At 44.9% G+C, this 72,089-nt stretch overlaps 3 protein-coding genes across 3 annotated transcripts; 2 read left to right on the top strand and 1 right to left on the bottom strand.

Annotated features, from left to right (window-relative positions):
- Window positions 1-44,098: 44,098 nt before the first annotated feature.
- LOC123425308 (DNA-directed RNA polymerases II, IV and V subunit 9A-like) lies at window positions 44,099-50,574 on the bottom strand. Its single transcript, XM_045108990.1, has 4 exons — window positions 50,447-50,574; window positions 50,238-50,313; window positions 44,578-44,736; window positions 44,099-44,409 (listed from the first exon to the last, which is right to left on the bottom strand). The coding sequence occupies exons 1-4, from the start codon at window positions 50,473-50,475 to the stop codon at window positions 44,329-44,331; spliced, it is 345 nt and encodes a 114-aa protein (XP_044964925.1). The 5' UTR covers window positions 50,476-50,574; the 3' UTR covers window positions 44,099-44,328.
- Window positions 50,575-50,694: 120 nt separating this feature from the next.
- On the top strand, window positions 50,695-55,827 carry LOC123425307 (protein FAR1-RELATED SEQUENCE 5-like). Its single transcript, XM_045108989.1, has 6 exons — window positions 50,695-50,886; window positions 50,968-51,110; window positions 51,318-51,420; window positions 52,149-54,002; window positions 54,092-54,147; window positions 54,956-55,827. Exons 1-5 carry the CDS (start codon window positions 50,710-50,712, stop codon window positions 54,140-54,142), a joined length of 2,328 nt encoding a protein of 775 aa, XP_044964924.1. The 5' UTR covers window positions 50,695-50,709; the 3' UTR covers window positions 54,143-54,147; window positions 54,956-55,827.
- A 4,245-nt stretch (window positions 55,828-60,072) lies between these two features.
- LOC123429692 (E3 ubiquitin-protein ligase At3g02290-like) lies at window positions 60,073-61,060 on the top strand. The gene has a single exon (XM_045113705.1). It carries the CDS (start codon window positions 60,338-60,340, stop codon window positions 60,917-60,919), a length of 582 nt encoding a protein of 193 aa, XP_044969640.1. The 5' UTR covers window positions 60,073-60,337; the 3' UTR covers window positions 60,920-61,060.
- Window positions 61,061-72,089: the final 11,029 nt, after the last annotated feature.

Below are 72,089 nucleotides of genomic sequence, written 5' to 3'. Positions count from 1 at the left end.
CATCTGCGAACAACACCAGCACGCTGGCAACCGATAGCTCTTTCTTATCAAAAATCATGTGGTTGCGCTCACGCCAGATCTCCCAGCATATTAGCATGGCAAGCGCCTTGGTCGCGCCCCTTTCACTCATCGAGGCAATCTCCGAAAGCTGGGCCATCCAGTCAGTAGTTGCCACTCCTACGCACCAGGCTGACGGGTTGAAAGATTGAAGCCTCGTCAAGGAAGCCATAGATTCCGACATCCGTTGTTAACACCCGATGTTGGACGGCCGTCCATACGAAGAATTTGCATCTAAGGGGAGCTTTCGCCTTCCAGATGAACTCTGGGAACTGGGATCTGACCTGCCCTGCAAATAACATACGATAAGCTGAACGACTTGGGTAGGTGTCGTTGGAGGTTAGTTTCCAGGTGATGCAGTCCTTGGCATCATGCTGAAGCGAGATATGCTCCAGCCGCGAGGAAAGAGCAATAAGCTCATCCAACATGTCATCACAGAAACCCAGCGAAAGGTCATGTAGCCAAGCAGAGTCTTTCAAAGCTGCAGCCACTCTCCGTCTCTTCGTGCAGCAGATGGCAAACAAAGATGGAGCCAAGTCGCGAGGGGCCATGCCCTCCAGCCAAGCGTCAAACCAGAACAGGGCGATGGATCCATCTCTAATGGTGACCGTGGTAGCGGAGGCGAACACATTGCGAATTCTTCAACAACACACGACGTGCAATCCCAACCGACATTGTCAGATTCCCATGACGCGCCCCCCTCAAGTGTTCTCCCACTTCCGTGCGGTCCCCACCGCCCGGCTCGTCAACAACGAATCACCGCCGCTACCCGTCCCCAGGGCGCAGCCCTCGCTGTAGGAGCGTGCGGCACCGCCACCACAATGCGAGGAGTATGCACCCCGCCCACATAAACATGGCTAATTTTCTTGTTATAACCTTTAAGATAAAGAAAATACAGATCCGACCTTTGTTTCAAAAAAAGTTCTAATTTTACCTCTTTACGTGACGCCAACGTCCGTGGCGTCTGGATTGCACTGCAGACGCCGGGGACCCTGGCGTCTGGTGGTGGCCCGCTTGATCTGCCCCCCGTTGACCAGAAGACGGGGAAAAGGGTCCAGACACCAGGGTCCATGGTGTCTGTCCCAGACCCAGACGCCAGGAACCCTGGCGTCTAGCTCGGGTAACTTAGACAGCCCACGGGAGAGTGGGTGGGACCCACCCCACCCACTCTCCCCAACCCAGCCCGAGATTTCCCCTCCTGCTCTCATTTTCCCCTCTCTCCAAACCTCAACCCCCCCCCCTCAAATCCTCTTCTAAAGGTTGTTTTCTTCGGTGGATCTTTGCATCAGTTGTTGCATGTGGTAATCTCCTTTGATTCATCCAATTAGTTTTTTCTTAAATCTTGTTATTTGCACAGATTTTTTAATTGTTGGAGAAACCCTAGTTCATGCCTTTTGCCATTATTTTGGTGTCTTTTTGGGTTAGCTTGTATTATAGCTTGTGGTAATATGGATGAGCTTGTTGTAGCTATAAATATTAGCTTCATGAGTAGAGAGTTCTTAATTTATGATTAATTAGTGTTTATCATTAGTGTATCTTAAGTAATGTCATTAGTGTATCTTATAGCCAACTAGAGAAACCACAATTGTCACTAATGTGTTTAATTCATTGATGGTGTCTTTAGAGGGGAGACTTGTTAATGTTCATTATATGGACAAGGAGGCATTTTTGACTAACAATACCGATGGGGATGAGGAAGCCATTGTCTTTGATAGAAGCTCTAGCTATGATTAGCTTGCTGCAAAAGTGATACATGTCTTAAATTGGATGGACCCCAATGATGGTGTTAAGTTAATAGGAAGGTATGATTTTGGAGTTGGAGTCAAATCTCGCTTGAAAAGTATGCCTATCACCTCTGACTTGCATTGGGACGTGTACAAGGAACAAGTTGAAAAATCAGATGACAAGTCAATTGAATTGTTTACCACGAAGGTTGAACCACCTCGGGCTGAAATTGACTTGAACATGCTTGTCTCTTCCCCGATGGCCGATAGGACAAGTTTGCCTCTGTTGAGCAAATGATTAGGATTGACGCCTCATACGTCTCCAATGTATCTATAATTTTTTATGGTTGCATGCTATTATCTTGTCAAACTTTGGATGTTTTGCATGCCTTTTATATATTTTTTGGGACTAGCTTACTAACTCAGTGCCAAGTGCCAGTTCCTGTTTTTTCCATGTTTTTGACCCCTTTCAGAGGAGATTTTGAAACGGAGTCCAAACGGAATAAAATCCCCGAAAAGATTTTTTCTGTAACGGAAAAAGATTAGGAGACTTGAGAGCCAAGGCACGGGGCCCCAGTGGCCCCACAAGCCCTCACCCCGCGGCCAGGGGGGAGGGCGCGGCCCATAGGCTTGTGGGCCCCCTGTACCTCCTTTGTCGTAGGGTTTGCGCCTATATATCCCCAAAAATTCCACAAAAATCAGGAGATCATCGAAAGTACTTTTCCGCCGCCGCAAGCTTCTGTCTCCGCAAGATCCCATCTGGGGCACGTTCTGGTGCCCTGCCGGAGGGGGGATTCGGACACGGAGGGCTTCTTCATCAACACCATGACCTATCCGAGGATGCGTGAGTAGTTCACCATAGACCTACGGGTCCATAGCTAGTAACTAGATGGCTTCTTCTCTCTCTTGGATCTTCAATACAAAGTTCTCCATGATCTTCATGGAGATCTATCAGATGTAATCTTCTTTTGCGGTTTGTTTGTCGAGATCCGATGAATTGTGGATTTATTATCAGATTATCTATGAATCTTATTTGAGTTTCTTTGGATCTCTCTTATGCATGATTTCATATCCTTGTAATTCTCTTCGAGTTGTGGGTTTTGTCTGGCCAACTAGATCTATGAGTCTTGCAATGGGAGAAGTGCTTGGTTTTGGGTTCATACCATGCGGTGACCTCACCGAGTGACAGAAGGGGTAGCGAGGCACGTATCGTGTTGTTGCCATCAAGGGTAAAAAGATGGGATTTTCATCATTTGTTTGAGATTATCCCTCTACATCATGTCATCTTGCTTAAGGCGTTACTCTGTTCGTCATGAACTCAATACACTAGATGCATGCTGGATAGTGGTCGATGTGTGGAGTAATAGTAGTAGATGTAGAAAGTATCGGTCTACTTGTCTCGGACGTGATGCATATATGTATGATCATTGCCTTAGATATCGTCATGACTTTGCGCGGTTCTATCAATTGCTCGACAGTAATTTGTTCACCCACCGTAATACTTGCTATTTTGAGAGAAGCCTCTAGTGAAAACTATGGCCCCCGGGGTCTACTCCACACCATATTTTCAGCATAACACTTTTTACTTCGTTGCACTTTCCGCCTTCAGATCTCACTTTGCAAACAATCATGAAGGGATTGACAACCCCTTTACAGCGTTGGGTGCAAGCTCTTTTGTGTTTATGCAGGTACTCTGGACTTGACGAGATTCTCCTACTGGATTGATACCTTGGTTCTCAAACTGAGGGAAATACTTACTGCTCCTGTGCTGCATCACCCTTTCCTCTTCAAGGGAAAAACCAACGCAAGCAAGTCTCCGTCAACGTGTCAATTTCTGGCGTTGTTGTTTCAGAAGTAGCACAAGGATTTCTGGCGCCGTTGCCGGGGAGGATCAAGTCAAGAACTCATCCAAGTAGGTGTCGCAAACTCATCTCTTGCATTTACTTTGTTTGCCAGTTGCCTCTCGTTTTCCTCTCCCCCACTTCACCAATTTGCCTTTTTCGTTTGCCTTTTCCGTTCGCCTTTTTGTTCGCCCTTTTTATTGCTTGCTCTTTGCCCGCTTGTCTGCCTGCTAAACATGGCCCAACCAAAGGATTTTGATGCTCACTATGCAAGGTTAGAAGAGATTGAAACTAGTGTTAAGGGCTTCATGTCTACACGGTTTGAATACAACAGTTACTTTCGTAGAGAACTAAAGGAGCAAAATTCTTTTCTGGCTTTTATGAGTAGAGAAGTTGATGATATGGACAAATATTTCCTTGCGCTAAATTCTCAGTTTGCTCGTCTTGAAAAGTTGGTACGAAAGATCTCTGATAAGCAGGCTACATTAGTCAATAAAATGGCTGCTAAACCCGAAACTCGTGATGAGAATCACGAAGATCTTAAAGTGCTTGGTGTGACTCCCATTGAATCGTTGTTTTCTTGTGTCAAACCTAATGATTATGGGGCTGGATATGAATCTACTTTGGTTCAAAAGTGCCCCAATGATTCAGAGTCCATCTATCTTGATGCTAAAAGCATTGAATGTGGAGTAGAAGATGTTAAAACTTTGAGTAGTAATGAAATTACTACCGTGGATTTCAAGGAATTCAATTATGATAGTTGCTCCTTGATTGAATGCATTTATTTGATGCAATCCATGTTAAACTCTCAAAATGCTTATAGCCAAAACAAGGCCTTTAACGATCATATCGTCGAAGCTATGATAAAATCTCTTGAAGAGAAACTTGAATTGGAAGTCTCTATCCCTAGAAACCTTCATGATGAGTGGGAACCTACCATCAAAATCAAAATCAAAAACTATGAATGCAATGCTTTGTGTGATTTGGGTGCTAGTGTTTCTGCGATTCCAAAGTCTTTATGTGATATTCTGGGTTTTAATGAGATTGAAGGGTGTTCTCTTAATTTGCATATTGTTGATTCTACTGTCAAGAAACCCATGGGAAGGATCAATGATGTTCTTATTATTGCAAATAGGAACTATGTACCCATGGATTTCATTGTGCTTGACATTGATTGCAATCCTACATGCCCTATTATTCTTGGTAGACCTTTCCTAAGGACTATCCGTGCTTGCTACTGAAACAAAAGACCTTCCAACGGCGCCAGAAATAGGCATGTTGTCGGGAGAATATTCTTGACGATCCTCCTTCCCCGGCAACGGCGCCAGAAATTTGAGTGTTGCTTGATACTCCTCAGCAACGGCACCAGGAATCCTTCAGCTGCGGCTACGCCTTAAGGGACTTCCTAGGCAGGTATGCAAAGGATTTCCCCCGTGGCCTTGGAGCCTTGCGTTGGTGTTCCCTTGAAGCGGAAAGCGTGATGTAGTGTAGCGGTGGTAAGTACTTCCCTCAGTTTGAGAACCAAGGTATCAATCTGGCGGAATAGTATCTCAAGATCCTGCACAAACACAAAAGCTTGCACCCAACGCTATGAAGGGGTTGTCAATCCCTTATAGATTGTTTGCCAAGTGAGAACTGAAAGCAACAAAGTAACAAAGCAAAGTAAAAGCGGAGATGTAAACGATGGATGTGAATAGACCCAGGGGCCGTAGTGTTTACTGGTGGCTTCTCTCATGAAAGCAAGTAGACGGTGGGTGAACAAATTATTGTTGAGCAATTGATAGAACTGTGCAGAGTCATGACGATATCTATGCAATGATTATTTCTATAGGCATCACGTCTGAAACAAGTAGACCCATACTGTCTGCATCTAGTACTATTACTCCACACGTCGACCGCTATCCAGCATGCATCTAGTGTATTAAGTCCATAAGAATAGAGTAACGCCTTAAGCAAGATGACATGATGTAGAGGGATAATCTCAAACCAATGATAAAAACCCCACCTTTTTACCCTTGATGGCAACTGCTTGATGTGTGCCTTGCTGCCCCTACTGTCAGTGGGAAAGTTCACCACATGGAAGAACCCAAAACCAAGCACTTCTCCCATTGCAAGAATCATAGATCTAGTTGGCCAAACAAAACCCAAGACTCGGAGAGACTTACAAGGATATCAAATCATGCATATAAGAAATCAGCAAAGACTCAAATATATATCATAGATAATCTGATCACAAGTCCACAATTCATCGGATCTCGACAAACACACCGCCAAAGAAGATTACATCGGATAGATCTCCATGAAGATCATGGAGAACTTTGTATTGAAAATCCAAGAGAGAGAAGAAGCCATCTAGCTACTAACTACGGACCCGTAGGTCTGAAGTGAACTACTCACGAGTCATTGGAGGGGCGATGATGATGATGATGAAGCCCTCCACCTCCAAAGTCCCCTTCGGCAAGGCGTCGTGAAGGGTCTCCAGATAAGATCTCGCGGAAACGGAAGCTTGCGGCGGCGGAAAAGTATTTTCGAGGCTCCCCTGATTTTTTGCGGAATATTTGGGAATATATAGGCGCAAAACCTAGGTCAGGAGGCGGCCAGGGGAGCCACAAGCTTGCCCACCGCCGCCCCCCCCCTGGTGGCGTGTTGCAAGCTTGTGGGCTCCCTAGGGCCCAACTGGCTTGGCCCAAAGGCTCCCTGGTCTTCTTTCATTCGGGAAAAAATCATTTCAGGGATTTTATTCTGTTTGGACTCCGTTCCAAAATCGGACCTGAAAAGAGTCAAAAACACGGAAAAAACAGTAACTGGCACTCGGCACTGAATCAATAAGTTAGTCCCCAAAAAGATATAAAAAGGTACATAAAACATACAAAGAATACAAGATAACAGCGTGAAACCTTCAAAAATTACAGATACGTTTGAGACGTATCAAGCATCCCCGAACTTAACTCCTGCTCGTCCTCGAGTAGGGAAGTGATAAGAATGAATTTTTGATGCTTTCATGCTACCTAGCATAGGTGTCCTTTGTAATTCCTCTTATGTGACGTGAATGTTCAGATCCATTAGATTCAAAACAATAGTTTGCTATTGACGTGGAAACAATAATAATTCAAGCAAACTAGCAAAGTAATCAAGAACTTTCAAAATAACAAGGCCAAAAGAAAGTTATCCCTACAAAAGCATGTAGTCTGGCTATGCTCTATCATCATTGCACAACGAATTTAAAATCATGCACAACCCCGGTATTGGCCATGTAATTGTTTCACACCTTTACTTTCTCAAACATTTTCAACTCTCACGCAATACATGAGCGTGAGCCATGGTTCTAGCACTATAGATGGTGTGGAATGTGGTGGGGTTGCAAGACGAAAAGGAGAAGATAGTCACATTAACTAGGCATATCAATGAGCTGTGGAGATGCTCATCAATAGATATCAATGTGAATGAGTAGGGATTGCCATACAAATGATGCACTAGAGCTACAAGTATGTGAAAGCTCTTAAAGAAAACTAGTGGGTGTGCACCCAACTTGCTTGCTCACGAAGACCTAAGGAAATTTTGAGGAAGCCTATCATTGGAATATACAAGCCAAGTTATATAATGAAAATTTCCCACTAGCTATATGATGGTGACAAAACGAGAGACTCTCAATCATGAAGATCATGGTGCTCAAAATGCACAAGTGTGGAAAAAAATGGTAGCATTGTCCCTTCTCTCTTTTTCTCTCTTTTTTTTAATTTTGGTGGGCTCTTTGGCCTCTTTTTTTTACGGGCTTCTTTGGCCTCTTTTATTTCCTCACATGGGACAATGCTCCAATAATGATGATCATCACACTTCCAACTCAAAACTTAGAGCAATTATGACTCTATATGGAATGCCTTCGGTAGTGTACCGTGGCAATGGTCTAGCATGGCATAGACATCAATGGAAACATCATGCTAGCTATCTTACGATCATGCAATGGCAATGAAGACGTGGTGGCACATATCATGATGGTAGTTGCATGGCAATATATCTCGGAATGACTTTGAAAAAGCCATAGTAGGTAGGTATGGTGGCTGTTTTGAGGGAGGCTAATGGTGGGTTTTGTGCACCGGCGAAAGTTGCACGGCACAAAGAAGATAGTGATGGTGGAAGGTGAAAGTGCATCTGAACCATGGACTCAACATTAGTCATGAAGAACTCATATACTTGTTGCAAAAGTTTTATTAGTAATCGAAACAAAGCATTCAACGCATACTCCTAGGGGAAGGGTTGGTAGGTATAAACCATCGCGCGATCCCGACCGCCATGCAAAGGATGACAATCAATAATTAATCATGCTCAGATTTCATCACATAGCGGTTCACCATACGTGCATGCTACGGGAATCACTAACTTCAACACAAGTATTTCTAGATCCACAACACCTTACTAGCATGATTTCAATATTACCATAACCACAACTCAAAACTAATTGAGATGAATCAAACTTCTCTAACTATTCAATTCACATGAAGGAGGAAGTTTTCGTATCCCTTTGGATAACTACCACTTTTGAGACTACTTTCAAAGCATAGATCAACTACCAAGCCACGCACCGCTGCGCTCTAAAAAATATAAGTGAAGCACATGTGAGGTGAATTGTCTACCAAAAGATATAAGTGAAGCTCGACAAAATCACGGTGTGTGCATGTCTCTCTCTCTAGGTGTGCAGCAAGGATGATTGTGACACAACAAAAATAAAAGACTCCTACGATACAAGACGCTCCAAGGAAAAACACATAACATGTGGTGAATAAAAATATAGCCCCAAGTAACGTTACCGATGGATTGAAGACGAGAGAGGGGATGCCTTCCTGGGGCATCCCCAAGCTTAGGCTTTTACGGCATCCTTGAATCTCTTGGGGTGCCTTGGGAATCCCCAAGCTTGAGCTCTTGCCACTCTTTATCATTTTTTCCATAAGAACTTCACCCAAAACTTGAAAACTTCACAAGACGAAAGTTAAACAGAAACTCGTGATAACATTAGTACAAGAAAGCAAACCACCACTTCCTTAGGTAGTGTAACAAACGTAAATTCTACTTGTGCTGATGTTGGGTTACTGTACTTTCAATCTTCCATGGCTAATATCCCCCAATACTATCCAAAGTTTCATCAAAATAAGCAACCAACACAACAAAAACAGAATCTGTTAACAGCACACCACTCTGTAGCAATCTGTATGTTTCGTATACCTCTGCTACTTCAAAAATTCTTAAAAATTACGAAAGTCTGAAGAATTTGTGTAGCAATCAGCAGAAAAAAGAATCAACTCAAAAGCTCTTACAGAAAAAGAAATGAAAATTATTTTCTTGAGCAGAGAGTTTCTGTCTTTCCCAGCATGACCAAACGATCATCCTCAAGACTAATCATAACGGTTTTTCTTGGCACAAACGCAAAAAGAAATACACAAAAAAACACAATCATAATAGAATTATGAAAGTTTGGAAAACACAAAACAGAAAGAAAAAGGATAGATTCGTTGGGTTGCCTCCCAACAAGCGCTTTTGTTTAACGCCCTTAGCTAGGCAAAAAGTGATGGAATCACGTATAGTCATCTTTGGTGCTCAAACCATAGGTAGCGTGATCATTTATCATCTTAAGATTTTCATCTTTATTAGATGACTCACCACTAGCTTTAGGAACAAAAACAGGCTTGTCAGTCTTTTTGAGAGTAAGATTTGGAGTATTTTGCACAGCGGCAAAAGCGGAACCCAAGTTGGTTATGACATCTTCTAATTTGCCAATTCTAGAAGAATCATTAACTATAAGTTCCTTCTCCTTTAAATTTTTCAAAAAAATTTCCACCTTGGATCCGTACTGAGAAATTTGATTGTGGATCTTTCTATCCAAACCCTCAATAAGTTCAACTATGGCAATTTTGTTTTCAATAGCGTCAAGCCTTTGCATCACATGTTCCAAGGTCAAGATAGTTCCATTAACCATGAGCGGGGGTGAGCCTACCAAATTAATGATAGCTCTATAGGAGTCAAAAGTATGGCTCCCAAAAAAGTTCCCGCCTACAATGGTATCAAGGATATACCTATTCCAAGGAGAAATTTCAACATAGAAATTGCGAAGGAGGACGGTAGTAGATTGCTTACGAGTAGATCTACTTTGAGCATTGCAAATCATGTACCAAGCGTCCTTCAAATTTTCTTCCTCATTCTGCCTGAAATTGAGAACTTCATTTTCAGGGGTGTCGTCTAGAGTGCTGGGTCTAGCCATTGATGGACTATCTCACACACAAACGAGCAGGAAGAGAGAGAGTGAAACGGGCAAAAGAGAGCAGCAGAAAGGCAAAAGGAAACGGCGAAGGAGAAAGGCAAATGAAAACGGCAAATGTGAAGTGGGGGAGAGGAAAACGAGAGGCAACTGGCAACAAAAGTAAATGCAAGAGAAGAGTTTGTGAGACCTACTTGGATAGATCTTGATTTCTCCTCCCCGGCAACGGTGCCAGAAATACTTCTGCTACTGCAACAAAAGACCTTCCAACGGCGCCAGAAATAGGGACGTTGTCGGGAGAATATTCTTGACGATCCTCCTTCCCCGGCAACGGCGCCAGAAATTGGAGTGTTGCTTGATACTCCTCAGCAACGGCACCAGGAATCCTTCAGCTGCAGCTACGCCTTAAGGGACTTCCTAGGCAAGTATGCAAAGGATTTCCCCCATGGCCTTGGAGCCTTGCGTTGGTGTTCCCTCAAAGCGGAAAGGGTGATGTAGCGTAGCGGTGGTAAGTACTTCCCTCAGTTTGATAACCAAGGTATCAATCCGGCGGAAGAGTATCTCAAGATCCTGCACAAACACAAAAGCTTGCACCCAACGCTATGAAGGGGTTGTCAATCCCTTATAGATTGTTTGCCAAGTGAGAACTGAAAGCAACAAAGTAACAAAGCAAAGTAAAAGCGGAGATGTAAACGATGGATGTGAATAGACCCGGGGGCCGTAGTGTTTACTAGTGGCTTCTCTCATGAAAGCAAGTAGACGGTGGGTGAACAAATTATTGTCGAGCAATTGATAGAACTGTGCAGAGTCGTGACGATATCTATGCAATGATTATTTCTATAGGCATCACGTCCGAAACAAGTAGACCGATACTGTCTGCATCTACTACTATTACTCCACACGTCGATCGCTGTCCAGCATGCATCTAGTGTATTAAGTCCATAAGAACATAGTAACGCCTTAAGCAAGATGACATGATGTAGAGGGATAATATCAAACCAATGATAAAAACCCCACCATTTTAGCCTTGATGGCTACTGCTTGATGTGTGTCTTGCTGCCCCTACTGTCACTGGGAATGGTCACCACATGGCAGAACCCAAAACCAAGCACTTCTCCCATTGCAAGAATCATAGATCTAGTTGGCCAAACAAAACCCAAGACTCGGAGAGACTTACAAGGATATCAAATCATGCATATAAGAAATCAGCAAAGACTCAAATATATATCATAGATAATCTGATCACAAGTCCACAATTCATCGGATCTCGACAAACACACCGCCAAAGAAGATTACATCGGATAGATCTCCATGAAGATCATGGAGAACTTTGTATTGAAGATCCAACAGAGAGAAGAAGCCATCTAGCTACTAACTACGGATCCGTAGGTCTGAAGTCAACTACTCATGAGTCATTGGAGGGGCGATGATGATGATGAAGAAGCCCTCCACCTCCAAAGTCCCCTCCGGCAGGGCGTCGGGAAGGGTATCTAGATGAGATCTCGCGAAAACGGAAGCTTGCGGCGGCGGAAAAGTATTTTCGAGGCTCCCCTGATTTTTGGCGGAATATTTGGGAATATATAGGCGCAAAACCTAGGTCAAGAGGCGTCCAGGGAAGCCACAAGCTTGCCCACCGCCGCCTCCCCCCTGGTGGCGTGGTGCAAGCTTGTGGGCTCCCTGGGGCCCACCTGGCTTGGCCCAAAGGCTCCTTGGTCTTCTTTCGTTTGGGAAAAAATCATTTCGGGGATTTTATTCCGTTTGGACTCCGTTCCAAAATCAGATATGAAAAGAATCAAAAACATAGAAAAACCAGGAACTGGCACTTGGCACTGAATCAATAAGTTAGTCCCCAAAAAGATATAAAAAGGTACATAAAACATACAAAGAAGACAAGATAACAGCGTGAAACCATCAAAAATTATAGATACGTTTGAGACGTATCAATGCTATCATTGATATGAAGGAAGGGAATATTAGATTTCAATTTCCTTTAAGGAAGGGCATGGAACACTTTCCTAGAAAGAAAATAAGATTTCCCTATGAATCCATGATCAGGTCCACTTATGGTTTGAGCACCAAAGACGACGATACGTGATTTTGTCGCTTTTATGCCTAGCTAAGGGCGTTAAACAATAGCGCTTGTTGGGAGGTAACCCAATGAATTTATCTTTTTCTTTCTTTTTTTTGCATCCACACCATCACAATTCTGTTGTGATTGTGTTTTTTGTGTTTATTTTTGTGTTTGAGCCAAGCAAAACCTTTATGACTAGTCTTGGTAATGGTTGTTTGATCCTGCTGGAAAAAGACCGAAACTTTTCGATCACGAAATGATTTTTCATTTTTATTCAGAAAGAGATTTTGATTTGATTATTTTTGGTTCTGGTTGATATGCCTTTTTCCCAGGCCTTCATAATTTTTCAGATTTCTTGAGGTACCATAAGTATACGAAGTATACAGATTGCTACAGACTGGTCTGTTTTTGACATATTCTGTTTTTGTTGAGTTGGTTGCTTGTTTTGATGAAACTATGATTAGTATCGGGGGGTACTAGCCATGGAAAAGTGAGAATACAGTATCCCAACACCAATATAGATAGAATTAAAGTTTGCTACAGTACCAAAAGAAAGTGGTAGTTTGTTTTCTTGTGCTAATGTTATCACGAGTTTCTGTTTAAGTTTTGTGTTGTGAAGTTTTCAAGTTTTGGGTGATGTTCTCATGGACAAAGAGATAAGGAGTGGAAAGATCTCAAGCTTGGGGATGCCCAAGGCATCCCAAGCCAAATTCAAGGACACCAAAAAGCCTAAGATTGGGGATGCCCCAGGAAGGCATCCCCTCTTTCGTCTTCAATCCATCGGTAACATTACTTGGAGCTATATTTTTATTCACCACATGATATGTGTTTTGCTTGGAGCGTCTTGTATCTTAGGAGTCTTTTCTTTTTGTTGTGACACAATCATCTTTGCTGCACACCTTTTTGAGAGAGAGAGACATGCACTCATCGTGATTTTTGCTAGAATGCTCATAGTGCTTCACTTATATCTTTTGAGCTAGATAATTTTGCTCTATGTGCTTCACTTATATCTTTTAGAGCACGGCGGTGTGTGACTTGGTAGTTGGCTTATGCTATAAAAGTAGTACAAAATGTGATAGGTACCCAAAGAGGATGCAAAAAAGCTCCATCTTCATGTGCATTGAGTAGAAAGAGAAGTCTTGATTCCTCTCAATTAGTTTTGAGACGTGGATTCGGTAATATTAAGAGTTATGTTAGTAAGGTGTTGTGAATCTAGAAATACTTGTGTTGAAGTTAGTGATTCCCGTAGCATGCACGTATGGTGAACCGCTATGTTAGTAAGTCGAAGCATAATTGATCTATTGATTGTCATCCTTTGTGTTAAGGTCGGGATCGCGCGATGGTTAACACCTACCAACCCTTCCCCTAGGAGTATGCGTTTAGCACTTTGTTTCGATTACTAATAAAAACTTTCGCAACAAGTATGTGAGTTCTTCATGACTAATGTGAGTCCATGGTATAGATTCACTTTCACCTTCCACCATTGCTAGCCTCTCTAGTGCCGCGCAATTCTCGCCGGTGCACAAACCCACCATATGCCTTCCTCAAAACAGCCACCATACCTACCTACTATGGCATTTTCATAGCCATTCCGAGATATATTGCCATGCAACTCCCACCGTTCCGTCTCATGACTTGTGTCGTCACTCTCATATTGCCATTGCATGATCGTAAGATAGCTACCGAGATGTTTCAACGTCATACGCCATGCTAGATCGTTGCTTCATAATAGCACCATGTTCTTCATGATTGAGAGCTTCTTGCTTTGTCACTACCATATGCTAGTGAGAATCTTCATTATATAACTTGGCTTGTATATTCCAATGATGGGCTTCCTCAAAATTGCCCTAGGTCTTCGTGAGTAAGCAAGTTGGATGCACACCCACTAGTTTTCCATTTGAGCTTTCACATACTTATAGCTCTAGTGCATCTCTTGTATGGCAAACCCTACTCATTCACATTGATATCTATTAATGGGCATCTTCATAGCCTTTTGATACGCCGAGTCAATGTGACCATCTCCTCCTTTTTGTATCACAACCACCACCACACTCTATTCCACCTATAGTACTATATCCATGGCTCGCGCTCATGTATTGCGTGATAGTTATAAAAAGTTTGAGAAAGTAAGAGTGTGAAAACAATTACTTGGCCAATACCGGGGTTGTGCATGATTTACATTAGTTGTGTGAGGATGATGGAGCATAGCCAGACTATATGATTTTGTAGGGATAACTTTCCTTGGCCTTGTTCTTTTGAAAGTTCATGATTACTTTCTAGTTTGCTTGAAGTATTATTGTTTTCATGTCAATAGCAAACTATTGTTTTGAATCTTACGGATCTGAACATTCATGTCACGTGAAAGAAGTTGCAAAGGACAACTATGCTAGGTAGCATTCCACATCAAAAATTCATTCTTAATCACTTCCCTACTCGAGGGCGAGCAGGAGTTAAGCTTGGGATGCTTGATACGTCTCCAGCGTGTCTATAATTTTTTATGTTTTCATGCTATTATCTTCTCAAACTTTGGATGATTTGCATGCCTTTTATATATTTTTTTGGGGCTAACTTATTAACTCAGTGCCAAGTGCCATTCCTGTTTTTTCCATGTTTTTGACCCCTTTCAGAGGAGATTTTGAAACGGAGTCCAAACGGAATAAAATCCCCAAAAAGATTTTTTCCGTAACGGAAGAAGATCAGGAGACTTGAGAGCCAAGGCAGGGCGGCCCGAGGGGACCAATAAGCCCTCACCCCGCGGCCAGGGGGGAGGTCGCGGCCCACAAGCTTGTGGGCTCCCTGGACCTCCTATGCCCTAGCGTTTGCGCCTATATATCCCCAAAAATTCCACAAAAAATCAGGAGATCGTCGAAAGTACTTTTTCGCCGCCGCAAGCTTCTGTCTCCGCAAGATCCCATCTGGGGCACGTTCGGGTGCCCTGCCGGAGGGGGGATTCAGACACGGAGGGCTTCTTCATCAACACCATGACCTCTCCGATGATGCGTGAGTAGTTCACCATAGACCTACGGGTCCATAGCTAGTAACTAGATGGCTTCTTCTCTCTCTTGGATGTTCAATGCAAAGTTCTCCATGATCTTCATGGAGATCTATCCGATGTAATCTTCTTTTGCGGTGTGTTTGTCGAGATCCGATGAATTGTGGATTTATGATCAGATTATCTATGAATCTTATTTGAGCTTCTTCAGATCTCTCTTATGCATGATTTCATATCCTTGTAATTCTCTTCGAGTTGTGGGTTTTGTGTGGCCAACTAGATCTATGATTCTTGCAATGGGAGAAGTGCTTGGTTTTGGGTTCATGCCGTGCGGTGACCTCACCCAGTGACAGAAGGGGTAGCGAGGCAGGTATCGTGTTGTTGCCATCAAGGGTAAAAAGATGGGATTTTCATCATTGGTTTGAGATTATCCCTCTACATCATGTCCTCTTGCTTAAGGCGTTACTGTTGGGGAACGTCGCAAGGGAAACAAAAAATTTCCTACGCGCACGAAGACCTATCATGGTGATGTCCATCTACGAGAGGGGATGAGTGATCTACGTACCCTTGTAGACCGTACAGCAGAAGCGTTAGAGAACGCGGTTGATGTAGTGGAACGTCATCACGTCCCTCGATCCGCCCCGCGAACAATCCCGCGATCAGTCCCACGATCTAGTACCGAACGGACGGCACCTCCGCGTTCAGCACACGTACAGCTCGACGATGATCTCGGCCTTCTTGATCCAGCAAGAGATACAGAGAGGTAGAAGAGTTCTCCGGCAGCGTGACGGCGCTCCGGAGGTTGGTGATGACCTTGTCTCAGCAGGGCTCCGCCCGAGCTCCGCAGAAACGCGATCTAGAGGAAAAACTGTGCAGGTATGTGGTCGGGCTGCTGTGGAAAAGTCGTCTCAAATCAGCCCTAAAACCTCCGTATATATAGGTGGGAGGGAGGGGACCTTGCCTTGGGGCTCAAGGAGCCCCAAGGGGGTCGGCCGAGTCCAAGGGGGGAGGACTCCCCCCCCAAACCGAGTTGGACTTGGTTTGGTGGGAGGGAGTCCCCCTTCCTTCCCACCTCCTCCTTTTTTTTCTTTCCCTTTGATTTTTTATCTCTATGGCGCATAGGGCACTTGTGGGCTGTCCCACCAGCCCACTAAGGGCTGGTGTGCCTCCCTCAAGGCCTATGGGCATCCCCGGGGTGGGTTGCCCCCCCCCCCCCCCCGGTGAACTCCCGGAACCCATTCGTCATTCCCGGTACATTCCCGGTAACTCCGAAAACCTTCCGGTAATCAAATGAGGTCATCCTATATATCAATATTCATTTCCGGACTATTCCGGAAACCCTCGTGACGTCCGTGATCTCATCCGGGACTCCGAACAACATTCGGTAACCAACCATATAACTCTAATACGCATAAAACAACGTCGAACCTTAAGCGTGCAGACCCTGCGGGTTCGAGAACTATGTAGACATGACCCGAGAGACTCCTCGGTCAATATCCAATAGCGGGACCTGGATGCCCATATTGGATCCTACATATTCTACGAAGATCTTTATCGTTTGAACCTCAGTGCCAAGGATTCATATAATCCCGTATGTCATTCCCTTTGTCCTTCGGTATGTTACTTGCCCGAGATTCGATCGTCAGTATCCGCATACCTATTTCAATCTCGTTTACTGGCAAGTCTCTTTACTCGTTCCGTAATACAAGATCCCGCAACTTACATTAAGTTACATTGCTTGCAAGGCTTGTGTGTGATGTTGTATTACCGAGTGGGCCCCGAGATACCTCTCCGTCACACGGAGTGACAAATCCTAGTCTTGATCCATACTAACTCAACGAACACCTTCGGAGATACCTGTAGAGCATCTTTATAGTCACCCAGTTACGTTGCGACGTTTGATACACACAAAGCATTCCTCCGGTGTCCGTGAGTTATATGATCTCATGGTCATAGGAACAAATACTTGACACGCAGAAAACAGTAGCAACAAAATGACACGATCAACATGCTACGTCTATTAGTTTGGGTCTAGTCCATCACATGATTCTCCTAATGATGTGATCCCGTTATCAAGTGACAACACTTGCCTATGGCCAGGAAACCTTGACCATCTTTGATCAACGAGCTAATCAACTAGAGGCTTACTAGGGACAGTGTTTTGTCTATGTATCCACACAAGTATTGTGTTTCCAATCAATACAATTATAGCATGGATAATAAACGATTATCATGAACTAAGAAATATAATAATAACTAATTTATTATTGCCTCTAGGGCATATTTCCAACAGTTACTCTGTTCGTCATGAACTCAATACACTAGATGCATGCTGGATAGCGGTCGATGTGTGGAGTAATAGTAGTAGATGCAGAAAGTACCGGTCTACTTGTCTCAGACGTGATGCCTATATGTATGATCATTGTGTTCGATATCGTCATGACTTTGCGCGGTTCTATCAATTGCTCGACAGTAATTTCTTCACCCACCGTAATACTTGCTATTTTGAGAGAAGCCTCCAGTGAAAACTATGGCCCCCAGGGTCTACTCCACACCATATTTTCAGCCTTACACATTTTACTTCGTTGTACTTTCCGCCTTCAGATCTCACTTTGCAAACAATCTTGAAGGGATTGACAACCCCTTGACAGCGTTGGGTGCAAGCTCTTTTGTGTTTGTGCAGGTACTCTGGACTTGCCGAGATTCTCCTACTGGATTGATACCTTGGTTCTCAAACTGAGGGAAATACTTACTGCTCCTGTGTTGCATCACCCTTTCCTCTTCAAGGGAAAAACCAACGCAAGCAAGTCTGCGTCAACGTGTCAATTTCTGGCGCTGTTGTTTGAGAAGTAGCAACGCCTCCAATGCTTATAGACAACTGGAAAGTGAGGTTGAATTTCATGTCCGTAATGCTATTCGCCCACCAACAACAAGGGAAGAATACGAAGTTGATGTGATTGCTAGTGAGGAAGTAATTCTAAAGGATGTTGATGGTGATGGTGATTTCGATGAGGTACAGGAAGGGTTTCATGGTATTGATATTGGTGACTTGGATGCATACATAGCACAAAAGTAGATGGATCGTGAGTTACCTTTTAGGCGTCTATATGGGTATGATTCAGATGACGAAGGTCCTCAAGAATAATTGGACGAGGATGAATTCACGAAGGAGGAAAACCAAATTCACTTTGAGTTAACCGGCTTGGAAAAAAGAACTCACTTGTTTCGAGATCTCAGCCTTGCCCATAAAGTCGTAGTTGATGGTGGCATGAGGAAGATGGCAATTGAGCCAACACCTTGCCCTGATCCAGGTGAACCAAGGGAGGAGAATGAGGACGAGAATGCCTATTTGAAGAAAGGATTGAAGTTCTCCTCTTTGCCTGCCATGAAGGTTTGGTTGTCTGACTATGCCATTCGTAACCACATGCCATTTTATGTTGACCACTCCGACATAAATTTGCGGTTCACTGTGAAGTGTGTGAAAGCATATGAAGGATGCATATGGAAGGTTCGTGACAGAAAGTTAGAAGAAATCGGAGAATGGGTGTTAAGAAGTTGTGTTCCCACTCATGTATGCAGACGACCAAAGGAACATGATCGTAAGACCCACCGTCAGCTCACGTCTGAGTACCTGGGATACAAATTTATGAGAGACATAGCTGTTGATCCCACTGTTAAAGTGAGGTTTCTCATGAGGACGGCGAAAAAATTGTATGGTTATGCAGTCAAGTATGGGAAGGCATGGAGGGCCAAGGCAAATGCTATTCGGATGTTGTATGGTGGTTACGAAGAAGCATACAACCGGCTCCCCAGATTGTTGGGAGCGATTGCACATAGAAACCCAGGCATGTATCATGTCGTCGAAGATAGGCACGGAGTGTTGCACCGTGCTTTCTGGTGTCATGGACCATGTGTGCAAGCATTTAAGCATTGTCGTCCGGTCTTGTCTGTAGATGGCACCTTCTTGACCGGCAGATACAAGGGCACACTAATGGTAGCAATGGCCCACTCGTCGAATGACAATGTGTTGCTAGTTGCATTTGCTTTGGTGCCTTCGGAGCACCAAGACAATTGGGAGTGGTTCATGGGTCATGTGAGGGACAAGGTGATTGTTGATAAAAGGGAGGTATGCATCATATCGGATCGGCACCATGGCATACTCAAGGCAGTGGACATTGTTATTCCAGGTTGTCCAAAGCTTCACCGTAGATGGTGCATCGGTCATTTCGTGGCCAACTTTTATCGGGCATGTAAGAGCAAAGAGTTCAGTAAAGACCTTACCCATGTATGTGTGGCCTTCACCACACGAGATTTCGATGCTCGGTACAACAAACTCTTTGCAGCGGTGAACGCCGGGGGGAAAGAATTCTTAACCAGGAATTTCAGCGAGAAGCACAAGTGGGCATGTGTTCATGATGATGGAGGAAGGCGGTATGGCGACATGACTAGCAACTTGGTTGAATGTTTCAACAACGTGCTCAAGGGTGCCCGTTCATTACCGGTGACTGCAATAGTGGAGTATACCTTCTTCAAGCTTAATGAGAACTTTCAGAGTCATTCGGAAGAGACTGCCGACTGGATAGGTGAGAAAATAAATTACCCGGCGAAGGTTGATGAATGGCTTCAATTACAAACAACCAAGTCTTCACAACAACACATTATCACATTCGACAGGTATGAAATGAAATATCAAATCGACGAGCCAGGTGGCACAACACAAGACGGTCATTCATATGGTGGTGCCGCATATGAGGTACACCTCCAGACAGGGTGGTGCCAGTGCGAGAGGCCCAGTAAGTATCATTGGCCATGTTCACATTTGATAACAGCGGCTAAGGCGGCAAACATATCAGTTTGCGATGGGAAAACCGTGTGGATGCAAGAGTTCCATGTGGAAGCTACTAGGTTGACATGGGCGCCTCGGTTTCACCAATTCTTAGACCAATCACAATGGCCTCAGTATCATGGCACCCATATTACGCCAGACCCTGCCTTGAAGGTGGAGACAAAGGGTAGAAGAAGAACTAAGAGGTTCAGGGGTGATATGGATGACCTTGTTGGATACACTAGCATGAATCAATTTGGTAGCGGGCATTTGATGGAGGCTCCGAATAATATCAATTGTGGTGTTTGCGATGAAGGGCGACACAATACACGAGCATGTAAGAACAGGAGAATGTCGAAAGGGGTGGTGGTGGTGGTGGTACAGGAAGCACAAGTGTTACAAGTGGTGGTGATGGTGGTGGTGGTCGTACAGGAAGCACAAGTGTTACAAGTGGTGGTGATGGTGGTGGTGGTCGTACAGGAAGCACAAGTGCTAGAGGTGGTGGTCGTGCTGGTGGTGATCGTACAGGAAGCACAAGTGGTAGAGGTGGTGGTGGTCATACAGGAAGCACAAGTGGTAGAGGTGGTGGTGTTGGTGGTCGTAGAGGAGGCACAAGTGTTCGAGGTGGTGGTGGTCGTCGTAGAGGAAGCACGAGTGCTAGAGGTGGTGGTGGTCGTCGTAGAGGTAGCTCAAGTGTTAGAGGTGGTGTTCGTCGTAGAGGACATGTTGATAATCGAACAGCATTTGGTTATTTGGTTAATCCAAATGGTCGATAAAATAAGAATGATATATGCATTGTTTATTTTGTTATATTTCTTGTTTCATTTTGTTGTATTTAAATATTTTGTTTTTGTATTTTTCTAACACGTTCTTATTCTTTTTGTAGGCATGTCTTCATCCGGTTCCATGACGAGGCCGCCGTGCACCGACCAATGGGACATGCCAAAGAAGTGGATGGCGGCCGAGTTGGACAATATCAAGGAGAAGGATGTAACATCCCAATTTTCCCAATTGGGAAGGTTTACATTGTAGCTAAGCATCTATGCATATTGAGTGAAATAAATTTAGCTCGTGAAATTTTCTTCCGTCTTTTCGGTTTGCATTTTCATTTTTTTTCCTCGCGCGAGAAATGCCCGGAGAAAACTCTCTTGCACGCAAGAGAGAGAGTGGAGGAAAATGACCCTCCAAAGTGCGGGCAAATCTCTGAAATATTTGAGCAAAGAAAACCCAAAATTCTTTTGCAAAAAAATTGCAAAAAGAAATAAAGCGAATTGGGAATTTCTGAAGAAAAAAAACATTTTTTAAAAGTTTTTATTTTGGCTTTAATAAAATGTTATTCGGGTAGAGATTCTTTTTCTGTTTTTTTTATATATAATACCATATATATATTTTTTGTTTTAATTCCTTTTTATTTAGTTTTTACTTTCTGTTTCGGAAAAGGTTTTAATTAGGAAATTTTTATTTTTTTTCAAACCGCCGCCTGGGCGTTAGATTGGCCTTGGGCCGAATCTCCCCTTTTCCCTGGGATCAAAAATCCCAACCGACCCCCCTCCTCTACCCCTTCTCTATGACCTGCGGCCCCCACCCGAGCTCTCTCTCCCCCACGTCCCCTTCTTCTCCTTCCCCCCTCCTTTTCCTTTTTTCTACACCAGAGACCGCACCCGAGACCGACTCCTCCCAGTACGGGATCCCACCCGATTTTTCTCTCGCTCCTGCCTTGCCCTCCCCCTCCTCTGCCCGTGGACCACCCCCACCTGGTCGCCGCCGCCCTTCCCCGTCACCTTTCTTCGCCGCCTCCCTCCTCCTTCCTTCTCTACCCCAAACTGAAACCGAGCAGTTCCTTCTCCCTCGCGATTCCCTCCCCAAATCTCTCTCCTCCTTCCTTATACCTCACCCCCCCTAGCCGATATAAAGTCCCACCCCCCGGAGACCCCGTTCCCAACCCTAGTCGCCGCTGCCGCCACGTCCCCTCGCTGCCCGAAGCTTCGCCACTGCTGCCGCCGGTGCAAGGCTGCACCTTCGGCCTCGCCAGGAGGAGCCCCCCCGAGCTCTGTCTCCCCCGCCACCGCCTCCCCCGAGGAGGAGGAACCCCGCCGCCGACTCCCCGGAGCTACCCCCTCTCCCTCGCCGGTGTAACACCACTGCCAGCAGGTAGTCTTCCTCTTCCTCCTCGTTATTTCTTGTCCCCTTTCGTTAGCCGTTGGATCTAAGGGGATGGCCAGGATTAGATCACTAGTAACCCTTCGGTTTATCTCAGAAAACCAGTAGGTTTTTCTTGCCACTTAAGTATTAACCAGCAGAATTACTAGTCTTCGGTCGTTTGCCCGAAGCCGTTCCAACAAACAGCCCTGCAACCAGTAGCATCTTGCCACGTGTAACCTCTCTTTTAGCACTAGCAGTTTTATCTTTTTCTATCTATATTACAAAAACAGAAACTTTCAATTTTGTTTTGGCCATAACGTTTTATCCCGAAGTCCAATGACATTGATTCTTTTGCCAGTAGCTCACAAATTTCCTGTAGTTTTTAAAAACATATAATTTGTCTATGTTCGAAATTTTTAAATATAAGTTAGAGCAGATTTAGTTTAAACACTGTTTTGCCTATTCCAGGAGTTTGAAAAATGATATTGAGTTGATTCTTTCTGCTACTGTTTTCTAGTGATAAAATCTTACTGTGGTAGAAGTTTCAGAATTTTATAGCATTTTTACGGGTGTTTTCAACAGAAACAAGTTTCTGCCATACCGGCGCGCGATAAATTCTTTTGCGTAGTCTTTTGCAAATCATTGCATGTGATGTTATTTTTACTTGTGGCATGATTGAAGTGCTTATGGTGTGCTTTGTGTTTGTATCGGTAGATCATCCGGAGTGCGAAGTGTGTTACTTAGAGACACTCGAGCAGGACAACTATCATCAAGGCAAGTCATCTTTGATCATGTTATTTTACCTATGTTTTCGATGCATAGTAGATCACCTTCTTTGCCCAATTTGCATGCTGCCTAGGTACTTGGAAACTTTAGTGTAAGAGTAGTATCATGTGGTAGGAACACAACAACCCCGACACTTGGCCCCGGGACGACAATGTTATATTTGCTATGCTTAAGTAGACGGGTTATCGGTTGAGTGTATTCCACGAGTGATGCGAGGTTGATATAATAATCAAGACCGGACTAAGACAAGATTTTCAAGACCTCGGACGCAATGCAACTCTGGGTGAAGGACGGTTGATCGGCTCCCTGGAGAACCCAGTGGATGCCCGGGATGCTGGAGAGGCCATGTCATCCTGCGGAAAGCTTCACCCAGGCTCGAAGAGACGGACGGAGACTTCAAGACTCAAGGCTTACCTGCACAGCCACAAGTCATTATGGGCTCTGGCTTGGTTGGACAATGCGGCGACTCTGGACAGGCGGTGCTAGCAGATGTAGACGAACGGTAGGAATGGATGGGCACCGACAGGGATTCAGAGGGACCCGTTGAAAGACCATGTTTTGATCATCCGGTCTTCAAACACCCTGAAGTGCGAGGACATACTCGGAGGCGATCAAATCTTGTGGGGAACGTGTGCAAAACTCTGCAGAGTACTCAACCTAATCGATTAGCCGTGCCCACGGTCATGGACAACTTGAGCCGAAGGCATTGAATTTCCCCTGAACTCTCGACACAACTTAATAATGATGTGGGTGTTAACAACTATTCGGGTACGAGAACTGGTTGGCGGAACCATCTCGTTAACAAAAAACTTTGTAGTAAATTTTTCTTTCAACCCCTTTTGTTGTAGGATAAAACTGGCTTTATGCAAAACTTAGCTCCACCGGCCAAATATGCATGTAGAGATAGTTGATTATTATTTTACTCCCTCTCTTTGATGATTTGCCGGCATATTCAATATGCTGACCTACACGGCTGCAACGTATCATGTTGCAGAGTACTTTTCCGACCAGGAGTGAGGCTACGATTCTACGCTCAGCGACATGCCCTTGGAGTCGGATGGACTCGTCTACCTGATGCTTCCACTTAGTCTTCGTTAGATAATCTCATGAGTTGGCCTTCAGCCACTTTAATGTACTCCTTTATTGTAATAAAGTACTCTTTATGAGATTTCGATTAATAAAGTTGTATGATTGCACTCTTGAATATATACATTATGTACTGTGTGTGTACCAGCATGATCTTCGGATGGTACAGAAACACCAGAGGCTTGACTCGTCTTGAGTCGGGTCGCTACAAAGGATGTGCCCACACCATCATGTTAGTGCGGTGATGTTTGCAAGGTGAAGGTGTCCAATGACCGTAAAAAAGAATGGACAGAAGGCCGAAGATTTTCGTGTGTCCCAACTACGCACATGATAAACCGAGGCCAACTAGCGCATATGACTTACCACCGGCATGTTAGATGTGACATACAAATATTTTTAATTTGGCAGAAGTCATATTACTAATATAAACATGTATTTTATGTAGTCACCTCCGCCGCTTTGCAAGTACTTCAGTTGGATAGATCATGAAGTACCCCAACGTATCCAAGAGGCCCAATATCGAGACGCCATGTGGAGGCAACGCCTTTTCAATGAATCTTTGGCACGTGAGGAGGAGAGGGAGCGTCGTGAGAAGGACAAGAAGGAGAAGAAGAAGCGTGAAGAAGAGAAGAAGCGCAAAGAGAAGGAGGCTCGCCAAGAAGAGAGGGCAAGAAAGATTGCAAGGGCTCGTGATGCACAAGCAGAAGATGAGGCACGCGATAAGAAGGGAAAATGGCCACGTACTACTCAGTAGAAAATGAGCACCGCGTCGATGAACTAGTCGTGAACTTATATGGGTGGAGACTATGCATGTGAACTTACCGTTGTCAAGACTATGTACGTGAACTTATGTGTGTCGAGACTATGTATATGAACCTAGTTATTGCAACTTATTGATGTTAGAAAAAAGTTGGACACCCAATGGTTTAGTAGGTTTCTGCGCAAAACTATTGGTTTACTAGGTTTCTGTGTGCACAAACCCAAACGCCAGGGTCCCTGGCGTCTGGTCCTCTGGCCAGCACCAGACGCCAGAGTCCCTGGCGTCTCATTTGCCCAATTTAGTGTAAACCTTCTGGTGTATGTGCATACACCCAGACGCCAGGGTCCCTGGCGTCTGCCCCTCCAACCAGACGCCAGGGTCCCTCGCGTCTACCCCCTCACCACCCAGACGCTAGGGACCTTGGCGTCTGCCCCCACCACGAGACGTCGGGGACCCTGGCGTCTCATTTGCCCAATTTAGTGTAAACCTTCTCGTGTGTGTGCACACACCCAGACGCCAGGGACCCTGGCGTCTACCATCATGCCCAAACACCAGCGTCATTGGTGTTTGGCCCCCTCCACCCCACTCATTTAGCGACCATGTTTGCAAGCACCGCAGTGAGTACAAGTAAAAGTTTAACTAGTTTTGCAAACTACAAAAAATTCAGAAATAGTCTTGACAACCATAAGCTCACATACATAGTTTCGACAACATTAGGTTCACATATAGTTCGAACTACTGGATAATTGATTACAAATTTTAGTACTGGATAGTTCAACTTAAAATTCATCACACATCTCCTTCAACTTCTTGATCTTGTCCTTATAGCCATTGTTATGTTTCATCATATCAGCAATGATGCACTCTAGCTTTTTCTTCTCTTCCTTCATTTGGTCTCTCTCTAGCACAAACTGGTCCCTCCCCTTCTCTGCCTTCGCCCTGAGTACCTGATGTAGATTGGTGGAAGAATGGTCTGCCAACCTCTTCTTCTCAATCTCCTCTTTCAGATCACTGGTAGCCAACCTAGCACTGCCAAGCTGATTAATAGCCTCCTCTTTGTCAGCCACCAATTTAGCAAAATCATGTTTGAAAAATCGAAGCTCTTCCTCCATCTTCCTCTTTTATTCACCTAGCAGCTTCATATTTTCTCTGATTCTGTCATCGTTTTCTTTGTCATGCATGCTCCACAATTGACCTATACAAAACTGCATAGCAACGGACCACTCAGGCTCTATCCACTCCAGATAGCGGCACTTTTCTTCTACCTAAAATTCAAAACATTTTCAGTGATTAACATACATGAAATTGAGTGGAGCAGAAAACTAACTAAGATTAACAAATTACAATGCAACATACCTTCTTCTTTGCACAAGCAAGAAAACGTCGGCCAGTGTCAGTAGATTGAAATGCAACTTCCCATTGGCAAGGTTCTAGATGCATACAGCGAGAAGATAGTTCATGAGCAATGCCACTCCATTCATAGCATGGGATAGTCGTAGGAAGCTAAAAACAGAAGACACCGAACTCTTATGAAATCCCGAAATGAAGAACCGTAAACCTAACCTAAAATGTTGGAAACCCGAAATTAACATACCTGGTTGATCTGACTATCGTCATCCCAAGAAGAGCTTGATCCCTCACTCCAAGAAACCATGGCAGATTAAACTACCGCAGAACCTAAAATATATTTAAACTAATTAATTGATAGACCTAAAATATATACAAATCTAACCATACCCATCGGCATTGTTAGTCACAAAAAATTGGTTGCATAAAATCAATCCATTATGCTCACATATTGAACAAACCTATCTAATCAAACAACCACAAAAAAATCCGTAAAACTAACAAGTAACCTATTTATCTAACATAACCTAATATTCAAAAATACTCTCAAAATAAGATGTTAAAAAAATTTGGAGGGATCGGGGGAGATTACCTCAAGGAAGCTTGGGGGCTCGAATCTAAGGATTTTGATGGACGAGGGAGTAGATCAAGGGGGTGGGGTGTGAGGGGGGAGAGGGGGCCGAGAGAGATGGGGTTCTTTTTAGGAGGTGGGGGTGAGGCATAAATAGGAGGTGGGGGAGAAAGATGGGTAGGTGAGGTAAGTGACTCGAGGCAGACGATTTAGTGCAGAACTACTAGTTTCTGTTGTGCGCACCCAAACGCCAGGGACCCTGACGTCTTGTCCTGGCCACATGACCAGACGCCAGGGTCCCTGGCGTCTAGGTTCTGAACCCAACTAGATTATATGATGGACTGTTGGTGTGGGTCCCTCCGATTCATCCAATTTTTTTTTGTTGAATGAAAATGCTTAACTAAAAAAATAGCACACACGATACGCATAGGTTGCAGCAACAAAAAGTACCCTTCAAAGTTCCATTGATACTAATCCCACATGCAATTCAATTTTTTATTTCACTATAGGTTCAGACAAATAAAAGCCAATTAAACATGTTGATTATCCTCGCACTATTGTCGTTGTTTACACTGCTGGCATCCTCAGAATGTGCACAACACAGATGATGTTCATGCCGCCGCCATTGCTGGGTTTGAAGCTGAAAACAATGGCATCGCCTTCTTGAAGGTTCTTCTGGGTTGCAAATACACCCCCATTGATTGGTGAAAACCATCCGGCCATCGCAACCGGTGTGGTATGCAACATTCATGCTTTCTCCAGCTCCAAGGCAAATGCCAGCTACACCCACTGGTGGCAAGTTCAGTTGTTCAACCACTTTCCTTGAAATTTTCTACATAATAATGATAGTCACAAGAAAAAGAAAAAACATGTTAGAAAATAAAAGGCCACAATGAACAAATAATAGTAAAGGGTACATGACAGTTACCATGGTCTTCTTCCTTATGTTTGTGGTTGTAAAGCGATGAATAAAAGAAGATCCATTATACCCGTCATTGTTGGTAAGAACCACATCCAACAATGATCGTCCAGCGTCACTCAGCACACACCCATGTGTGTACACAAGTTCTCGAGCATCTTCTTCCTCATGGTCGTCATTTTCATCCGACTCAATGTCGAAAACCTCTACACCAGCACCCTCACCTAGTTCGTCCTCGTCTGCAACAATATCCTCGTCTGGGTCCCCATCATTTGCAAGATATGCAAAACCAAGATGGGCCACGTATGCCTCTGCCATCCGCTTAGATGTGTCAAAAACAACTAATGCACCGGCCCCAAGATTGAAGTCCGTGACAAACTTCACGCAATCATTGTCGCCCATCACTCTGGTATTGTGCCCTTTGTACACATCCAATACATACCTATGCCCATGTGCTTTGAAATTGAAGGACCTTCCAGCTACGTGCTTTAGACTATCCCTTATAGTGCATGGTATGTTCTACAGAAAAAGACAAATACAAACAACATGGTAAATAGAAAAAACGTAGAGACATTAAGAAGCATGTCAAAGACAATGATAAAACATTACTATGAACTTAGCGTCATTGTTGACATAAACTCCCCATCTCTCCGTGGTGTTGTTCTTGCAGTATGCATGGAAAACTGGGCAAGCCATCCTTTTCAAGATACAATAAAAATAAAAAGGTTACGTACAGAATAATTGAATGTTCGCTTAAAAATATAAAAATATCAAAATAAAGGTAACTCAGGAAACCTACAAGTCTTCTAGGAACAACTCATGAAACCTACAAATCTTCTAAGAACAACTAAATGCCCTCTTCAACAACACCTACTTAAAACAAACATAAAATGGGGGAAAGAAAAAGACTCACCTATCATATATTTCAAACTCTTCTTTAATAAATACATCATCTAACAACTACAAAACAATCCCTAATCTAATACATCATCAAACATCTAACCTAACCTAATACATCATCTAATAGATAATATAACCTAACCTAATCTAATACATGCCTAAAAACTATATCACCTAACCTAATACATCATCTAATACATAATAACCTAATCTAACATATAAGAAATACATCATCTAACAACTACAAAACAATCTCTAATACTAAGACAAAATCAACTAATCAAACATAACCTAATATTCAAAAAAATATCAAAATAAGATGTTCAAAGAGAAGAAAATTGGAGGGATTGGGGGACATTACCTCAACGAAGCTTTGGGGGATCCTATCTAATGATTTTGGTGAAGGAGGGAGTAGATCAAGGGGGGAGGGTGTGAGGGGAAGAGGGGGCGAGAGAGAGATGAGTTCTGGCGGCTGGGGGTGGAGGAAGAAGACGGATTGGTGGGTGGGTCGGGCCAGGGTTAATTAAGTTACCCGAGCCAGATGCCAGGGTTCCTGGCATCTGCGTCTGGGGAAGACGCCTGGGACCCTGGCGTCTGGACCCTTTGCCACGTCATCTGGTCAACAGGGGGCAGATTGAGCGGGCCAACACCAGACGCCAGGGATGTTGGCGTCACATAAATAGGTCAAATTAGAAAAAAAATTGAAACAAAGGTCGGATCTGTATTTTCTTTGCCTTAAAGGTTATAACAAAAAATTGGCCCATAAACATCAGTTTGCCCATTTTGAGGGTGAGGCACCGCGGGTCTAGCTGGCTCGCTGCCTGGCATACTTTAAGTTGTACCAGGTGACACCGCATAACTTGCACAATTGGGTTGCGACAACGGCTCTGTATGTCAACAGCGACGCCATGCTTTGGCTTCGGGCGTGTCGTCAGATACATGCTAATATCCGCATGGGAGGTGTTTCGTCGAGCACAGTGGAAGAATTTGGCCCTAGGAATTTTAGTCCGCCATGCACAATCTCCTGCACATTCGTCGCTTGGGTTGTATGAGATCTCACATTTAGGTGAAATTGTGAGATCAACATCAAAAAATCATATTTAGACATTCAAATGTGAATAGTAACAGCTTTGGGTGAATAGTACTTTAGCACTATTTACATTCAGTTTGTTGAGAACCACCTACTCATGTGTTGAGATCAAGAAGTTCCAATCCAATCATTTGAAACTTGATCTCTAGCCTCCCCAGGTTGCTTTACACAAAATCAATCTCTCCTACCCATGCCAAACCTGTGAGAGAGTGATTGAGTGTTGAGGAGACTATCTTTTAAAGCACAAGAGCAAAGAGTTCATTGTTCTACCACATCTATTACCTTTTGGAGGGTGGTGCCTCCTAGATTGGTTAGGAGTCGATTGGGATCCTCCTACTTCGTGTTGTGGAGTTGAACCAAGATGTTTGTAAGGGCAAGGAGATCACCTACTTCGTGAAGATCTGTCGTGAGTGAGGCTAGTTCTTCGTGGGCAGAAGACGTGGTGGAATAAACAAGGTCGCTTCTTCATGGGCGGAAGCCGTGGTGGAATAGACAAGGCCGCTTCTTCGTGGATCCCTTGTGGGTGGAGCCCTCCGTGGACTCTCACAGTTGTTACCTTCCGTGGGTCGAAGACTCCACTAACATGGACGTACGATAGCGCCACCTAACCATGTCAAAAATCCTCGTGTTAACCTTTGTGTTTGATCCCCTTACCTTACCCTCTGCTTTACACTTGCATGTTTTACTTTCCGCTGCAATACTCTTAGATATGTGTGTGTAGGGTGTACTTGACTAGTCATAATTGCTAAAACTGGCCCACACATAAATTTGGGAAAAGGCTAAGTTTTTATCTTGTCAAGTCATCACCACCCCCTCTAGACATACTTTCGATCCTACAACGTGTGGCACCCGAGTGGAGGAAACATGCCTTGCCGATAGCGCCACCACTCATACCATTTAACGAGAAACTAAGTACTTTGAGTCTATTAAAAAATCTCCAGGAAGTATTATGACAATCGCCGACTGCGGTTCGAACATGGTTGGCTCCGGTCGAGCTACTATCATACTTCCTATGGGAACAACTTTGATCATTCATGATGTGTTGTTATACTTGGAGTCGACTCGTACTCTTTTGAGCTTTAAAGACATCCACGCTAATGATTTCCATATTGAGACCAATGATGACAACGGCAAGGAGTGCCTTCTCATGACAAAGCGGGATGCAAATGGTAAACATGTTATCGAAAGGCTTCCTTCGTTCGACACAGGGCTATACTACACTAAGATAGTAGCACCACCCGTGTACACTACCCTTAAGACCGCTTTTAGAAGCTCCGAACTTTTCTGCCTCTCGCATGCTAGGTTAGGCCATCCCGCACTTAGGATGATGAGAAATATAATTAACAACTCGCATGGTCATAATGTTAACATGAAAAACTTCCCAAATCCCGATGATTTCGTATGCTCCGCATGCGCACCGGGGAAGTTAGTCATTAGGCCATCGCCTCTCAAGGTGAGGACAAAATCTCCGCATTCTTGCAACGTATCCAAGGGGGCATATGCGGTCAAATTTAGCCCCTCACGGGGCCGTTTCGGTACTTCATGATGCTCATTGATGCTTCCTCTAAATGGTTCAATGTTTGCCTGCTGTCAACACGGAACCATGCCTTTGCAAAGTTGATCTCTTGGATCATACAAATGAGGAATGATTTCCCTCATCGTCGTACAAAGTCTATTCAAATGGAAAATGCGGGAGAATTTACTTCAAAGGCGTTCGATGATTATTGCATGGCAATGGGAATCAAAGTTGAGCGCTCGATACCACATGTTCATACACAAAATGGACTTGCCGAGGCATTGATTAAAAGAATTAAATTCACTGCCCGACCGCTCCTTCGGGGTTGTAATTTACCAACTACATGTTGGGGCCACGTAGTGTTACACGCAGCCAATCTCATCAACTTTAGACCGTCGGCCTACAACATCCACTCTCCTGTTCAGCTTGCGCAAGGGTCGGCACTGAAAATTTCCCACCTTCGTAGGTTCGGTTGCAAGGTATATGTACCAATACCACCACCGTAGCGATCAACAATGGCCCCGCTCCGTAAGTCCGGGATATACTTTGGTTATGAGACTGTGTCCATAATCAGGTATCTGGACCCCATGACAGGTGACTGTCACACGACTCATTTTGCTGATTGCATTTTTGAAGAGTATTTTTCTTTCTTTAAGGGGAGAAAATCAACCCCTTGATGCTAAAAGTCGAGAAATCACGTGGCAAGCCACGAGAATCCACGCACATGACCCGCGCACTCCTGAGACTGAGAGAGAAGTCCAAAAGATAATAGATTTGCAGTCATTAGCAAATCAACTGCCTCACCACTTTAGTGACTTAAAGACTGTGACAAAATCGCATGTGCACGCGAGCAATGCACCGGAAAGGGTTGAAATACCAAAGAAAAATGATGGTATACTCGCTCCCGTCCAAAGGCCTAAAAGGACGAGAGATCCGGCTTCTCAAATCCCAAGTACTCGAGGACGCCTAATAAAAAGGATAAGAGAGATTTATTACACACTGTCACCAAAGTGCCCACAAGTGAAACGGGGAGCCAGTCGAGACCTGACATAAGTACGAAAAATTTAGTGCACGAAATTCCGGACTTAAACTTTCCCATAGGGGAAACACCCAGTGGAGATGTGTGCGTACACATCGACGCGGGAAATCTGAAGGACCTTGCTCCCAGAATGGGAAATTTGATAGAGCAAGTGTTAGCGCCAGATGCGCTCCATGATGAAATGGACATAAATTGTTTTTATACAGGGGAGTCTCTAAACCGAGCAACGTTGGTTGTCGACATTAACTTTTCTACGAAAATTGCCTCAGTCGTAGATCTTGACCCTGAGCCTAAAACGCTCGTTGATTGCAAGAAAAGTTCGGATTGGAAAGATTGGCAGAAGGCAATTACTACTGAATTATTATCTCTCGACAAAAGGAAGATGTTCGGACTAGTTTGTCGAACTTCTCCCCACATTCGCCCTGTTGGCCATAGGTGGGTTTTTGTTCGAAAGAGAGATGAAAATAATAAGGTAGTACGGTACAAAGCAAGGCTCGTCACTCAAGGGTTGACTCAACGACCTCGTGTCGATTTTGAGGAGACCTATTCCCCTGTCATGGATGGAGTTACCTTTAGATACTTGATCTCAATGGTAGTAAACATGGGCTTGAAAATGAAATTAATGGATGTTGTCACTGCTTACCTGTATGGTAACTTAGATTCGAACATATACATGAAGGTTCTTGAAGGTATCCCTCGTCCGAACCATGATAGGCCAAACATGAGTCTATACAGTGTCCAACTTGAAAAGGCATTGTATGGACTTAGATAGTCTGGTAGAATGTGGTATAATCGCCTAAGCGATTTCCTTCATTAGAAGGTCTACACGAGCAATAAACATTGTGCATGTGTTTTTATACGGCGATCCCAAGATGGATTATGTATAATCTCGATGTACGTGGATGATTTAAATATAATCGATACACATGAGTATATTGAGGAAGCGAGTTCCTACCTAACGTCGGAATTCGAGATGAAGGATCTGGATAAAACCAAGTTATGTCTAGGTCTGCAACTTGAACATTCCCCTCATGGGATTCTAGTGCACCAGTCGTCCTTCGCCCAGAAGGTGTTGAAAGATTTGGATTTGATACACTAGTAGAAAAAGGGCCTTTTGTTCCGGTTCGTAAGGGCCTTCTGTCCCGATTTTGGAACCGGAACTAAAAGGTCGTTACTAATGCCCTCGGCCTTTAGTCCCAGTTCTTACACCAACCGGGACAGATGGGCCTCCACGTGGCCGCTGCGGCCAGGCCAGGCCAGGCAGGGGGGCCTTTAGTCCCAGTTGGTGACACCAACCGGGACCAAAAGGCATCCACGCGTCAGCACCTGGCTGAAGCTGATGTTTTTTTGGAAGGGGTTGGTTTAGGGGTTAATTTAGGTTGTTATATACACCAACCAAGGAGCATCCATGAGCAAGCACAAAAAGAAATAATTTTATCTTTCATCCATGAGCATCCATGAGCATCCACAAAGTTTCATCACGCACACCACCATCATACTTAAAAGTGCAGTAGCAGTTCAACACTATCATACTTAAAAGCAAAAAAAATATTAAAGCTCCATCAGGTTCTTAAGATCTTCACTCCTCCTTCTTCACCTTCTCCTTCATCATCCTGATGCGCTTAGAGCGGCGAAGCCCCAGGCCAGGCTGTGGGGTGTAGTCCTCTACCACAATTGGCATGGCCCTGTCGCCCAGCTGTGGGATCACCATCGCGAGGCCATCGTCGCTGCTACTTTTGCTGTAGCCAGAGTCGCTGCTACTTTTGTTGTAGCCAGAGTCGTTGTTGCCGTAGACATAGCACATGTCGCAGTACTCGCTGCTCCTACTCCCATTGCCTTGCCAAATGCAAAAAAGTTTTTTTTTAAATGGGTGTGAGAAATAGCCTAATGGAGAGGAAGAAGAGACAGAGAGTACTGGCATCGTCGTCGTCCTGGTAGCGCCTCCGACACATAGTCGTGTCGAACACCTTCACGGTGAACGTGGCATTGTCGTCGTACCTGAAGACAAGGAAGTACCCGTGCCGCAGGTCATAGGCACGGACGAACTGCTTCCAGCCACGATCTAGGTACATGCTTCCATCGGTGTCGAACACCACCTCCACGTCCCACAGCTTGCGAAGCCCATTGCCGCCCTGCCTCAGCTTCATGTTCTGTGGCCGATGGCCGTCTAGCATCTTCACAAAATTGTCCAGCAGCACTTGCCTGCTGGAGGATTTCTCAAGTATAATCGTGAAGAACTCCATCTCTGAAAAGAAGCAGAAGAGACCAATTACTACCCTTTACAACATTGTCAGTACTCGCTGCTCCTCCTCCCATTGCCTTGCCAAATGCAAAAAAGTTTTTTTAAAAATGGGTGTGAGACATAGCCTAATGGAGAGGAAGAAGAGACAGAGCGTACTGGCATCGTCGTCGTCCTGGTAGCGCCTCCGACACATAGTCGTGTCGAACACCTTCACGGCGAACGTGGCGTTGTCGTCGTACCTGAAGACAAGGAAGTACCCGTGCCGCGGGTCGTAGGCACGGACGAACTGCTTCCAGCCACGATCTAGGTACATGCTTCCATCGGTGTCGAACACCACCTCCACGTCCCACAGCTTGCGAAGCACGTTGCCGTCCTGCCTCAGCTTCATGTTCTGTGGCCGATGGCCGTCCAGCATCTTCACAAAATTGTCCGGCAGCACCTCCCTGCTGGAGGATTTCTCAAGTATAATCGTGACGAACTCCATCTCTGAAAAGCAGCTGAAGAGACCAATTACTACCCTTTACAACATTGTCATACAACATTTACAGCAACATGATCATCAGTATTAGGTAGGACTTTTCTGCATAGTGCTCTCCAATTTTAGCATTCAAAGTAGGAGTACTTTTCCAATTTGAGCATTCAATAAGCAAAACCAAATCGTAAAATAAAGTAGTATTCAAATTAGCATGCATTCAATTATAAGCAAAACTACATCATCTCTTGTCATACATATAACATCACTAATACAGCTAGAACCGTAGTGCCCGACGGGTATCGTCGCGGGCGGTGGACACCCAAAGAAAAGGAACCATCACAGGATCATAGCTCCAGTGAGATACCTCAAGAACCTGCCAGGTATTGTCGAACCTGCCCTCCAACGCAACCATGTAGTGATGGACGTGCTCGTTCTCCTCGCTGACACGGTGACGTACCACCTCCGCGGTGTCCGGAAGCCTCGGCACCGTCACTGGCCCACGCGACCGCCACCAAACAAGGATCGGGTCAACAACGGGCTGGCTCCTCACCAACCTACGCCCCCCGGAAGGTAGCACCTCCCAATACCAGCCGGGCAGAGCCTAGTCCCGTATAGGGTCCCTCTGATCAACCAGGTGTCCTCCGCCGAGTCGACGACGAGGATGTGGGATAGGCATCGTAAAATGAACTAAAAAAATAAACTAGTTCAATTAATTTTCTTGCTAAAAATAAACTACTTCTTATATCAGCGTGCTTCTAAAAATAAATAACAAATTACCACATCACCGCATCATAGTATTTAGAAAGAGTGTGTGTTGACTATATGAGACAATTATGGTCCTATAGGCCATGGATTTTTCATGCTCTTTGCAAGTCAAGGATAAGACAATGATCTTAGTTATAGAAACAATAAAGTATAGGTATTGGTGAAGCTTCTAAAAACTGGACCATGGTCCTATAGGCCATGGATTTTTCATGCTCTTTGCAAGTCACTACATTCAGATGGACATCCGCATATTTAAGCATGGATTCAGTTTGCTTCTGAATGTGCACAAATGGTATTAATACCTACACAAAGCTACGTGTTACTAATGAGGGGCATATTAGTTTTTCTTAATAAAAATGTTGTTTGTTGAATAAATAGCACATTATCTTGAAATTCTTCCACAAAATTGTATTGTGATGCATAAGTACAACAATATTTAGATTTATGTTATGTGGTTGTACTTGTAATAAATGGCTTGATCAATAAAGTATTTAAACCCAATACTAATTATCTATATATCTTTTAGGTAAACCGTTTGAAACTATTAAAAGATATCTACCCTTCACTATGTTTATCCCTATCACAAGCATCTTTCTGCTCATATCCGTAGGAGGTGCTTTTCTTACTAGCAAGCTGAATGTAGAACACTTTTAGTTCAGTACTTGTTTCTTTAACCGTGTTATTTTCCTCCAGGTCTCTTTATCTCGAGTTGTAAATAAATTATTTTAGCCATCCAGTTTCGGTATGATCATACATTGATGAAACTAAAAATTCTTTTAGCCATCCAGTTTCGGCAACGCGCGGGTTAAACTAGTAAAAAAATTAAAAACAATAAATCAAATAAAATAAAGTAGTTCTTATTAAAAATAAACTACTTCTATATATAGTAAAATTTAATAAAGTAGTTTTATTAAATCAACTAGTTCAACTACTAAGCACTAACCTAAAATCGATATCTACTAACCTAAATAAAAAATTAATACATATATGAAAAAAAAAACATATATAAACAAAAAAAATGCTATGAACATTATATTCATACATACATAGCCACATCCATTCATCATATATCTACCACATACATATATACATTATATATATGAAAAAAATGCAATGAACAAAAAAATAATACAAATTATATGAAAAAAATGAACAGAGTCGTGGCGGCGGCGGCTCACATCGGGGGCGGCCGGGGCGACGGCGTGGGCGGCGAGGGCGACGGCGACGGCGGTGGGGGCGGAGGGCGAGGGCGACGGCTCGGGGCGGCGAAGGGCGACGGCGACAGCGGCGGGGGGCGGAGGGCAACGGCGACGGGCGACGGCGTGGGCTCGGGGGCGGAGGGCGACGGGCGACGGCGACGGGGCAGCCTGGCGGCGTCGTGGATGAGCTCGCGGCATCGTCGGGCGTGGATGAGCTCGCGGCGCCGTGAAATCTAAAAATTTCCAAAGTGTTGCTTATATAGCAAAAGCATTGGTCCCGGTTAGTGGCACCAATCGGGACTAAAGGGTTGCATTGGTCCCGGTTAGTGCCACCAACCGGGACCAAAGGTCTCTGTTTTCCGTCTTTTGTTAGTGGCACCAACCACGACTAAAGGGGGCATTAGTCTCGGTTGGAGCCACAAAACGGGACCAAAGGTCTCTTTTCAGCAGCCCGAAGGACGGGAAGCAGAGGCCTTTGGTCCTGGTTGGAGCCACAAACCAAGACTAAAGGCATGTGCCTGCCACAGCCGCAGTGCAGTTGGATGTTTAGTCCCACCTCGCCAAGCAAAGGCCTCCCGAACCTGTTTATAAGCTCCGTCGCGGCTGCAACATCGAGCTCGAATTTAAAGACAAAATTCAACCTAAATTTAAAGTGCTAGTTGACCAGTTAAGCTAACTAGCACTTTGAATTTGGGTTGAATTTTCTCTATAAATTCGCATCTATTTTTTTAATTTTTTCCATTATTTTGTTTTGTTTTTTGCTTTTTTTTTCTTTTGTTTCTACTTACAACTAATTTTTTGTTTTTTGGCACCAACCGGGACCAAAGGCCATGTGCTGGCTCGGTGCGATGCTATGTTTAATTTTTGTTTTTAGTTTTTTTGCTTTCTTTTTTGTTTCTAATTACTTATTTATTTTCTTTTATGATAATTCTTTTTGTTATTAAAGTTTGTAACAAAATTCTAATTACTTATTTATTTTCTTTTATGATAATTCTTTTTGCTATTAAAGTTTGTAACAAAATTCTAATTACTTATTTATTTTCTTTTATGATAATTCTTTTAGTCCAGACTTTTTGTTTTATTAAAGTTTATTTTATTTTATTTGGTTTCTACTTAAATCATTAATTTTCATCCCTTTCTGACTTCATATGTTATTTTTCATGCATTTACTGATTATTTTGAGCTATAAGACCCTGAAATTGAAAAGCATTTCAAATGAACTCTGAAAAGGTTGGAATTTGGCATGGTATCATCATTTCATCCACATAGCATATGCAATTAAGTTGAGAGGGTTACGAAAAAAACTAGATGCACTTCATGTACAAAACGGACAATCTCTTTCGAAGTATCAGGATTTCATACGGAAACTTGTCTGTTACAACAGGCATTTCAAATGAACTACGAAAAGGATTGAAAGTTGGCATGGTATCATCATAATAGTTGTGGAGAAAGTCTTTACTTTTTCTTCGCTTGTGTCCTTTCCTTATTGTGACGTAACCATGGATAATCTTCATCATTTATCAGGATGCTTGGGTCAGCCTTGACTTTGAAGGGAGGAACTTCATGAAACTTTTCATAATCTTCGGACATGTCTGTCTTGCCCTCCACTCCCAAGATGTCCCTTTTTCCTGAAAGAACTATGTGGCGCTTTGGCTCATCGTATGATGTATTCGGTTCCTTATCTTTTCTTTTTCTCGGTTTGATAGACATGTCCTTCACATAGATAACCTGTGCCACATCATTGGCTAGGACGAACAGTTCGTCAGTGTACCCAAGATTGTTCAAATCCACTGTTGTCATTCCATACTGTGGGTCTACCTGTACCCCGCCTCCTGACAGATTGATCCATTTGCACTTAAACAAAGGGACCTTAAAATCATGTTCGTATTCCAGTTCCCATATGTCCACTATGTAACCATAATATGTGTCTATTCCCCTCTCGGTTGCTGCATCAAAGCGGACACCGCTGTTTTGGTTGGTGCTCTTTTGATCTTGGGCGATCGTGTAAAATGTATTCCCATTTATCTCGTATCCTTTGTAAGTCAATACAGTTGAAGATGGTCCCCTGGACAACGAGTACAGCTCAGCACAAACAGTGTTCTCACCTCTGAGACGTGTTTCCAACCAACTGCTGAAAGTCCTGATGTGTTCACTTGTAATCCAGTCGTCGCACCGCTCCGGGTGTTTGGAGCGCAGACTGTTCTTGTGTTCATCGACATACGAGGTCACCAAGGTAGAGTTCATTAGTACTGTGTAGTGTGCTTGAGACCAAGAATATTCGTCCCTACATATTATTGAGTCCCCTCCAAGCGTGCCTTTTCGAGTCAGTCTCCCCTCGTACCGCGATTCAGGAAGACCTATCTTCTTAAGGCCAGGAATGAAGTCAACACAAAACCCAATGACATCCTCTGTTTGATGGCCCATGGAGATGCTTCCTTCTGGCCTAGCGCGGTTACGGACATATTTCTTTAGGACTCCCATGAACCTCTCAAAGGGGTACATATTGTGTAGAAATACGGGGCCCAGAATCACAATCTCGTCAACTAGATGAACTAGGACATGCGTCATGATATTGAAGAAGGATGGTGGGAACACCAGCTCGAAACTGACAAGACATTGCACCACATCACTCCTTAGGCTTGGTATGTTTCTGGATCGATCACCTTCTGAGAGATTGCATTGAGGAATGCACATAGCTTCACAATGGCTAATCGGACGTTTTCCGGTAGAAGCCCCCTCAATGCAACCGGAAGCAGTTGCGTCATAATCACGTGGCAGTCATGAGACTTTAGGTTCTGGAACTTTTTCTCTGCCATATTTATTATTCCCTTTATATTCGACGAGAAGCCAGTCGGGACCTTCATACTAAGCAGGCATTCAAAGAAGATTTCCTTCTCTTCTTTGGTAAGAGCGTAGCTGGCAGGACCTTCATACTGCTTTGGAGGCATGCCGTCTTTTTCATGCAAACGTTGCAGGTCCTCTCGTGCCTCAGGTGTATCTTTTGTCTTCCCATACACGCCCAAGAAGCCTAGCAGGTTCACGCAAAGGTTCTTCGTGACGTGCATCACGTCGATCGAAGAGCGGACCTCTAGGTCTTTCCAGTAGGGTAGCTCCCAAAATATAGATTTCTTCTTCCACATGGGTGCGTGTCCCGCAACGTCACTCGGAACACATAGTCCGTCGGGACCCTTTCCGAAGATTACTTTTAAATCATTGACCATAGCAAGTACGTGATCACCATTACGCATGGCGGGCTTCTTCCGGTGATCTGCCTCGCCTTTGAAATGCTTGCCTTTCTTTTGACATTGATGGTTGGTCGAAAGAAATCGACAATGGCCCAGGTACACATTATTCCTGCATTTGTCCAGGTATATACTTTCGGTGTCAGCTAAACAGTGCGTCCATGCGTGGCATCCCTTATTTGTCTGTCCTGAAAGGTTACTGAGAGCGGGCCAATCGTTGATGGTTACAAACAGCAACGCGTGCAGGTCAAATTCCTCCTGTCTGTGCTCATCCCACACACGTACACCGTTTCCATTCCACAGCTGTAAAAGTTCTTCAACTAATGGCCTTAGGTACACATCAATGTCTTTGTCGGGTTGCTTAGGGCCTTGGATGAGAACTGGCATCATAATGAACTTCCGCTTCATGCACATCCAAGGAGGAAGGTTATACATACATAGAGTCACGGGCCAGGTGTTGTGATTTCTGCTCTGCTCCCCAAAAGGATTAATGCCATCCGCGCTTAAACCAAACCATACGTTCCTTGGGTCACGTGCAAACTCAGCCCAGTACTCTCTCTCGATTTTTCTCCACTGCGAACCGTCAGCGGGTGCTCTCAACTTCCCGTCTTTCTTACGGTCCTCACTGTGCCATCGCATCAACTTGGCATGCTCTTTGTTTCTGAACAGTCATTTCAACCGTGGTATTATAGGAGCATACCACATCACCTTCGCAGGAACCCTCTTCCTGCGGGGCTCATCGTCCACATCACCAGGGTCATCTCGTCTGATCTTATACCGCAATGCACCGCATACCCAGCATACGTTCAAATCCTTGTACGCACCGCGGTAGAGGATGCAGTCATTAGGGCATGCATGTATCGTCTGCACCTCCAATCCTAGAGGGCATACGACCTTCTTTGTTGCGTACGTACTGTCGGGCAATTCGTTATCCTTTGGAAGCTTCTTCTTCAATATTTTCAGTAGCTTCTCAAATCCTTTGTCAGGCACAGCATTCTCTGCCTTCCACTGTAGCAATTCGAGTATGGTACCCAGCTTTGTGTTGCCATCTTCGCAATTGGGGTACATCCCTTTTTTGTGATCGTCTAACATGCGATCGAACTTCAGCTTCTCCTTTTGACTTTCGCATTGTGTCTTTGCATCGACAATGACCCGGCGGAGATCATCATCATCGGGCACATCGTCTGGTTCCTCTTGATCTTCAGTAGCTTCCCCTGTTGCAGCATCATCGGGCACATCGTCTGGTTCCTCTTGATCTTCAGCAGCTCCCCCTGTTGCAGCATCACGGTATTCAGGGGGCACATAGTTGTTATCGTCCTCTTCTTCTTCGTCGTCTTCCATCATAACCCCTATTTCTCCGTGCCTCGTCCAAACATTATAGTGTGGCATGAAACCCTTGCAAAGCAGGTGGGTGTGAAGGATTTTCCAGTCAGAGTAAGACTTCGTATTCCCACATTTAGGGCATGGATAACACATAAAACCATTCTGCTTGTTTGCCTCAGCCACTTCGAGAAAATTATGCACGCCCTTAATGTACTCGGAGGTGTGTCTGTCACCATACATCCATTGTCGGTCCATCTGCGTGCATTATATATAATTATGTGTGTCAAAAGTAAGAAAATCAGACAAGTATCTATCTAAAGTAAGAAAATCATACAAGTCTCTATCTAAAGTAAGAAAATGAGAAAGAAGATAAGAACAAGAGGCTCACCACGGTGGTGCCGGCGACGAGATCGACGCGGGCGATCAACGGCGATGAAAACGGGGACGGGGCGTGATGGACCGCTAAATCTAGACAAATCTCGGGAAAAATGGAGCTCCGAGGTCGAGCTTCGAGAGGAGAAAGCTTAACTAGTGTGGCTCGGGCATTTCATCAAACACCTCATGTGCATAGGAGGTGAGCTAGAGCACCCAAATGCCCTCCCCTCGCCGGCCAGAAAAAACAGAGTGCTCTGCCGCGGCGATGGGTATATATAGGCAAATTATTTGTCCCGGTTCGTGGCATAAACCGGGACTAACGCCCCCCTTCTATATCGGTTCAAGGCACGAACCGGTACCAATGGTGTGGGCCAGGAGCGCGGCCCATTGGTCCCGGTTCGTGCCTAGAACCGGGACAAATGGGTCCAGACGAACCGGGACCAATGCCCACGAGGCCCCGGCCGGCCCCCTGGGCTCATGAACCGGGACTAATGCCCCCCATGGGTCCCGGTTCGTGAAGAACCGAGACTAATGGGCTGGCCAGGCCCAAACAAAAGCCTTGTTTTCTACTAGTGACAAGGCATATCCTTCTAAGACCCGATGGTCGGGAGATTTTTGCGGCCAGACAAGGACCCGTCCAGGCCTAAGGAAGAGGGGGAGGAAACTCTGGGACCAGAGGTTCCTTACCTGAGTGCAGTTGGAGCACTCATGTACCTCACAAATTGTACACGGACATATATTGCTTTCGCCGTCAGTTTGCTCGCACCTACCAAGAGACATTGGAAAGGTATCAAGGACGTCTTCCGTTACCTGCAAGGGACCAAAGATCTTGGCCTATTTTATAAAAGGAATCAAGACATACCTCTTATAGGCTATGCCGATGTTGGGTACCTATCGGATCCGCATGATTGCAAATCACAGACTAGATATGTTTTCCTTTGTGGTGGAACTGTGTTTTCCTAAAAATCGACCAAGCAAACTCTTGTGTCGACCTCCATGAACCACTCGGAAATCATGACACTATTCAAAGTGTCAAAGGAATGTGTATCACTTCGGCGGATGATCAGCCACATTCAGCAGACATGTGGGTTGAACATCGTACAAACCCCTACCATTATCTGTGAAGATAATGTTGCTTGTGTTGCACAAGTTTAGATGAGTTATGTGAAGAGTAACCTCACAAAGCATATTAGTCACAAGTTCTTCTATGCACACAAATTGCAACAGTTGAACGAGGTGAGGATTTTGCATACTAAATCGTGTGACAATCTTGCTGATATGTTCACTAAATCATTACCGACATCATCCTTTAAGAGGTGTGTGTGAGAATCGGTATGATGAAACTGCGAGAGATGCAAGGTTGAGGGGGAGAAATTTCACAAACTCGTCGCCAAAATCTCGATCCCGATGATTGAGTACTCAACCTGATGGTTGAGTGGATTGTACTCTTTTTTCCTTGAGTGGGTTTTCCTGATGTTTCCCGTCTGAGGTTTTTGACGAGGCAATTCATGCAATACAACAACGTATACTATGCGTTCTTTCTTCATTTTTTTTCCCATCAAATTTTTCAGAGTTTTGAGACATGAATATACGAATAATTACCAAGCAGGGGTGTTAGGAAACCAGCCCATGAGGCAAGGGGCGATGGGGGCTTTAGACAAAGCCAGCACCTCGTGTTTCCCCTCTTTTCGTTAAGTGGGTATTTATCCCTTGACCCCTCACCCTTATATAAAGAGATGAGGAGCAATTATTTTAACAAAGATCATCATTAATAAAGATAGTCTCCTCGACGCCCGCTCTCGCTCCGCAATCTCGGACCGGACTCGTCGGTGAAGTTGCGGAACAGAATTGCCCCCGCCTTGCAACAGATAGAGAAGAGGACTTACTCATGGAAAGATCCCCGCCACATTTCGACTTCGTCCGCTGAAACTTTAGGTCAGTGATAACAATGAACGACATTACAGAGGCTCAAGTTTTGCCCAAAGGGAAGCAAATCGGGAGAAATCAAGGAGAGAACCACTCTGAGCGCTCAAAAGCACTACCTAGGTGGTGAAACAGGGAAGCTGCAATGCACTGCATCGCAAAAGAAGTCCTCGTTAAGTTCACAGCCGCAAAGTCATCATAAACTTCGTAACCAGTACTCCAGATGACAAACTGCAGGCATGTGCATCAACCCCACGGAGCCGGTCAAGTTTCAGTGGCAAGAATTAGGAAGATTAGAGGCAAAAATTTGAGCCTTGTTAAATCATCAAAGAATCAGGAGAAAAATCAATCTGATAGCTGAGAAGGGCCTAGGTAATGAAACGGGGGAGATGCACAGCCACTGCATCCGGCTGTGTTTGGTTAAGCTGCAGCTTCTAAAAAAGCTGCTATGGAAAAGCTGCTGCGGAAAAGCTGGAAGCTGAAAAATTGAGGCATCCCAGCTTTGAAATTTACACTAGGAAGAAGCTACAGATTCTCAAAAACTGTTTTGAACATTTACCCTTTTGGTTAGCTTTTAGCTTTTAGCTTTTCAAAGTAGAAGTTGATAAAAAAAAGTTGAACCAAACACAGCCTAAGCACTCTTCAAGGTCAAACTAACATATGTATATATATATATATAAAGATTGAAGAGAACAAGCTCAGAAGCAGTACGCCCACAGTGACGAAGTTGCCCTAAACTTTGGAACACAGATACCACAAGCTAACATGTTAAGGCAAACACAAGTCATGAGTAACACAGGGCCAGTCAAGTTTCAGTGCCAGGAACTAACACTCCGCTCTGCGGAGGGGGGCCCCCTTGTCAGCCAGCCAGTCAGTCCCTCCACCTGTGACCACAGGTAGGGCTGCAGCAGATGAAGTACAGCGTCAGGCCACGCTCTCCCTTCGTCGGAGCCTGCAGACCAAGGAAACGAGGTAAATCGAAATGTACATCAATAGAAAAGGATGCAGGAAAACAACATATGATCATCATGGTTTGGTATTAGTACTGTACAGATGATACTTGTAACCCTTACCAACAACTGCAGAGATAAACATAGGTGAACAACGCTCATTTACAGACCTGGAAATAAGCAGCTTCTGGATAACCACAGTTGTAGCATTTAACACTTTTGGTGCGTGGCAGAGAAGGATCAGCAGCTGCATCTTTTAGGGTGTCCTTAGGTTCATCAGCAGATTTACGAAGAACCCTTTTGTACACACAAGTATCAGCAGCAATCTCCTGTCAGTGGTTTCAGCATATGTCAATTATTAGTCAAATCTATGAGAAAACTCATGATACAAAATTATAAGATGTTAAAAGGATCAAACATTTTCAAAATCAGCGTAACTGAAAAGAATACAAACAGCGAAAAAGCTAATCCATCACCACAGAAAAAAAAAAAACATCTTGTCCACATAATTGACAGTCATCTCAGTTTTGTTCTTGTAAGGAGCAACTCTTTAAGCATGGTTTACGCTGGTATCATAAGATGGATATGTTGTTGTGGAAACATTATTGGCAAGATAAACTCAAGTAAGCTAATCCATCACCACAGAAAAAAAAAACATCTTGTGCACATAATTGACAGTCATCTCAGTTTTGTTCTTGTAAGGAGCAACTCTTTAAGCATGGTTTAGGCTGGTATCATAAGATGGATATGTTGTTGTGGAAACATTATTGGCAAGATAAACTCAAGTAAGCTGACATGGGAGACACGATCCCCTCGTCCTTTCTAGCCACTAGTCCATGTATTACTAATACTAGCTAATTGCCCATGCGTTGCAATGGGAGCATACACATTCTAATGGTTACATCAATCCTGTCTAACACACACCTTTAGAATACTAATGTACATTAGGCGGTATTGTCGATTTGATTTACCGTTAAATAAGTTCTCCTCTTCCATCAACCCATCTATCTCTCTTTCTCTAAAAATCAAAGACTTGATTAACCTTGAAGAAATAAACCTAGTGTGTGGAGGGAATAGAGGGGAGGCGTGCGTGAATGGGTTGTAGTGGGCCGGTTTTCCCCTGGTTTTCTTGGTGTGCTTGTTAGGAAGTATTAGTATTAGTCTAGGAGTCCTTATTAGTCTATATTTACTTTCCTTGCACCTCAAGTCATGTGTAATATATATATGCCCCTTGGGCCTTCAATAAAGATAAGTTGCTTTCCTAACATGGTATTAGAGCTTAGGTTATTTTTTTCGGGCGCCGCAACTCGCCCTCCCGATCCAATATCGCGCCTCGCCGCTGCTTTTCTTGCGTGGTCGGATCTGGCTGCTCTCCCGTCGCAGTCCTCCCCGTCGTGCTCCCTCACCCCGACCGTGTCGGCTCCTCCCTGCCTCGCCTCCCGTCGCTGGTCCAGGACCCGCCGCCGCAGGTCGCGCCGGTCTCCTGCCTCGGATCCAGCCGCCCCCTCATCAGATCCGGTCGCACCGCCTCACGCCTTGGATCTTGTCGCCGCCCCAGTCCGCCCAGATCGAGGCGGCCCCAGACGCGGACGCAGATCCGGTGCTGCTCCAGATCGAGGCGGCCCCTCATCAGGTCCGGTGCTGCTCCAGATCAAGCGACACCGAGCCATCTTGTCAGCCTCCTTGCTCTCCGCTCAGGCCAGCGCTCGGCTGTGCATGAAGGCTGCTGCTCCAGCCGGACAAGATTGATCTGGATGGACACAGGTAATGCCCGTGGCTGCTTCTCGTCGTTCCACCAAAGCGCTGCTGCCTTACGCCTGTGCCTCATGCGTCCCTTTTGCCAAGATCGTGCACAAGACTGCCTTCTTCCAGCATGTATTTCTGCTGCTACCTCTGCCCAGTGCTTGCGTTCTGCAGCTACAACGCATGGTTGTATGCTGCTACTAGCTGCTTACTGTTGCTACGTGATGCTGCTTGCTGCTGCTATGTGATGCTCCCGTCACTTGCCGTTCTATAGTCTACTATGTGCTTTCTAGTTTTTCTTTTTTTGTTTTCCGTTGCATCCACTAAATCCGTCGATATTATGTGTTTCTCATGCCATGCGAGTCCACCATACCATTGTCCGTCAGCCTTTCTCCGGTCCTGATCCTTTCTATACAACTTTTGTGGCCTATTTGCCCTTGTTGTTTTCTATAGGATTTTCTGGACTTCTTTTGCATTGTCGATCTACGTCCATCGTGCCTTATCCGCCGAGCTTCTTTCGCCACGGTTGTCGTGGACTATGATTTTCTGCACAATGCTTTATTCTCTTGATGTGCCATCTTCTTTTGACAACCCATCTTCTCTTAATACTTATGTTGTATCTTCAAGTGATGCGGTGTCTTCCTCTGATGTGGCATCTCTTCGGTGTCTTCCTCTGATGTGACATCTTCTTTTGACAACCCATCTTCTCTTGATACTTATCTTGTATCTTCAAGTGATGCGGTGTCTACCTCTGATGTGACATCTCTTCGTTATCTCCTTCGGCGACTCAACAAGTTTTGAAGACTCTTCATGCTACAACGACACTCTCAAGACACGGATTTGGATTATCATTTTTTTTTAGTATTACACTTCTTCAAATGCAATGCTATTGCATATGCTTTGCATTTGAGGGGGGGGGGTGTTAGGAAGTATTAGTATTAGTCTAGGAGTCCTTATTAGTCTATGTTTACTTTCCTTGCACCTCAAGTCATGTGTAATATATATATGCCCCTTGGGCCTTCAATAAAGATAAGTTGCTTTCCTAACAGTGCTAAGCATGGAACGGAGGCCGGCGAAGGTTGAGCGAAATGGGAATGTTATTTCTTTTTTAGGAAGTGTAGGTATAAATAGATTGATTTGCCATGTATGGTAGTGAACCGGCTAGGGCTGCTGGAGACAATTTTGATTGATGATTGATTTGCTTTTTATGGCAGTGGATCTGCCGGGGAGACACGTGAGTGCATCCTAAGAAGGAAGGAGATTTGATTGAATCAACACTTACCAAATTGGTTGGGGTTGCGGTCGGTAAAAGGAAATAGAGAATGACGATCCTTCGGTCAGTGGGGCCCGGGGGCCTGGGGGGGGGGGGGGGGGGGGGGGGGAGGGGAGCGAACAACATACAAACTCCCATTAAATAGTAGAGATTCACAGTCTAAATCCAAGTTTGGGGGACTGAATCACACATCTGGTCGTGTGAAATCGCGAGCAAATCCAGATTCTAAGCGACTCAGTTCTCTTTCAATCTCGGCCATCCATCTATGTTCTATGGTAGATTATTATCATGCAGCAGTTGTATTATACCCTAAATTCATTCCCATTGGTGTTGTCTGTCTTCTTGTGCTTGTCTCCCAATCTCGTTTTTTCTCTCGCCAGCGGCTTCGCCAGCTTGTAGGGCTGCAGGCCGCCGGCAGCACGTCCGGCGACCTCGACGAGTGTAGGCTGCCAGGCTCCCACGCACGGTCCTCCCCAAAAGACTCTCCCTTGACGACGAGTGAAACAACAGCCATCAAACATTGAGGGGCATCCTTGATTCGTTGCACAGATTAGCTACTAGTACGAACACTACTAGATTAAATAATTAGATAGCTTGGTACCTAACCATTCTAATTCTTCTATTTGTATAATGGAAAAGTCAGCCACTGTCCTACCAAAAGTAGTAAATCTAAGAGGGCGAATGCTCGTGAAAATCGGACTGGCCCTGGCTGGGACATGGAGATGAAATTGATCATGAGAAGAAGACAATTAGATGCAAATATTGCCTTCTTATTAAATGGGTTGTTTACAGACTGAGCATCACTTGACGAGGACTAGGTTTAATGTTGAGCATTGTGAAAAAGTACTTGATGATGTTTGAAAAAAGTGCTTCAAAATTTTGGGGAATCCAAGCAGAAAGGAATTTCAACTTAGAAATGGAGGAAACAGATGCAAAAAAAAGAGAATACTCCAGCTGACAACATTGAAGATGAGGCTGTGACAAATCGTTTCGCTAACAATCGCAATGCTCAAACAACAGTGAGTCGGTATATTTACATGAGAAGAAGAGAGAGAAGAGGTTTGCACCCAAATTCGCCAGGTCCTCGAAGATTTCTATCTCATTTTAATGTTGTCAAGGATTCAGAATAGCAAGGATGGTTGAAATGATTGAAAACTACAGTGAAGGTTTTAAACCTCCATCATATCATGAAGTGAGGGTAAAATTTCTCAAGCTGGACGTTAAGAGGACAAAGAATTTGCTTTCTGAATTCAAAGAACAGAGGAAGAAGACAGGGTGTACAATAATGTCTGATGGCCGGACAGATAGAAACAGAAGATCCATATGCAACTTTTTAGTGAATGGCCTACGGTCATTCTCGCCTCTGTCAATACTTCTGACATTTCTAAGACAGACGGCAAAGTGTTTGAAATGTTAGATGATATTGTTGGGAACGTAGGAAAAGGTAGTGTTGTTCAAGTTATAACAGACAATGCAGCTAACTATAACGCAGCTGGTGAGTCGCTGATTGAAAAGAGAAACAAAAATGGACTCCATGTGCAGCTCATTGTATTGATTTAATTCTTGAGGATTTCACAAAGAAGATCAAGGCGCATCAGAAAACAATTACAAAGGGCCAAGAAATCACTTCCTATATTTATTCTAGAACAATGGTGCAAGATCCTAGCAATTCTACCTAATTGGAGAGTAAATTGAGAGATCTCACAGTGGAATCAAGCATTTATAAGGCCAAATCAAGAGGGCCATTGGTTTCTTTGAGTAATTGTATTTGCGGATGTTCTTGCCATCATGGCAGAAATGGGGAATAAAATCATAAATGCAGCCTGGCCACAGCCCAGCTTATATAGGCAGGGTTTTAACCTTCAGGTAAGTGGCGTAAACAGAATTAATGACAACTTGACGGCAAACAGTAAAGGGAGGATCTCGGCCGTCGAGCGACCCTACTAGGAGGCCCCAGGCGGATTTCGTAGCAGGGAGGGAGCGAGTAAAATGGCGCCAATTCGATGCCAATATGGCGAGATTCGAGGATACGAAAAACGCAATATTGGGCATTGTCCCCCGTGAGAAAGCCGTCCCCGACCTCGACGACCACACATGGCAAAAATGGGATGAAGACGAGGTCCCCCAATCCTGCCACGCCGGTCAGTCACGCCGCCGCGGCTAGACTCATCACAAAATTCACCATCGACGTGGTGGGGCTCAATAGCATACAATAGTCGCTACATATATGTACACAAATTTTGAACACCTACAATGTGAAAATGTCGCAAATCGACTTTTCACCACCTATGCAAGACATTTGTAATGCAATGTTAACTCAACTTAGTGTTTCTGTCCCTCAAATTGAGTGTGCGATTAATGAGTTCATGCAACCAATAAAACAGAAACAAAAAGAAAAAATATATCAAGGCCGCAATATGACAACTCTGAATTGGCGCTTTGCCTCGGCAGCCTCCATAATATTTATTTATTTTTACGCACTAGCCTCCATAATATCATGGCGTGCGCTCCATACACGTCATGGAGGCTGCCGATGTGGCCGCTCTGCTAGAGTTGCTCTATGAGAACAAAGCAACAAATCACAACCTTGTGTTATTAATAATAATGTGCCACCAAACCTAAATGGGTAGCCACGATCAGTCACGGGATCACTAAATCTAGACTAAACCCACGAGTTCAACCTAACATACCGTTCCAGATCAGCCCCGCCAACCCCACAAATCCCCAACCGAACCTAGGGTTTCGTCTCGAGGACGAAGAACCAAATCCAAACACAATACAATTTCATCATCCGAGACGGAACGAGGCAACCACCTGGTGCTGGCAATTCGAGCAGGCGTAGAGGAGGACGTGCATCACCTTGTCCTCCTGCGGGTACAGCATGTTGTCGCTGCAGGAAAAGAAACGAAAACAGAAAAAAGATGCATTGGATTAGACGACCATGAGCGACCATTATTTAGATCCTTGGATCACCGGGGAGGAAACATCGGGGACGAATGCCAAGGATGGATCTGTCCGCTCACCATTTGCTGCAGAACTTGAGGGCGCTCATGGCGGCGGCGATGTCCTCTCCTCTCCTCGCCTCTCTCTGTCTCTCTGTTCCGCTGCTGTCCCCTTCTGGGCTTCGCTTCTCACTGTCACAGGTTCTCCGGTTCCGGTCCGGCTTTGGGGTACAGAGGCTTATGACGGGTGGGGTCCACCAGCGGTGGGCCTGTTGAGTCAGTGAACAAGGAGGGGAATCGGTAAGCCCATGTGAGATCCGGGGCGTACACGTGTCGGGTGGCGGATGAGACCACACGAGGCCACCTACCGCGCCGGCGCATCGGATCCCATCACCCCCTCCCCATCCCCACCCCCGCTCATCTGCTTGGCTCCAAACCCTAGCTCCGATTCCCACAAACAAAGAGGTTTTCAAAAATTCCTGCGAGATTTCGTCCCAGACCACTCGCCAGTGCTTCTCAAGGTACAAATTCAACTGTTTTTTCCCAATTTTTAGGGGTATCTTTGGTGAATTTTCTTCATGTGAGCGTGCCCGCCGTGGCAGGGTGGTGATGCCATGATGCACATGCTGGTGGCCTCGGACGGAGGCGGAGGGGAGATGCACCCGTACGCCATCGTGCCGGCGGAGCAGGAGCTGGAGCTGCACCGCGACAACGCCGCCGACGACAGCCTCGACGGCCACGTCCGGTACAGTCCACTTGCTTGCTCGCCGTTGACCGGCGAAATGGTCTTGCCTCTGGGTCTGGCCGGTGTTCCTGTTTGATGCTGATGAAACAGTTACAGTCCACTTGTTCAAGTTCAGTCGTTTTTGCTTCTCCTGTGGCAGAAGTGCCTTCAGTTCGACTGTATGTTTGCACTTATCATCATCCTGACAACTTTCTGCTGTTTGATTAGGTGCCTGCGGTGTGGTATATCAGGCAATGCGACACCCCATATGCGACGTGGCCCTGATGGCCCGAGAACTCTTTGCAACGCCTGTGGCATCGCTTACAGGAAGGTGAAACCGCAATCTTTATGTCCCGAGGCAATCATCCTATAATCGTTTTCTTGTGTTGTCTATTCTGTTAGTCTTTTCGCAACGTGAGCCTTACTCCTAAGAGATATCGGAGTAACATATGGTTAGCCAATTCCCATTTTCCATAACGGTTTTATTGCTGCTGTTTTTACAGCAAGTTTTATGCTACGTAAGAACTACCCTTTCCCTTGAATACTGAAAGTTAAACTTCTGGGAATTATGTTAAAATCAGTTCCATGTGTCTAGTTGTTTGGCTGCCTGCTACTCTTGTGCAATTTTGACTCATTTCCAAAGGCAACTCCTGATCCAGTAAGTCCACAATCCTTGAATTGCAAAATACATGCAGGGTTTCCCTTCATGAAATCTTCTCGGTGTTCCGTTGCTTAATTTATAAGCTATGTCCCTGCATTGTGCTTTGTTAAGATCTTCGTAGAGAATAAGCACCACTTTGCCTTAAAATCACAAAAATAAAACATTTTTTTTCTTCTTGATTACAGACTTTGGATTCAGTGTATTATATTTGAACACCTTATGGCGCTTGCTACTGGTAAAAAAGAAGCTGATTAGCTGTCAGACTTGAAATTTAACATTTTGGCCCTAGCATGCTGATATCTTTTGCCGTTTTCTTCCTGTTTTGGGTCCAGATAAAGTTCTGGTACAATTAAGTGTATTTTTGTTTTTACTGAAATTATGTATGATTGCTTCTCCAGGGCAAAATGAGAAGAATGATAGAAGCTGAACCACCTATAGATGAGGCTTCACTTGCTAAGCTTGTTCCTGAGGTGGATATGGAATTTGAGAGCGAGGAAAAAGCATATGAGTTCTACAACAAATATGCTGGGCATGTTGGCTTTAGTGTTCGAAAAAGCACGTCACATAAATCTTCTGAAAATATTACCAAAGTGAGGACTTTTGTATGCTCAAGAGAGGGTTACAATAGGGATAAAAAATCATTGGAGGCAAAGAAGCCAAGGTTGGATACAAGAATTGGCTGTCCAGCACGGCTGATTATTAAAGTCACACCAGAGTGTAAATACAGGGTCACTGATTTTAAAGCAGAGCACAATCATCAGCTGGCCCCTCCTTCGACGATGCATATGCTAAGGTCACAAAGGATATTGACAGAACTTCAGTCTGGGGAAGCAGAACTGTCAGATGATTCTGTAGTGACACCAACTACAAAAGCAACTGGTGATCTTGTTGTGAGACAAGTCGGTTTCCTTCGAAGTATTTCTCTCCTCCCAGCAGATTACAAGAACTATCTCCGGTCAAAGCGCACGAAGGCAATGCAACCTGGTGATGGTGGGGCCATATTAAAATATTTGCAGACTATGCAAATGGATAACCCATCGTTCTTTTATACCATGCAGATTGATGAGGATGACAAGCTAACCAACTTCTTTTGGACAGACCCAAAATCTAGAGATGACTTCAACTACTTCAACGATGTACTATGTCTAGACACAACTTACAAGATAAATGGATATGGCAGGCCATTGGCATTATTCCTTGGCGTGAATCATCACAGACAAACAATTATTTTCGGTGCAGCTATGCTTTATGATGAATCATTTGAGTCATATAAGTGGCTGTTTGAGAGTTTTAAGATCGCAATGCATGGAAAACAACCAGCGGTAGCTTTAATAGATCAATCGATTCAGTTGAGCAGCGCAATGGCAGCCGCCTGGCCAAATACTACTCAACGAGTTTGTGCTTGGCATGTATATCAGAATTCTGTTAAGCACCTGAATCAAGTTTTCCAAGGTTCAAAGACATTTGCAAAGGATTTTAGCAAATGTGTCTTTGGCTACGAGGAAGAGGAAGAATATGTCTTTGCTTGGAGAAGTATGCTGGAAAAATATGATCTTAGACATAATGAGTGGCTGTCTAAACTGTTTGATGAAAGGGAAAGATGGGCGTTGGCATATGATAGGCATATATTTTGTGCTGACATGATAAGTTCCCTTCAAACCGAGAGTTTTAGTAGCATTTTGAAGAAATTCTTGAGCCCTCAACTGGATCTGCTGTCCTTCTTCAAACACTATGAAAGAGCAGTAGATGAGCATCGCTACGCTGAGCTCCAAGCTGACTTCCAAGCTAGTCAAAGTTATCCAAGGATACCCCCGGCCAAGATGTTAAAGCAAACTTCCCATACGTACACACCAGTGGTGTTTGAGATCTTTCGTAAAGAGTTTGAACTGTTCATGGACTCTGTATTATTCTGTTGTGGAGAGGCTGGAACAACCTCTGACTACAAAGTTGCTCCCTCTGAGAAGCCCAAGGAACACTTTGTTAGATTCGACTCAAGTGATAACTCTTGTATGTGTACTTGTAGGAAGTTTGAGTTTATGGGTGTTCCATGTTGTCACATGTTGAAGGTGCTCGATTACAGAAATATCAAAGAGTTGCCTCAAATATATTTGTTGAAGAGATGGAGAAGGACTGCCAAGTCTACAGATGAAGACAACCAAGGCCATGCAGCAAACGATAACAGGTCATCATTAAATGTCTCTATACCTTCTGCAAATCACCATGGGCTCCAAAGCAACAATGCAAGGATTCAAGTAATTAACTCTCAACTCTCGACATTCTTATGTGGCAAATGAATTTCCTTTATTCATCGTCGCTGATATAAGTTCCTGATCAAATGCAGGACACATCGCTTTCCAATATGCATGAGAACCCATTTCATAGAAGCTCATAATGAAGGTACCACAACATGATTTAGCATTCTTCATGTAGTAAAGTGCATCTGCAGCACTTCAACTTGCATGATGTGCTCACTTTGGTCTCCTACTCTGAAAATGCACAATTGACTCCTGCGCATGCGAAAGGGATTCACCGGAGGTCCAAATTGTGTTGGGCTAGTGTTGACTGCATACTCTCTCCGTTCCAGTTTAGAGGGCTCAAATCTGAAATCTCATCAACCAAGGTGGATGGTTTGAGTGGAGGCATGTACTTTATACGTGGATAAATTCGTTTGACCATGTATGCGGTCAGGGCTAGCTCGACATGATTTGGACCATTAATGAACCCCCTTGGCAAGTTTTAATGAGCTAAATGTGCATTTTAATTTTTGAGAGTTGGAGCACCAACGTGATCTAACCGTGTGAGTTAAGGGATCGCTGATCTGATGCCCTTTATTTGTTTCTCTAAGCTGCTCAAGATGGACTATGATAAGCCAGGTCTTGATCTCTTGTTCATTTTGTCCACTTCATCATAATGGAAAATGATTCATAATTGAGTTCGTGACAAAATGTATTTCCTAAACAAAATATCACTGCATGCCATCATTTTCCTTTTCGCTTTTTCGTTGCCAAATGCTATTCTCATTTGACTCTTTGAGTACTACCGTCGAGGTATGATTTTAGAAGTAGTTTGTGGTGACACTTGGGAGCACCATGGCTCTTTTTGGTCAAACAGTTTGACTTCAAACCTAGATATATCCCCATGCATTTGGTATGCCTCCGATTCTGTTGTCCAATCCACTAATTCGCTTGTTCCTTTTATCATGCAGGTCGCTTCACCGCATGAATGATGATTCCATGTGTGTCTGGCCAGATGTTATAATATCGACAGTTGAAGCAAATGAGAATATGGCAGTGGGGAGCTCCCCTCCCCTGAATAAGTTTCTCAACTTGTAAATTATGCGGCTGTAGGAAATCTTCAGCTTTTGAGCCGCCCATTCTTGGCTTAGTCTAGATTCTGATGTACTACTGAACTGGAAATAATTCAGAAATTTTGTGGGTCGTGTAAACATCATGTGGCCATCCTAGCCCATTTATCCCAAGCAAAAATAATTCTTCAGCCAGCCCAATCAACTTGTCAATCTAGCAGCTCAAACTTACTGCATGCCCAGGAAAGCGGAGACTGTGTCTGTGCTTCTGCGGCTGAAACTTGTGCAGACAGCCTGACCACTCATGACCTCCGAAGGGCTTCAGTGGAGTGCAGATCTGGGGTTTCACCTGCAGGTGAGCTGGGCAGCTCGTGCAGAATCGATGAAACGTCGCAGGCAAGGCAAAGCAGCTTTGGCGGTGGATCTCGTCTCGGCCGGAGGGAGGGAGCTGCCGTTGACGCTCCAGTGGACAACGATGCTCAGGCCCTGGTATGCTATGCCATCCTGTCCAGAGCTGCATAATGCAAGCAACATGATACTATCGTCTTGAGTCGCATTATCTGGGGTCGTTGGTTTGAAGTGCATGCTTGCATTATCTTATGTTGGAGGCTGCTGGTGCTAGCATGTGTTGGGATGCTCAAGGAGATTTCCTGCTCAGGTTTTCTTCCATTTTTTATTTTCTTCAGAATTAGGGCCACCCCTGGGCTGTCCAAAAAAAAAAAGACTAGGGCGTTGTACGTTTAAAATAAATTTAGGTTCTCCAATGTTTTTTTTACTTTTTTACTAGCAAAAGGACCCGTGCGTTGCAACGGAAGAAAAACAATTATAATCTTCAATGATGCTGATCATATTATGTCTTTAAAATTTTACTCCCTCCGTTCCTAAATATAAGTCTTTTTAGAGATTACACTAGTAGACTACATACGGATGTACATAGACATATTTTAGAATATAGATTCACTCATTTTGCTTTGTATGTAGACCACTAGTGAAAACTCTTAAAAGACTTATATTTAGGAACGGAGGGAGTAGGACATTTCGCATGAACATTTTTTAAATTAGCAAATATTTTTTTCAATTGCACTCAAAAAATAACACACAAACTTTTTTTCAAAATCATGGACTTTTATTGTTTTCACCAATATTGTTCTCAAAATTATGAACATTTTTTTGAATATGCGAATATTTTTACAAAAATCCTCAGCATTTTTTGAATTCACAAACATTTTATATTTTCTTCAAACTTTTATTTTAAAATTCCCAGTTTTATAAATTGCAAAAGTTTTTTAAAGTTCTAAATTATTTAAACTAAAAAATGGAACAGAAAAATGAAAATAAAAAATGAGACTAAAAACAGAGGCACGAACTGTTTTTAAGATTTTTACACGGACTTTTGTTTAAAATCGTTGACTTTTTTATTCTATGGACATTTTATCAAAGTTTAAACATTTTATATATTCAAACATTTTTTTAAACTCCTGAGTAGTTTTTGAATTCTAAAAAAAATGTTTTTTTAATATTTTATTTCGAAATTCTCAGTTTCTTAAAATTGAGAAAAGTTGTTTGAATTTCTAAATTATTTAAAGTAGAAAAACAAAATGGAACTAAAATAAAAATAAAAACCAAACTAAAAAAACATGCGCCCACACATGGGTCGGCCCAAACAGGTGTGTTGCATCTCTTTCCAACACCTAGAGCGTAATATAGCAGGTGGCTACATGGCCCGGCCCAGTCCGGAGATTTTCCTGTTTGAAACGTTTTTTATGACTTATAGATAGCATTGGTGGGTAATTTTACTCAACTTTAAGGGCAATTTGGATGACGTACGGAAGAAGCACTATTTGCTTTATTAGTAGGTAAGGTAAGATTTAAATATGATTGTTACTCTGTCCCGAATATGTCTAGCCAAATTTTCAAAACATTGACCACCTTTTTTTGAAAAAGTCATCAGTATAACACACAGTATGTTTCTTAAAATTTATAGGGTTTTGTATTGTTTTTTCTGTGCTGACTAGACCAGCACGTGTGCGGGATTGCTGCCGTGTTACTAGTCCCTCTCAGCACGGATCCGTACTTACTAGTGCAGCTGTGACCGGGACGCCGCAACCAACTGATAAAATACCATGCCTGGCAGCGCGAGCGACGGCCGACTGGTGAGGTGGTCTCGTGCTGCCGGGACGGCGTTGTTGGTCTCGGCCCTGTCTATGTGTTGTCTTTCGTTGGCGAGACGTATGGACAGGCAATGCACGGGGACATGACGGCCGGTGACGAGATTGGGCTGCAGACGGCGCCATCTATCTCGGGTGACGGCGCACAAACTCAGCCTTTGCTTCATGCCTAATTTTTCTCCTGCTCTCTAGCAGTGTTTTCCTTCGATTTCACGCTGCAATGGAGACAAATTCTAAGAGCATCTTCAGACCCAAAAAAAGAGCTGAGACAGAAAAACGGATTTATTTATTTTTGTTCTTTGCGGCGAAAAAAGGGCTTCCACAGCAGACCAAAATCTGCATGGGCACCAAAAAGTTATGGTCTATAGCCTAAAATTTGCTACGGAATTACTAACAAATATACCAATCCACTAATGGCTGACCGACAACAGAAAACGCTGCGGCGGAACCTCAATCGCCCCGACATGGATTTTTTCGCCACTGAATCGGCTCCCGCCGTGACACCGCCGAACATCGGGACGCCATGGAAGGCATCCCCATGTGACCGTTGTTGCGGGACTCGTAGTCATTTCTCCCGTGCTTTCCACCTTGGGTGGCAAGAAGTGGTCCGCCGCCTAGGGCTTGCATCTCATCAACCACCGTTGCGGCTGCTAAGGAAGCATCGCACACCCCTACATCGTCCAAAATTTGTGTTTAAAATGTTGGAAATGCGGGACATTTTGAGGTATTGCGTTGAATGGACGGTGCCCCCACCGGATCACCATAATAACTGTTAATATTTGTCATAATTTGTAAGTGTCCTTTATATCTGGCCTTCTCGCCATAATAACTGCTAATATTCGTCATAATTTGAAAGTGTCCTTTATATCTGGCCTTCTATGAAGGCTATCAATATAGCGACTGCTAATGTTGTTCTAAGTCCATGAAAAACATTGTTGGATGGGATAAGAAGACCGGGTGTTGTCGTGGTAATGATTCCCATAATAAAAAAGGGTAGGATAAAGGAGCATGATCTATCGAGATGCAAATGGGTGACACAAGTGTTTTAACGAGTTCGGACCTCTCACGATGGAGATAACAACCCTACGTCTCGTGCTCCGGAGAGGCTTTGCTTATTGTCATGAATATGGAGTTACATTATGTATTTGAGGGAGAGAGGGAAGAACGGATCTTCATGCCTGAGCTAAGTCCTGATACCAATGGTGCGGGAGCCCAGGAGGAAGAATGAGCCCGCGGGGGGAGAAGAAACTAGTCCCTGAGCTATGTGGCGGGGTGGCTTATATAGAGTGTGTCACCCCCTCACCTCATATGTTACAAAAATGGAGCATTAGCGTCATGATGACAACCCATTACGAAACCTCTACTATGAGTATGATGTTTCGACTGTCTTGTTGGTCTTCGCATATCCGAGTGAGACATATGGGCGAGTGATTTACTGTCGTCCGAGTGGATAGTATGTATTTGTCTGGGCTCACTTCATGTGTGGACCCCATACTATTATGATATTTTGATCCTTCATGGGTCTACCCATTTTGTGTATCCCCAACAGACATAGTTAGAGACTGGAAATCGTGAGGCATGACATTTCAAGCACATGGTCTATTATTATGTGAGTGTTTGTAGTCATTGCTAGATGGTCTAAGGACATGGATGTGATTTTTATGGTTTGCTTTTTTTCTGTTCTCCGTACTTCCATGACATGATAAATGGATCGGAAGTTTCTTTGGAAAAAAATACCCGTATAGTTCTCGCATAAGTTGATGTATATGTATGTGATGTGCGTTCGAGGCGAAAGGTAGTCCACCTCCACGTTTGATAAGAATCTTGCTAAGTTGGGGCTGAGCAACCCCACTCTCCTGCTCGCGAGGGTCTCTACTACGCCTCTTTGTGTGTACGTACTGGAGAGCTCACCACGTACAGAGGAAGCACCACCGGCCATGCTCGCGCGGGAGGAGAGAGCCTTGATGCAGAGGAAGCAGGTCGCCTTCCTCTCGTCGTGCTCCAAGCTTCGGCCTCCTTCCTTCCAGATCCATCCCCTGAGCACCATTTTCAATCGAATCCGGTGAGATCCGACAAGTACTTGCCGACCGGGCCACCGCAAGGCCGCTGAACAGGGCGGGGCAGGAGGCGGTCGGCGGCACGCGGGGCGTGGCAAGAGGTGGGGGGGGCGGGGCTGGACGGTGAGGCAAGAGGCAACCGACGGCTCGTGAGGCGCGGCAGGTGGTGAGCGGGGTGGAGCGCCGCTTGGTCGAGGCAGATCATGGCTATTTTCTTCCTCTCCATACCGGTTTGATTTGGACTGCGGGTTGATTCCCAGAAAACTGGAGGGTTTTTATTAAAACTGGTGCGACGGGTTTTCCGACAGAAGCAATAGCCTCTTTATTATTAGGTAAAGATATCAATACAATAGTCCTGTTTGGATCCTAGGGTTAGAGTTAGAGTTGGTTAGATTGAACTCATCTAACCCTCAAAAATCCAAACAGATGGGTTAAAGTTGGTTAGCTGCATCTAACCCACCCAAAAAATCTAACCCATCCAAGAGGTGCTTATTTGGGTTAGAGTTAGGTGGGGCCCAGAAAAAGTTATTTTTTCTCTTCCTCCACCACACAAAATCCTAGATAAAGGAGCCAAATGATTGGAAAAAGTGCATTTATTGTCAATCTAACCCTGCCAACATCTTTTGGGTTAGAGTTAGTTCAGGGTTAGTCTAGAGTTAGAATCTAACTCTAACCTCTAACCGAATTAGAGTATTCAAACACGGCCAGTGATACGCTTTCATGCGTATTGATGAAAAAAAAAGGATCTTGCCGAGTCCGTACTTTTACATACGACACCTTGGACTATTGCGGTTTCACTAAATGGTCCTCGTTTATCCACCGGGGTCCGTCCGTCTTCGGAGAGGAAGGGAGGACAGGAACCTACCCGGATTCAGAGCGCCAGAATCGGATTCCAACCCTTGGATAAATTGCCACCGATCGGCCCTTCCAAGTGCTCCTCGGCGGCCAGTGACCGAGGGAGTCACGAGGGTAGGACGAACTAGCTAGAAGGCCGGTATATACTGCTGGTTCCTCCGTCTGGTCTGCCGGGCAGAAGACGAAGTTCATCCAGCCAGAAGATGGGGTCCATCCTGTGCTGCCTGCGCGGCCCCGGCGACGACGACGAGGCGCCCGGCTGCTACTGCTCGTGCCTGCCATGGCCGTTCTCGACCAACACTCACAACCCGGGCGCCGCCGCCCGTCATCCCAGAGCGTACACACGGGTTGCGCCGGTTCCTCACGAGGCCTCCGCCGGCGCCGGCTCGGCGCAGGAGGATCCATTGAACACCTTCCGCCGCCCTCCTATGCCTTTGCCTTACGACGATCCTCGGTTCAGACGTCAGACGGAGAAATCTATTCTGCTCGGAGAGAGAAGCCATGCTGACACCAGATCGGCTCAGGATGGTGATGATGAGAAGGCTGGTGCACCGTCGTCCCTGGAGGCTCCGCCGGGAGGGGGGAAACCCGGGGGAACTCAAGTCTGTGTTGATTATGACGAGGATGACTGCCCGATATGCCTCGAGGAGTATGACTACGAGAATCCGAAGATGCTGCTGCAATGCAACCATGATTTCCATCTTGGTTGCATTTACGAGTGGATGGAAAGAAGCCAGGCTTGCCCGGTCTGTGCCGTGGTGATGGTGTTCAAAGAGGACCAATGACCATGCTGGCTGCAAGCCTTCACACATGCTCTAAGACCCACGACTTTAATCGTTTGTATTAGTTATTTTTTTAGAGGGACTAGCAGGAGCTCTGTCTTTTCATATAAAAAAAGAAGAATTAATCAGTTAATAAGGAAAACCGACCGAAAACCTATATTAGTCGCTAGCCTTTGGGTGATTGCGGGGTGAGATTCCTGGGGGCAAATTATACCAGGAGAGTAATGACCTTGTTGTAAAGAAAAATCATTTTCGAAATTCTTGTTCTATTCTTAATTAATGGATGAGGCAAAAAAATTGCATCCATTTAAGAAAATGATGTCGCTAGATTGTTCGCTGAAAATTCGATGCTAAATGAGATTAATTTCTTTTTTTGAAGCAGAAAATTTATATTTCTCATTTCTACACGAATTTGGTGATCGCCTTGACTTCGCATGCTCAAGTATGATGCTCTAGAAACTTCACAGAAAATGTAATTCCATCCTGTTCTGCTTCATTGGTTTGTTGGAAACTTATCTGTTTTCGGAAAGCAAAAAAATGTACTGAGCTCTGTTAAATTTGAAACTATCACAATTTAGTCTAGTATGAGAAGTACGTCTCAAAGGCGGCCCCGTAATCTTAGCGGTTAAGTTTATTATAATTAGTTTTCCCCACTTCGGTCTAATTTTGTGCGGTGGTTGCCGAGTTGGGGATACTGGATCGCTCAATTTTTTGGTAAAATTGTGATTTCTTTCCTTTCTAGATACCACCTAAATCTTCTCCATCTCCAACACACTATCCCGCTAATTTGTCCTCTCTACTATTCAAATTTCCTAACCCTTTGAATATCTAACCCTAGCCATCTTCCCACACAGCTCCTCTCCAATCATGTATCCTCTGATTGTCATTCATATCACACAACACATCTGCACCATTGTTGTCTCCTATCAACCTCGTGTTCTCTATACGGCCGAGCAGCACGGAGGAGCACCAAGACGATTTTTGGGCAACGGAATTTAGATGCTCATTTGGTTATGTCACATGTGCCACTTATGACAAAATGTTTAGTAGGACATAGGTTCAGGGAGGTAGAAAGTCTAGGCGGGTATGTGTCCGAAATCCTTACATCATTTTAATGTAAACCTCTCACATTGATACATGTGTCCACTCAACCACCAGTGTGGTAAATTCGATTGACATGGGGTAATTTGGGCTAACAGTGGACACAACTGCCAATTTTATGGATTCCCTTTTGAAATTTTCTATAAAGTGAACTAAAGTGTACGCTAGATACGAGGTTAATGAACCCCCAACGCAATTGCATCTAATTTACGGCGATGCCACCTCATTGAGTCTATGAGTTTCATTTCCATTGTCTAAAGGAACAAAAAATGCCTAAGAAATGGCACACATGCCTAGTTAGGTTGATCTTGTTCATGTTAACCTTGATGAGGTATTCAAAAGATATTATATATCTTTTGTTTATTAAACAAATTACATCATGTTGAATAAACTCAATACGCAAGGACAACAAAGATATCTCACAAAATCATAAGTTACGTGGATGCCCTCTGGAAACATCGTCTTTTGATTTATCATTTAATAACTTTTCTTCAAACCTCTAGTGAAAATATTGAAGACCAAATCTAAACAACTTAACCTAATCTCGTATGTTTTGAAAGGCACATTAGATGAGGCAATGCACTGTGACCAGGAAATAATGCATTGTGACCAGGAAATACATCATGGTGGTTGCTAAACTATTACTTCATGCCTAAATATTTAGAAGAAAGGCAACACCACACATAATGAGAAATGAAAAAATCGCTCATTAAACCAAACATACTACATATCACACTTCCACCGCTATCTTCATGATAAATCAAATCATCAGACTGAATTCATTGGATCTAAAGCCAAACAATCCAAAGGACAAAACACCACAATAATATATTTTTTGCAATGGACACCACAAGATCTTTCATACCCGTGGTCAGTCACGACAGCTACACTAAACTGGATCAAACTCATGAGACTTTTATCTCGTTAAACTCGCCTACACAATTGAGATCGTGCCATGTGAACAAGAGGAGTGACAAATCCACAGTTTAAAAAAATTGTATACTTCACTCTTTAAAAGAAAAAAAATAAGGTTCCCCTACATCTTGAAGCCGAAAATACTACTAGAGCCAAGGCGGACCGGCATGAACACATGAGAAAATAGGGAAACAAATAACCTAACTCGCTGGCGGCTAGGTTGTCCAGTTAGTATTGTCTTTGTATGTTTTATTGCCCAATTGCAACGCCGAGTTTTTGGCAGACAAAACATGTGTGCAGTCATTTCTGATGAACCTTTTTGTTTACTGTATTGCTATTCATCTGATTAAGATTTTTCTGAAATATCTATCGATTTCTAAAACGTGCAGTTTCAGTTTAGTTAAAGAAATTAACGTGCAATTTTTTTCAGAAAAGTGCAACCACCTGAGAAAGTAAAGTTGTACTTTTAATGATCTATACGCTCTTATATTAGTTTACAGAGAAAGTATTATTCAGTTTTCAGAATCAATTGAAACTTCAGAAATTGTTAACCGACAGAAACATAGACGAGCCCTCTGCATAGTTCTTAATTCTAGTGGGTCAAAGGCGTAGGAACTGGTAACTTTGTTGTGCAAGCAACCCTACTCCTGTGTTATCTGGTTACCATTATCGCTGCATCATTGGTTACTTAACTTCATGACTCATTAGCTTGGACCGAACTAACACGCGTCCCAATCACTTTTCTCTCGAAGACGTGCGCATAGTTGAAGCTAAGTATAGTTCAGAACTTAATCATTATGCTTTTAAGATGGGAATCTTAGCTGATACTCACCTATAAACTCGAAATCATCCGAAGCTATCATGCCACGAGCTGACAGCTGCCGCGAGAAGGCAGATAGATCAATCAAATCTTATTTGTCCTTGAAACCATGATCAATCAAATTTCGGGTGGGACAGCTTCAGTTGTTGAAGATAAAATAAATAAGTTTATACAAAACCTACTAATGATAGTTTTTTTTCCAAAAACATGGTTTTCCGTTTCTTTTTAGAAAATAGACACAAGAGGCGCCCGGCTTTGAAAACAGGCACATGTTTGGTTTTCCAGGTTTTTCTAGAACAAGTTTTAGATATCCTCTGGTAGTCCAGTTACAGCATCTACAGCCGAACATCTCATATCCGTTTCAAACGTCCGGACTGACCGTCCGATAAGTAATCGATCACAAAACCGCGATCTAACCGAATCTCAAACCCATCTCAAACGTCCGGACTCATCGACATCCCTCATATCCAACCCAATCTAGGGCGGATATGGGCGGCTCGGTTACGTCCGGGTGCGTCTGTCACGTCCTAGCTGACAGGCCCGACACATCACCGACCCCGCCACTGTCTCATAAACACTCCACTCCGGGCGCCTTGCTCCGAATCCTAACTCATTCTCTCTCGCTCCGACCTCTATTCTCCCTCTTCGATTCCTATCCGATTCACTTTGAAGTCTAGCTGTGGCAGTCGCTCCTGCTCCGACCTCGACTACGACAAGGAGCTCGCCCTCCGCATTGCCTTGGAGCAGTCCAAGGTGGACACCGACGGCAGCTCCATATCTGGAGAGTCGCGCAGACGTCTGAGCTGGATCCTCCCGTCCCGTACGCAGCTTAGTGAGGACAGCGCAGTCCGCACCATTCCTACACCGTCTCCTTCCCCAGTCGACCGCTCCCCCACTCGGACAGTGATGGGTACTATTGCCCATGCAGCCGCCCCACACGCGCACTTCAGAATCGGAGGGGCGCGCCGCCTGCCGCGAGAGGCAGTGGGCAAGGAAGAGGAAAGCGGTGGAGCCTGACGAGGACGAATGCATCCTCGCCTGGGTGTACGGCCGGTCCCTCACGATGGCAGAGACGGATGCTCGCCGTCTCTGATGGAAGAACACCAAGGCACTCCGGCTTGCATTGAGCAGTCGGAGCACGAGGCGCAGGAGGCAGTGGCGGAGGCGGCTCGGGATCGCCAAGTTGAAGCGGGAGCAGGACAAGGCGGTCGGTTGGATGAAGGGGCTCATCGTCCTTTACGACTCTAACTCCGACGACGACGACAGCTGCACCTCCTCATCCGATGACCAAGATCCTCCACCGGACGAATACAGCTGCGCCGGTGACCAGAAGGGCAAAGGCCCGACGAGGAAGTGGTGACCCCCTCCCCCCTCCGCATATGCTTATATCGTTTTTAATTGTAGAAGTTTAAGGACTTTGTCGAGTGAACTAAGATGACTTTGGGGTGATGTTTGATGTCCCTTTATAGCCGATTTTGTGTTCATTTGCATCCGGTTTTATTATTTGATGTTTGATCACGTATGGTAGTTCAATGGTGCATGTGTAGTATAGATATAGGGTGACCGATATAAGATAGGCAAATACAGAATAACAAATATGAGACGTGTCCGGTCAATGCCCACAGACATGCCCGATCGCGTCCGCGGATGTTTGAGGGGCCGACTTAGCCCATCATGGTTGTAGATGCTCTTAGTTGGATAATACCAAACCAAAATATAGTTTGTTACATTGCTAAACCAGCCCAAGAGAAATTAGTTCTCTAACATGGGTTGTTAACTTCTGAATTTTTGACAAATCCCATCTATAATTCTTTAATAGTACTCCAAAATAAGAGCGTTTAGATCGGTACTCTCTTAATAAAGTTATAATTCTTTCTGAAGGGAGTAAATCAGAGCTCACATTACTCCAACCCCCCCCCCCCCCACCCCACCCCACACACACACACACCCAAAAAAAATGAAGTTGTAAAAGCATAAGGGCCATGTGGAGAAAAATTCTGCTACCTGCTAGCAAGCGTCCCTGAAATACTGAGCTTCTGCTATTCTGTTCAAGGAGAAATATATTTGTGCCACATAAATTCAGTTTCACCAGACTGAAACCAGCATTGCAGTGCGTTGCAAACATGAAACTCCTATTATATATCTAAATCACTTGTGTTTCTGGAAGGAGTTATGAGTATGACATGAGTACATTTAGCATGCTAATTACTCCCTTCGTTCCTAAATATAAGTCTTTTTAGAGGTTTCACTAGTGAACTATATACGGATGTATATAGACATACTTTAGAGTGTATATTCATTCATTTTGTTTCGTATGTAGACTTTTAGTGAAATCTCTTAAAAGATTTATATTTAGGAATGGAGGGAGTAGTCTGTTGTACCGTTATGGCAATTGTCAGATAGCTGTTAAGCCGTGGCATCCGCTACTGCTGTCAGCTGAGCTACTACTAAGGGCATGTACAATGGAGGCAGCACCTAAGTGTTGCCCCATGCGTACACCTACACGAAAAGTGATGAAGCACTCGGTTCAGTTTTATATCCTCCATCGCTAATCTTAGTTTAGACAGACTGATGCTGATCATGGCTGTGCCCTGGACCACCTTCTCTGTGTCTCATTTTCTCTTTCTTTCTGGCTTTTGCGTTGAAGCAACCGGCTCCTCTGTAGGCTACACTGACACATTTGAGACACTAGCTTTTGCTCCAAGGTGGCATCCGAGCCTAGCTGGCCTGCGGGGCAGTAGGTCTAGGACTATCCAGTGTACATGCCCTAAGGTTACGCAACTGTCCCGTTCCAATGCCAGCCCAGCCCAGCCGTCCACCAACCGTCCCGACCGTCTCCGTCGCCGTACCGCAGTCGACCGGTACGCCGCAGCCATCAATCCATCATATACACATACGAATACGATATTTGCAGCACAGGGTGAGTGCCTGATGTTGAACTGTTTGTTCTTCAGTCTTCACCGATGAAGCGTGCGTACGGGCAACAAGAGGACATGACGTTCGGAGCGAGACAAGATTGCCGCTTGCCGGGGTGGTCCATGGCCGATGGATGGCGCGTTGCTTCCTCACCAATTTTCGTCTCTCTCGGGGACACGCAGAGGACGGTGTGAACTCGCGCTCGCTCGGCATCGCTCGGAGGTCACGCCATGCGCCGAAGCAAAGCACCACCGCCGCATGTGACGCTCTTCTGCTGCTTCCTCCTCTAGACCGAACAATGACACGCATTGGCATGGACCGATGCACATGTTGGGACAGTTTTTGCGCAAGGAAATGTGCGCATGTCGTCATGTCTTGGCTGTACAAGGAATGGAAAGGGATTGGCGTAATACTTTTTTTAAGTACGCAATCAGGTATCTTAGCTTTATAGAAGGCAAAAATATGTATAAAAAGTTAATGATTACAACCAGGACCTAGTATCACACTCGTTGTCATGAACCAGTCCTCTACTCCACTCCTAAAGCTTTACTCTACTACTCACAGAAGATGTTAACTCCGTGTCCTCTCGCCCTAACCCAAGCACGTAGTTCGTCAAAGATCCGATCGGTGAAGTTGTTGGTTGCGAAGATCACCCTTGTCGGACCAAACACTAATCCGTTGCGATGCTTTCAAAGGCTCCAACAAATGAGCATAACGACCGAGTCAAAGCCCTTTCTGTTCTCCTTCGGCATTTGCTTCGAGCCTGCAACCACCACTCTGCAATCTTATCATTCGTCACTGGTACCAAGCTGATGTTGATCCTGGCTTGGAGAAAACAACAGTGCCAAACTTGCCGGGCAAAGACGTAGTGTAGCAAAATGTGGTCAACCGCGTCTTCCTCTTGAGCGCAGATGTAGCAAGCAGAGGCTTGGTCTTGCGGTCTGTGTCGTAGCCGTCAACCCGCCGTCCAAAGCCGGTTTGTGTAGCAAGCCACATGAACAACTTGCAATATAGGGGTGCCCAACATTTCCATATTACCGGGGCCGGGGCCGGAGCGAAGCGAACACTACCATGCCACAACATGTCATACGTCGATCTCGAGGTATAAGAGCCGCTATTGTTCCATCTCCATATAGGGGTATCACTTTGCATCCGGTCAAGGACCATATTGATCATGATCTCACAAAGATGGATGATTTAGAACATCTCATCTACGGAGAGATTTCCAGTAATGTCATTTGCCCATCGATGGGAGAGCGGAGCCTCACGGACAGTGCGCCTATTCAAAAACCAAGGGCGCAAGCTCTTTTATAGGCGACCCATGGATCCAACGATCCTTCCAGAATAGTGCTCGCTCTCCATTTCCCACCTTCCAATGAACTAGTCTGTTCAAAGCCACCTGCACTACGACGTCCATTGCCAGCGTCAAACCCTGCCAGGGTCTGGTCTCGTGAGAGCGTTTAAGTCACTCCCATCTCAGACTCAAAGCCAGCCCGTATTTGTTCAGGTTCAACGCTCCCAGACCACCAAGTTGCTAGGGCCGGCAAACCCTTTGCCAAGAAACAAGACACTTGCCTCCATGAATATGCTCCGAGCCCACCCAGAAGAATGCACGGATTGACGTAATACCATGAATGTATTATTGAGGCTCAAGAGTGAGTATGTATTGAGTAGAAGACTTGAAGGATAAGACACCCCTAGAGATAAGATGGAAATAATATCTAATTCTCGGTCTCTAACTATCAAATATAACTATAATATCCCCCCAGTCGTAGTGGTAGCATTGCGAACAATATGAGCGTCGCGGACGGTCAAACTGAAGAGAATAACAGCTGATGGGCTGACATCCCCCGTAGTTGTAGCGGTAGCATCGGGGATGGTGTCGCGTTGCAGACGTTGTAGAGAAAGCCGACAAGTTGCTCAAGCGAGGTGATATCCATTATACCAATGTCGATGTAGCGGAGAGCGTAGGATGGTGTAGCCGTAGTCGAGGTAGTCGTGCGAGGGACGTTGTGGTCAATGTAGTCGAGAGTGTTGGATGGTGTAGCCAGTGTCGAGGTAGTCGTGCGAGGAACGTTGTGGTCGATGTAGTCGAGAGTGTAGGATGGTGTAGCAAGTGTCGAGGTAGTCATCATGGACCGGGAAGAAGAGCGGTGGCGGCGGCCTGAGGAGGCGACATCGGCGGCTAGGTTAGGAGCGCGACGTGGTGCTCAAAGTAGGTGATAAAGAACCCGATAGAGTGACGAAGATCGACGCGGACGGTGGCGTTCCCACGCCTAGAAAGAAGGTGCAACGCATACCACAGAGAAGTCGTTGCGCGTGGACGGCAAAGTGGACCGCGTGCCGTTGCGCTACGACCGGAAGGGGAGACGCAGCAGCGACGCGTGGGTCGCGATGACGGTTGGCAAGACATCAGGGTGACGGCAGGGACTGCGTGCCACACTCATTACGGCCCGATGGGCGATGCGGCAGGATCGCGAGGGTCGGTGCAGTCATGGGGACAACTTGGAGCGGATGGTCTCAGGGTGGCTGTGGACCGTGGGCCGCATCACTATGCCCCGAAGGGACGACACGGTGACAGTGGGAGGGTCGGTGCCACCGCGGGGAGAACCATTGGGCGGTGGCAGGGACCACGTGCCACGCTCACTACTGCCCGATGGGGCGACGCAGCAGCATCGCGAGGGTCGGTGCAACCAGAGACGGCCTAGAGCGGACGACCTCGGGGCGGCGATGAACCACGAGCCGCGTCACTACGGCCGGAAGGGGCGACGTAACAGTCGCGTGCGGGGTTTGTGCAACCGGGTGAGAACCACGTGGCAGCGACACGACGGTTGCTCGTTGCTCGATCGATGAGGGGTGCGTTGTACTCGGGGACAGGGCGGCGACGACCGGCGCGGAGCGACGAGCGGGCAGACGCGCGGATGACTGTTGTGATGGTCCGCAGCGTCGCGTGAAGCCATCAGGTCAAAGAAGAGACCGGATGGTCGCGAAAGTGTTGGAGTAGAGGCACACAGGTCGACAATGGCAGCTGGCGACACAAACCAATCGTAGATGGGAAAATCAAAAATAAGTGTTGATCAATGCGATCGGCGAAAGAGAAAAAAAATCAAATAAAGGAATCGGAAAAATGACTCTCTAGGATAGCCGACCAACACGACCGGCGAACGAATCCTAGGTACGGTCGGAACAGCCCCTAGTGGTAATCATGGAGATCAACACATCCGGAGGTGGCGCATGCGGAAGCGACGGGGATGGCTAGAATTTGAATGATTAGGCTAATACCATGTAGAAGAAATATGAAGGGATTGACATAATACGATGAATGTATTATTGAGCCTTGACGAGTATATATTATGTACAAGATTTGAAGGACAATGACATCTCCTAGAGATAAGATGAAAATTAATCGTGAACAATCTCCGACTACCAAATATATTTTTAACATTGACCTTTCTATGTATTAAGGGTCGGTTCTTTTGCAGCTTCTATCAGCTTATTGCAGAAATAAGCTAAAAGCCTAAAAGAACTCGTTTTGGAGATGCTAGCTCACCTTATTTCCATCCTCACTTCCTTCACAATGAAAAAAAGTTGAGGGGAGGGCAGCTTCCCGCAAAAACCCACTTACAACCGAAGGGGTATAGCAAAGGGACCCTATTTTTTTACACAAATTACGGTGAAACTGTCACTGGACAGCCACCCCGCACCGCCCGCTCGCTCGACCTCAGCAGGCTCGCTCGACCTCCCCCGCTTGCTAGGGTTTATCTCCACGCCGCCGCCGCGGGCCCCCGGCTCCAGCTCCTCGTCGACGAGGCCCTCTCCCCGCCATCGGTCCCGGCCTCATCTGCTCCACCGTCGCCGGTCCAGGTCTCCTCTGCTCCCCCGCCGCCGGTCCCGGTCTCCTCTGCTCCCCGCCGCCGTTCCCCTTCTGCGCGGCTCCTCGCTGCGGCTCTCTCCGGCAAAGATCCACGACCGACGGGTAGCCCCCATCTCCCACCCTGCTCCTCCCTATCACGTTCCGCTCCCGGCCCTTCCCTTCGGCGTCGCCGCTCCCCGCCCTTCCCTCCGGTGTCGCCGCTCCCCGCCCTTCCCTCTGGCACTGCTGTTCCCGGCCCTTCGCTCCGGTGCCCCCGGTCATCTCATCGCAGTTCGCCGCCTCCCAATTCGACATCTGCATCCAGGTCGAGCTACCCTGGCAAGGGCATTAAAGACTTTTCACATACCATAGCACACACAAGCTAAAAAAACAGGCATTGAAAAGATCTGGCTAGCTTATTATCTGGAGCTTATTTTCACATGAGTTTATTCACAGTTTATTTTCATAGAAGCTTATTTCCATAACATGTCTCAAAAGAACTGTTGTCTGGAAGTTTTTTTTTTCTTTGAGGGTTGTCTGCGAGGGTTTAGAGATGTCTCTCATCACCGCAAGTATTTGAGAAAAACTATATTGTAATTTCTTCATCTTTTCTTCTCCTCTTCACCCAATCACCCCCTCCCTCACCTTCCATCTGCACAGTACAAAGATAAAACCGACAAATCCTCGACATGAGTAGCCACGAGCTCTACTCCTGTTTCGTTATTCTCCGCCTCACCAAAAGTGCAACCACTCGAGATATCCCAGATAGTACTCGTAGGTAGATAGCCCTGCTTTAATCGTACCACCTCTTTCTAGGCCCATATGTATAATCGATCACTACAAAACACATGTCCAGCACTGGTAGGCTCAATAAAATTAGCTTTTAATTATTCTTTTTCATTCTCCTCAGCGCTCCTGCTCCATTAAGAAAAGCTCCCTGCATGATGCGTCCTGATTCTTCGTGCCTGCAGTGGTTAACCTGTGGGCTGGCTGGCCGGCCCTCCAAATCTCGCCTGATTTGGATGCGCACCTCTTTCCATAAGGAAAAAGGCCAGAAAAAACAAAGCGGAATGGACGCATATAGACTGACGAGTGTGAGCTTAACAACAAAACAATAAACTAGCTGCGTTTTTGTCAAGGTAGCTCCATTAATTATGGTTTAGCTCCGGACTAAGAAACCTTGCCCGAAACGTCTAATGGTAGTACGTACGTTTGGCTTCCACGTCTAAATTCGGGGTTTCCTCTCTCTCTCTCTCGCCGTAACCAGTTCGCTCGGCAGGACGCGTCACTGAAGCTGCTAATTCAGAACTTAATCATTAGTGACAGACAGTCGGCAAGAGGGAGAAAGGAGGAAGAGGGACGAGACAAATCGGCGAATGATTTGATTAGACCGATCCGAAAAACATGCTTATAAGAGTACAAGGCAAGATACTTGCCCCTCCTCCTAGCTAAGCTACTTCATTAGCCACAGCACCAGCAGCTTTTCCATTAATAAAGAAACCTAAAAGCGGAGAGAGCACTTTCGTCGCTCGCCTATTAATTAATCTCCGTCAGACGTCCTGGCTAGT

Source organism: Hordeum vulgare, chromosome 2H, assembly GCF_904849725.1.
Source record: "Hordeum vulgare subsp. vulgare chromosome 2H, MorexV3_pseudomolecules_assembly, whole genome shotgun sequence".
In the NCBI taxonomy this organism is placed as follows: Eukaryota; Viridiplantae; Streptophyta; class Magnoliopsida; order Poales; family Poaceae; genus Hordeum; species Hordeum vulgare.
The sequence above is the reverse complement of the archived record's forward strand: the minus strand, read 5'-3'. Positions and strand labels throughout refer to the sequence as shown.

Excerpts from the sequence above, each read along its gene's own strand:
- LOC123425308 (XM_045108990.1), bottom strand. The coding sequence starts at position 50,475 with ATGAGCGCCCTCAAGTTCTGCAGCAAATG. Across the intron at positions 50,314-50,446 it reads CTCAAGTTCTGCAGCAAATG|CGACAACATGCTGTACCCGC; the intron begins GTGAGCGGACAG and ends CTTTTCCTGCAG. Across the intron at positions 44,410-44,577 it reads CAGAAGCTGCTTATTTCCAG|GCTCCGACGAAGGGAGAGCG; the intron begins GTCTGTAAATGA and ends CTTGGTCTGCAG.
- LOC123425307 (XM_045108989.1), top strand. The coding sequence starts at position 50,710 with ATGAGACCACACGAGGCCACCTACCGCGCCGGCGCATCGGATCCCATC. Across the intron at positions 51,421-52,148 it reads GTGGCATCGCTTACAGGAAG|GGCAAAATGAGAAGAATGAT; the intron begins GTGAAACCGCAA and ends TTGCTTCTCCAG. Across the intron at positions 54,003-54,091 it reads GCAACAATGCAAGGATTCAA|GACACATCGCTTTCCAATAT; the intron begins GTAATTAACTCT and ends GATCAAATGCAG.
- LOC123429692 (XM_045113705.1), top strand. The coding sequence starts at position 60,338 with ATGGGGTCCATCCTGTGCTGCCTGCGCGGCCCCGGCGACGACGACGAG.